General features: G+C 40.2%; 1 protein-coding gene across 1 annotated transcript; it reads right to left on the bottom strand.

The window, feature by feature from the left end:
- Nucleotides 1-1,467: 1,467 nt before the first annotated feature.
- On the bottom strand, nucleotides 1,468-48,200 carry LYPD6 (LY6/PLAUR domain containing 6). The gene is made up of 6 exons (XM_075180916.1): nucleotides 48,109-48,200; nucleotides 25,579-25,726; nucleotides 22,402-22,569; nucleotides 20,122-20,220; nucleotides 8,189-8,319; nucleotides 1,468-5,409 (listed from the first exon to the last, which is right to left on the bottom strand). Exons 3-6 carry the CDS (start codon nucleotides 22,517-22,519, stop codon nucleotides 5,239-5,241), a joined length of 519 nt encoding a protein of 172 aa, XP_075037017.1. The 5' UTR covers nucleotides 22,520-22,569; nucleotides 25,579-25,726; nucleotides 48,109-48,200; the 3' UTR covers nucleotides 1,468-5,238.
- Between the last annotated feature and the right edge of the window lie 23,889 nt (nucleotides 48,201-72,089).

The following is a 72,089-nucleotide window of genomic DNA, read 5'->3' on the forward strand; positions in this document are numbered from 1 at the left end:
AAGAACGAAAATGTGCTGAGTTCATCTTCCTAGTATGTATAGAATGTAAGAATGTATTTAGAATGTACGACTAGCTTCAGTTTGACAGTTGTCTGTAATGTTATCTGCTGATCTTGCAGTATCTACAGATCTTGTTAGTCTTCCTCATAGATATTCGGCAGATCAAAGAGTCTGGCAGAATGTTGCTGTCATTAATTAAACTTATAAATATTACTTATGCTGGTGCAAAATGTTCTTATTGTAACTTCTTGGCTCCTTAACTTACGTTGAGACTCTACCTAAAACTATTCTGTAGGCAAAACTCTTAGGTTAATGCAGTTTACTGAGTAATACATTAGAACTTGATGCAATAAAACTACATACATACAAACATATATTTTATATATAGCCGTAACTAATATATATATATCATGCCTGCTATATCATATGATTTATGCATCACCCCTGCAAAAATACATACAATTTATATCACACTTGCTACAACATATACGGCATTATATTACCACTGCTGTAGGATATATGATACTTATCACCTCTGCTAAAACATACACTGCATCTATCAGCCTTGCTATAACATATACTGTTCTATATATAGAGAGTATATAACTCTATTTTGATAGCAAATACCACTACTGAAATAACACATATTGTATACATCTCCCCTGTTATAATATATATTGCATACTTGCCAACTCTCCCGGAATGTCCGGGAGACTCCCGAAATTCGGGTCGGTCTCACAGACTCCAGGGAGAGCTGGCAAATCTCCCGCATCCCACAATTGCAGCTCTATAAAGAAGCGATTCGCATCATTTTTGGCCCCGCCCCTGCGGCAAAACGGTGTGTTTGTCGCGAGGGGCGGGGCCAAAATGACTCAATTGGTCGCGCTCCGCCCCCTCCCGCTCTCTAGACACACCCCTCTCCTGGATACGACTTGCCAAATGTAAGCAAGTATGATATATTGCATATACCAACCCTACGTGTCCATCACAGCACTGTGGGAGATTAACACCAATGATCTCTTTTAGGTGTCCAGGAAGAATATTTTCTTTCATGTTCAAAGCCATACTTTCCTACTCTCCCAGAGTTCCTGGGAGGCTCCGGGGAGTCCTCCCTGACTCCCGGACGAGTAGGCAAACCTCCTGGATTCACTGAAATTCATGGCATTGAATGGCAGGGGCGGGGCTTAATCGCATCATTAAGCCCTGCCCTCACTATTCAAAGCCGTTAATTTTGGCATTTTATAGTGGGGCGGGGCTATGGTGACACAACGCCATCACCACGCCCCCTTCTACCCCGTCACATGACTTCTCCCCCGTGATCTCCCATGTATGTTCAAAGCTCTCACTTTTCTGTCACAAATTCTCCAAGTGGACAGATGAACTACTCTAAGTGGAACCTTTTAGCAATAAAGTGTCTCGTTCCAAAACACAAACGACCTTAAATATGGATGTGTTTATTTATATATATAAATTTAACATTGCAGCAGCTAATTTATAAACAAGAGAGGTAACAAAAATACAAAGCTTTACAATATATACAGTTGTAAACAAATAAATATGTTTGTACATCGCAGGAATAATACAAGTATATTACACTTTATAATATCTACATCGCTGTGCTATTAACGTAGTCTATTTAAAGTTCAGGGAACTTAATAAATACATCCCATTTAGTGGCAGTATGTGAAAGCCCATAATACATTGTACAGGATAGGTGGAATTCAAAGGGGATCGTATATTCCCCCATTCTAGGTGACAGCAAGTCTATGGGGTATATTTACTAAACTGCAGGTTTGACATAGGGGAGATGTTACCTATAGCAACCAATCAGATTCTAGTTATCATTTATTTAGTACATTCTACAAAATGACAGCTAGAATCTGATTGGTTGCTATAGGCAACATCTCCACTTTTTCAAACCTGCAGTTTAGTAAATATACCCCATGACTATATATATATGTTGTCACACATAAATGAAGCATCTTTCTAGCAGGAGGGGAAAAAGTTGTTGGAGCGATGGAAGAGTGAGGCAGCTGGGTACAAAGGCCATTTTTGCACCATTTTCAGCCCTCCGGCCAATCAGAATGACCACTCCCAGGGTGGTGTTAAACACAAGCACATAGGCTTTTTCTGTATTGATTGTAATACTACCTCAGGAATTAGTAGTACAGGTGTCCCAGTCGCTGTAACTACCCTGAGAAAAGAGAGGGTTGTGGGTAGACCAGACAGAACCCCTATATCTTAGATGACAGGACAACATGTCATCAAACACTGCACAGTTATAAGACAAACGCTGCTCTGGAGACAATTTGTCAAATCTACACTTGTTTTTAGGCAAAAACAATTATTTGTTACATACAATAGATAGCTGGTGTAAGGGAAAAAGGTGGTGTTGCCCATAGCAACCAATCAAATTCTGTTATTATACTATAAAAATAAAAGCAGATATCATACTGGTTGTTATGGCAACGCCACCTTTTCCCCTTTAATATAAGTTTTCACACAGGTCCCAGACAGCGGGTGAGAGGTACTAAACAGTGATACATTAGAAAGATTTTTTTACAGACCCTGTTGTTTGTTTGAACCTATTTACTAAGTGCATAATCTCATTTGTTCATTGTGTAAGCAGGTTTTGGAGAATAACATAAGAAATTAAAAGGACATTTTACACAGTAAAGGACTTCCAGGAATCGTCTACGGGAAGGATATATTAATACAGAGTGCAGTATAGATAATGAATGTTGGTGATGGCAGATCTGCGGTCCACACTTTCACGTTCACAGAAGCAAAAAGTCTAAAGCTCAAACTTTCATGACAGTATGAAGTACTTTGTCTTTAACCATTGCAGACCTGTGCTGTGATCCATGTCATGTGACTTAATTTACATATCTCTGACACTAAGGATTGTGGGTCTTCAAATAGTCTTCAGGGTGTTAGCAGCGTTTAGGAGGCAGGATGGGGAAATAGCATGATACGATGAGGTAAAGCTAGCACTCGCCAGGGGCACACAGCCAGTACAGGGTCGGGCTCCATAACTTGGAAATTACAATAACACATTACAATGTTTTTCTTATTTGTCTCAACAAAGATAACAGTTTATAAAGCCTGTGCTTGTATTTTAAATTGAACCGGTCACCTGCACGCAGGCCCGGCGCTCCCATTAGGCAACGTTAGGCAGTTGCCTAGGGCGCCGGGCTCTGAAGGGCGCCACAGGATTAAAAAACAGATATACTTTTTACTGTAAAACTGTGCGGCGGCCATGGAAGGTATGCCCGCTATGGATCACCATCGCCGCAACAGCCCGCAGATACTGAACGGGCTCAGCACCTGCTCTGCTCCTACCAAGCAAAACTTTGTGCTCCGGAACAGCAGATGAGGCGGGCACACCTCCGTCTCCTCCACTCCCCCTCCCCTCACTGACTGTCGGGCCTGACATCATCATCAGGGCCCGACAGTGTCAGTGAGGGACGGGACCCTGCAGAGAGGAGCAGCGTCATGGAGTTTAAGGTAAGGAAAGTTCTGGGAGGCTGATATTTGGGCTGGGGGTGGCAGATTTTTTTTTTTGGGGGGGTGGATATTTTGGGGGTGGGTGGCAGATTTATTTTGGGGGGGGCGGATTTCAAAATTGCACCTAGGGTGCCGGGGATCCTAGCACCGGCCCTGCCTGTACGCAGGGGTTGCAGACAGTTAAAACGATATTCTGCCTCACAAATCACTGTGACGTAACTGAGGCATATATTGGCTGTAGCTGGCGCAAAATGCCTCGGTGTTGCCCCAGTGCACCTAGATCACGGTACACGACTGCTATGGGAGGAGAAAACATCTGGAGAGGCTGCACCGGCCAACAATGTAAACACTCCACATCTCCACCCTCCTACCATGTTACATCTCCTCCACCCTCCTGCCACGTTACATCTCTTCCACCCTCCTGCCACGTTACATCTCTTCCACCCTCCTGCCACGTGACAAACACACCTTTCCATACATTGAACTTTTCCAGCTAAAATACTGCTCGGTTTAGCTTCATTTATGGCTTAAATTAATCATGACAGTGATGGCACTTCTGGGTGTTTTTTCTTTTTACTTTGGGCAAAGTGCTACTGGAAGGTGCGAAACGCGTCATTTTAAAGACTAGAGATCCGAGCTATCAGCTGCTGCAGCAATCAAGTTTGCGCGAAGGGAATGGCTGCACTTCCCTCCACACAGCAAGGAAACGCCTTAAAAATCCCCCCCCCCTCCACATCTTTATCTCACTTCAATAATCTTGCTCAGCCCAATGAAATCTTATTTTTGCCCTACTAAACAAAACTAGGCACTGACTGTGGACTTAGTAAGGTGCGCCCCAGCTCCACCCAACCCCATATCAGGTGGAGCAAACTTCTGCTGTTCTGCAAATGCCACCATCTTGTGCCGCAAGCCCATGTGATTTGGCGGAAATATAAAATGTGACTCAACTGCGTGTAAAGCAACACAGAGGATTGCAGGTTACCTCTCTGTTATTTTTTCCTTCATAAATTGCGTCTATTATGGGCAGGTGATAGGTTCTTTGTCCCGTCACATGACGGATTTGATTTACATTATCTTATGAAACAAAGTACTTCAGGTAATGCTTCCGGCAATCAAAGTTACTAGTTGTTATTTTCTGGCATCTCTTAAACATAAAACATTTAATGTGCCAGTCAAATATAAAGTGCACCCATCACCTAAAAACAGTGGAGGCAGCCATTTTGAGAATGCGGCCTAATCCCTAGGAACCCGTGACATCACTGAAAATACAGCCAAGCAGTTCACCAGAAACCAGTGACATCACTGAAAATACAGCCAATCAGTTCAACAGAAACCAGTGACATCACTGAAAATACAGCCAATCAGTTCAACAGAAACCAGTGACATCAGTGAATAGACTGCATAGTTAATAACAGTTCAGCCAACAAAATGGCTGCCTGCACTAGGTGCAGACAACGGGACCACTTTAAGAAGTAACTGTAAATTAAGTTTGTTTCTCATGTCTATTAGAAAAAAATCCTCAAGGCAGCCATTGCCTGGTCTTACAAGACTTACATAAACATTAATAGCCGCCAAGTAAAAATATATTTGTTCTGGCAAAACAATCCAATGTAAATGACCAGAGCATAAAAAAGGGATTATCTACAAATGTACACCCTACGTTACTCTGAACGTAGCATAAATAAAAACCTATTTACAGTTTAATGATTGGTCCATGATTGGATTTGAAGTCTACGTTATTAAAAGCCGCAGAGTGTATAAAAAGCAGAATAAGAGGCTGAAGCTTTGAGGAGAATGTCTCTGTGAGTTGCTCAGAGGAGATGTTGTCGCAAAGATGGCGTCGGTCTCGTTCCTGGGCAGAGCCATGTTACAGATAGTCCCTTCACAACACGAAGTGCACATCTGGGGGAACAAAGCGAATACATGTTATTTTTACATTAAACCTGATTACTTTCATTTTACTTCAAGCATTTAATTAATGCAATTGCTTTAATGAAAATGGTGATCCCATTTTGTAACAATGCCCTACAGAATAGGATATGTTAAATATTCTATTATAAAAAATAAAGCAATTAAATTTCTGTGTAACTGGTTTAAAGATTACTGAAATAAGATGTCTTCCTCTTGTTCAGTGGTTTCCATTTTCATCCAAACTTACCGTATATACTCGAGTATAAGTCGACCCGAATATAAGCCGAGGCACTTAATTTTACCACAAAAAACTGGGAAAACTTATTGACTCGAGTATAAGCCTAGGGTGGGAAATGCAGCAGCTACTGGTAAATTTCAAAAATAAAAACAGTGCTGGATATCGTTAACACTGGGCTCCCAATAATACAAATGTGAGGTTGTAAATGAATATATCAAAATTTATTGTTATTAAACATCAATAAAATTATATAAGTACATAATATATACCCATATTCTAATAAATTGTACACAAATGGTTAAACTAAATCATCTGCACTTGGTATCAAGCCTAATAGGTGAACACAGATATAAATAACATTCACTAAAGACAACTCAGATCATTAATATATAAATCAATGAGACAGTCTGTGGATACTAAATACATGTGCCAGTTAAGTTTATTCGCCTTTAGAAGGTGATGAGCAGTTACTCCTAAGTGTACAGTAATTTAGGCTTTAGTAATGCAAAAGATGCTGCACATACACTAAATAGAATTTGATATAATAGCTCAGATAAAGATAAGTTTGATTTTGTTTGCTGGAAGAAACATTTTAACAGAACAATACAATTTGCTTTGTGTGATTTAATCCTTATTATACTTGAATTTTGGGATGTTTTTAGACTTTTCAATGATTTCACAGTTATGCAAAAGAATCTTCAGATACTTATTAATAGGTGACAAAAAATGAAAATATTGGACTTTATAAAACTGCTGCAAATAATTGCAGTGGACAAGTCAGGGTACTCACATGTGTCTCTGACCAGCGGGGCTAGATGGAAATGTCCCGGTCTTTAGCTTTGACTGACAGGCTCCTTTTCTTTTAACTTTATTGTTCCATGTGCAATGAACACACAAAAACGGGCTACAATAAAATGGTGGCTGACAGTGATCCACAGAGGCTGCAGATGCCTGCAGATGAGCGGGGGAGACTGGAAAACGGAGACCAGGTAAGTGGGACTCGAGTATAAGCCGAGGGGGGCTTTTTTCAGCACAAAAAATGTGCTGAAAAACTCGGCTTATACACGAGTATATACGGTAAGTAGCCATTTTGTGGCCTGAAATAATATTCATGAGAATGTAGCCAATCAATTCACTCGGAAACAGTACCATGAACATGTCAGGAGATGTCGCTGGTTTCTAATACATTGTTAGGCTACATACTGATTCAGCCCACAAAAATGGATGCCCCCACCAGGGGCAGGCTGGGCTGGGGGGCATCTGCCTCCCGGGTCGGTGCCATAGTGGGCTACCTTGGGCTGAGTCACTGGGTCACCTGCTTTTTCATTTATTTTAAAATGTTCCTAATAGGCTGCTGAGTAGAGTCTTGCCCCCAGGGTTAAAATTTTCCGGCCCTCCGCTGGCCATCCACTATGTCTATGTGACAGGTCCATTTAAGCAACAGATCATAGATAGTCAACCTGTGATTCTACAGCTATCGCAGAACTACAATTCCCAGCATGCCCTGCAAGCTTTTAGCTGGTTTAGTTGTGCAATAAGACTATTACAGGTTGCTTTAAGAGATCTGTCATCTATGGGAGAATGGCCTTTGTTACACAGTGCACTGTGCACTCTGCATGCTTGTAAAACAAACACCGTATTTGCATACTGCATTACGCCCATTACCCAGATAGCTTCCTATTTATGTCTTTCCTGCATCGCCGGCGCACGCGAGGCAGGGGAACGGTATGAAGAAGATCCCTGGAGTAAGCAGAACACAGAATGCGGCCTGACTCGAGAGGCGTGTCCAGCTATCTGCATACACTGTAAGCTCCCTCCCAGGTAGTTTACTGGAGCTGTGACATAGGAGACAACCTGGGAATCAGGGTAAAGCAGTATATCACCCGGCTCAGACGCCAAGTCCATCTATTTGTATATTCTGCATCCTCACTCCTGTGCAAAAGAGGATATCGAGGAACTCCAATTACATATACATAATGCACTGCATAAAGTGGCCAGTTTCACACAGGTGATTTGTTTGAGCTCTTTAAGCCTCCTCTAGATGATCAAGTTTCTTTGCAGAATTCAGTGGAGCTCAGTTATTGAAGGATCTATCAAACCAAAAATTATATTTATTCAGTCATGAGAATATTTGTGGGCATCCAATGTCTTCACTTCACTGTTCAAATCTTCTGTGTTATAGGTTCAGGGAGAGGATCCAATGCATCACTACTGGATGTGGGTACTCCATAACTGCTGGAGTACCTGGCATGGGGTCCACACAGTTCTGCTAGATGGAGGAAGGGGGCTGGTGTCTAAAAATGTATTTTTATTTAACAGATATATCCTTTAATGTAGCTTTTATGTTTTTTCCATAATGGACACAAGCTATTTAAACTCATCATTTACAATCGGGAACAGCTGGGAACTTCCATTTCATGTACAAAATAACTCTATGCTGCTGGTTATTTTGGAAGGCGTGAGTCTGACCTACGCTGTGGTCTGTAATCAGTGTTGTGATTGGCCAGGCTTGATATTGATGTAGATTCATACCTTGTGACCCTGATGCCCCGCCTCCCTGCATCCTGTGTCCAGACAGTGCTCCAATGGGGCACAGCGCTTAGTCACCGACAAACTTTCCTCCAAGGCATCCATGACGTGCTGAGAGTAACAATATCTTGTATCTGTTAAAGAAACACATTGTTATTATTATAGATCGTCATCATTTATCTCACATTATTGTTGCATATTTCCAACCACTATGCAGTCAGAAAAGGAATAAAAATGGGTCACAACAGGCAAAGGGAGTTTTATGCTTTTATTGCATGATCATCATGATTATACAAAAAACAAAGTTTCAGTCACCAAATGTGTGTTTAGCAGAATGTGAAATAATCACCATCAAGTATGTTTGAAATCAAATGATTGATGTCCATTTTCTAGTGCAGTCTTGAAAAAAAAAAAGCAAACACCTAAAATGGAAAAGTGGAGATGTTGCCCATAGCAACCAATCAGATTTTAGCTATCATTTTCTAGACTGTACTAGATAAATGATAGCCAGAATTTGATTGGTTGCTATGGGCAACACCTCCACTTTTCCTTTTTAGTAAAGTTTTAGTACATCTACCCTTGATCTGGTGACCAGTGGTTACATATCACAGGATTAGAGGGGTGTGTGATTTTGTTGTTTGATTGATGTTACAGCTTGGGGAAATCATTGTTGCCTACTCTCCCGGAATGTCCGGGAGACTCCTGAATTTTTAGGAGTGCTCCCGGACTCCCAGGAGAGCAGAGCAACCTCCCGCTTCCTGGTCACTTCAATAGTTTATCGTGCACATTGCTGGGCCCCGCCCCCAAACGCCCACCTGCACCCCAGACCAACCGGAGAAGAATATACCAAAGTTAGCAAGAATGGGGTAAATGTTGTCTGAAGATGGAGTCTTTGGGCCTGATTCATTAAGGAAAGTAAAGCAAAAAATGAGTAACTTTGAACGTTGGCAAAACCATGTTACAATACAAGGGGTGCAAATGAGTTTATTATTTTGGCTGTTTTTTCATGTAGGATGCAAATACTTGATAGCTTTTTTTTAACACTGACATTAAAAATTGATCTAGGACATGCTCTACCCCAACTATAAATCTGTCCCCACATTTAAAATTTACCTCCCCCTCCAATGCAACATGGTTTTGCCAAGGTGCAAAGTTACTCATTTTCTTTGCTTTCCTTTCCATAATGAATCAGACCATTGGTGTTCAAAATGTGTCATTAATGTGTATTACTGATAAATAGAATTTATTGTTTTACAGTACTAAACTGATCCTGTATCTGCTCCATTGGTTAACACAATACAGGACTACTTGTGCTCATGTATTTCATATGCACCCAGCCCACGCCCCGCTGTCATTGGCTCCCGGCCCTCGGAACCTTGCAGTTGGTTGTTGTTACACTAATCCTAAACCATTTCCAGTCTACAATCACCAAGCTGAGGTGCGACTGGCAAGATCTGCAATAATTGACACCAATATTTTCTTTTATAAGACACATTGCAGGATTATTGCCAGCTGAGAATGAGAAGGAGTCATATAGGAGCTGCCTTATGTCCGTACCTATAGCCCTCCACTCATACAGGCTATAGGTCATCATAAACCTCCCATAAATATTATTTTGTATAATAAAAAGTGTGTAAGCTAATAAAAGGTTTAGATACTACTTGTCGCCGCCAGGGAACTTCTCAGAAATAAGAGTTATCGACTCTGATGATCTCAAACCACGCTGAAACAAAACAATGCAGTTCAAAACCCTCTCTACAAACTAACATTGAACCAGCAGAGCGGTGTTTTTACAAGCTGTCTGACAAATCTCTCATCTATGTGTTTCCAACACACAAAACTACCATTCAAACAGAAATATTTATTGCAGTAAGTAAAACAACAAACGATGTCAGAATTCTGGCAGTCTGCGAGTTTTGTGATTTGCAAAAAAAAAGAGATTGAGGTTTTCACTAAATATTTGATGCATATTGTTTAAACAATCTGCTCATAATGCAGCTAATCTAGTAAATATTTTATAATGATGCTTTTGCATAAAAATGACTAATACTCTAAGACGTAGATCAAACCATCTACATAGGAAGCATGGAGGTGTTGCCCATAGCAACCAATTGAATTCTAGCTATCATTTATCTTGCACATTCTAGAACATAATAGCTAGAATCTGATTGGTTGCTACAGGCAACACCTCCACTTTTCCATTGTAGAAGGTTTGATAGATCTACCTCTACGTGCCATTTACAAAGCTGAAAAATTGCAGCCGACATAATAATTTTGTGGTATCATGAGCCTAATTTTGCGCAACTGCTCCTGTTTATGTGTGAACAGCATACTGCAATGATTACACTTCAAGGGTCCCATGTGCAACCTTTAAATGGCCACACATTACCCTTATTTTAGTTTAAAAAAAACCCAAAAAAAACCACACAACCCCAAAATGACATTCGCAACCCCATATCAGTCACTGGCTCATCCCAAAATGCCCCTCAGACCTTCCACATGCCAACAGATCAGCCACTTGCCACAAAATGCTTCTACTAACCCTAAAATGTCCTTAGATCCCACATACACTCCAAAACGCAGTGAAACATTTTTTGTCCTTCATCCTTCATTCCACCAGTGATTATAATCTGCTGTCAAATTCACTTAAGAATAAAGCAAATGAGTATTATCCTGATCTACAAACATCATCCGCTCTGAACGGAAACCTATTGTAAATTGATTAATTACTGTGTGCGGTTTCCAGACACATTTTATCATGCGGAGAGAAGACATTCTCTGCAGATGTTGATGGTTGGTAAATACAGATATACAATGGGAAAAATACTCTTTCCTCCAGGAAATAAAGAAAACTTTGAGGGCGCTGAAATGTTCTCTCCTCACTGGTAGCAGCCGCCAGGTGAGGTGATGAACGATACACAGCAGGTGGGGCATTAATCACTGGAATTGTCACCAGTCCGGGGGGCTTCAACATGGCTGGAGATTAGCACAACTGGAAGGTAATTCACGGGAGGGAAAGTGATTATTTACCAACAGTAATGTGACTGCTCTTTCAAGATAAGGGGTCACCTAACGTTTAATAATATTAATAACATGGTATATATAATATAATATAATATGTTGTACCACGTACAACACAGTGGTGGGCAACACAATATTTTTCAGGGGCAATTCAATGGTCAACATGCCCAATTCCCTGGCCACACCTCTGATTCGTTGAGCCACAAACACAAGTCACGCCCCTTTTGCTGTATCATCATCATCAGTTATTTATATAACGCCATTCCGCAGCGCTGTACAGAGAACTCATTCACATCAGTCACTAGTCACAGTCTAAATTCCCTAACATACACAATACACACACTAGGGTCAAATTTGATAGCAGGCAATTAACCTACCAGTATGTTTTTGGAGTGGGAGGAAACCAGAGCACCCGGAGGAAACCCACACAAACACAAGGAGAACATACAAACTCCTGACAGATAAGGCCATGGTCGGGAATCGAACTCTTGACCCCAATGCTGTGAGGCAGAAGTGCTAACCACTAAGCCACTGTGCTGCACATAAACAGTGACTGTGACAAGAACCGGGATAGCAGATCGGTTTGTATTGTCACTACCAGGGGCCACAATATCTTTATGAAGAAGCATCAGATGACGTAAGGAGATCAAAGCACGCAAATCCAGGGTACCCTATGGATGGCTGGTCACTCTGGTTAGAAGCCAACACCAACCAATCACATCATATCGGGCCGGATTTAGAGTTAAGCGTAAGTATGGCCCATTTGCGCATCGGCAAAACTGCGCTGACACACTTGCATTTCCATGTCTGTATTTTCAATTGCACAAATCTTGAGATAAGCAAAGGTTAAATCTGGCGTATAGGTGCGGCCAAATCAAAGATGTGATAATCAACATCATCAGCTACAAAACCTGCGCCAGGTGTATGCAAAATGTAAGTGTCATAGCTAGCTTGTATCAAGATCAATGTAACTCAAGTCAAAGGGGCATGCGTAAGGTACGTAGATGTGCGTCCTTAATGCGCTTGCGTAGATCAGGCCCATAGACTGTGTGAATGGACTGTGTTCACTCTGTAACATTGGATTTACTATGAAAACCACAAGAGGAGACATTAGTCCTGGTCAGGAGAACCAATTATGGCTCCTTCGTGGGCCACCAAACCAGCTGTGAGATTCCATACATGAGACACATTGGGGTCTTTCATAATGGGATTGTGGTGCAGGGCATTTCAAAAGCCAAGACCGCCCATATGTAACATCATGCAAGTCAAGGTGACATTGTTGTGGGGAATTTGTGGACACTTTAGAACCTGACTGTACAATAAGCCGGTACATTTTCCAAATACATTGCGCAATGGCCGCTGAAAAGATTTTATCACCGGAACATCGTACCTCTCTGGAACGGCCTATTCTGACGCAAAAACTTGGTTCATGTCAAATGTCGCTGTCATTTCGCTCTTCTCTAGTTCAGGGTTAGTAAATAAAAGGACATAGCATTATTTTAATTACTGAAATGATGGGATATTTTATGGGTGACACTCTTTACCCATACACCTTGACATTTCAATTTCTGTTGACAACATGACAGTAAATCCTACCCCACATACAGCAACTAGATTGATTTTCCTTGCAAATCATTCTTCCACTGCTGAACCACTCTGTCAGTCTCTACACTGGTTGCCTGTTGTTCACCAAATCCAAAATAAAATACTTCTAATAACATACAAGGCCATCAAAAAGATTGCACCAACATACAGCTCCTCACTTGTCTCAAAATACCTCCCAACTCGACACCTCTGTTCTGCACAAGATCTGCGTCTCTCATCCACTCTTATTACCTGCCCCATTCCTGGTTACAAGATTTTTGTTCGGGCTGCACCCACTTTGTGGAATTCACTCCCTCACACAGTAAGACTTTCCTCTATTCTTTAAACTTTGAAGTGTTCTCTAAAAACCCACCTCTTCAGGCAAGCTTATAATATTCCTCAACCACCACCTTAATCTCCCTAGATTACCCTATTACCACTCTTTACACAGTTCACACAAGACAACAACCCTCTGATCAACATATGGACTGGATCATATAGCGCACTAAGAACTTTTTACCTTTGCATTTTAGCTGGACCAATATGCAACATGTAGCACTTATGTATCAATCTCCCATTGTCCTATAGATTGTAAGCTTGTGAACAGAGCCTTATTACCTCTCTGTCTGCCTGTATACTCCAGTCTCATTTTATTACTGTGTTGTTCCCAATTGTAAATCATTCCGACATATGCTGGATCTATATAAATAAATGTTGATAATGATGATAACCTGCACCTTTCCTGATAGGACAAGACACCAGTAGCACAGTATGAATTATTATCACATCACAGAAGACAGGTGCCTTTAGGTCGGCTACTAGTGCAGTCAGTAAATCAAGAAACCCTCCATAAGGTCACCGGGGATTGAACAAGAAGAGTAAGAAGCACTAAATCTTTACAATTGCCTGCAGTATATATTTTAGTAATAGTATAAAACTTACAATTCAAAGCACAAGTTTGTACTTTTCCAGGATAACTTACTGAAGATTTACAGTGAAAGTTGGATAAATCACGGCCAAGATATTTCTGTGCCCTAAAGTTAGCAGCAAAATCCTGAACACACAAGAATATCCGGTTACCTCTTATACACAGCTGTAAACATGTCCAAGCAGCGACTTATGCATGTGGTGTCAGATATTTGGATGCAGTTCATTAACATTGTGTTTTGTTGCTAACTTGTTTGTCCCTCCTCAGCTTCTGTAGCCTGTCATGTCTGTTTGGCAGTTGAGCCTCTAGGGCTCCCGTAGTTTGGTTTAGTACATTGTTCAGACACTTTGTTTGCCAGTAGTTGCTGTATTATGGGTGTCTGACAAAGAACCGCTGATGTAATGCAGATAGAATATAGTTATTCAGTGCAGACAGACCTGCTGCCGTCCATGGGTGTTCACAAAACAAGTCACAGTCAACTAGCAGATGTACCTATGTGTTGACCGTTATACTAGTTTTTAGCTGTTATCCTGTTTATGACATTATTTTGGTGTTATCCTATTTTATGTTTGACCACCCAGATCTCTCTATGTAAGTTTGTGACAGTAGTACCAACCATGCGAGGGGTACACTGTCCCATTGATATATATAACAGATACTTGATGCACTTCAAGGGCCGCATGTTACCCTTAATCTCACTAATAAGTTTAAACAGTACATTAAATCAAAGAGACATCCATATGTAATAACAAATCAGACATATTTGCCAACTTTGGAGATCACCCCTCCAGTAGATCCCCAAAGTTGGCCGTGTCATGGGAGCTAATAACATCATTAGGCCCGTCCCTTGCTATACAACATCAATATTGGCCTATTATAAAGCGGGGGGCCAGGATGACGCAATCAGCCCTGTCCCCACCCACTTCACCAACAAAGAGGGCAGGATTCAGGAGGTTGCTATGCTCTCCCGAGAGTCCAGGAGAGCACCCAAAAATTCTGATCTCTTCCGGACATTCCGGAAGAGTAGACAACTGTGAAGTATTTTAAACAATGTTACAAACTATAACAAACATAACGGACGGCCTAGCGCTTTACAGTGTGGTCACGCCCCATCATACTATGGCTACGTCATAACTGAGGCTTGGCCACATCCGCTGTCCCGTTGCCCTGTCTGACACTTTGATCTAATTGATGAAACGCTGGATGCGTAGGGCAATCGACCTTGGTTTTGCACCAACACACTTAGATGATCCCCCTCAGTGCAAATCAAGGCGCATATCTACTCTCCGAAGACACCACTGTGAACTAGAAGTGCGCCCCGGTGTGCGGAGAGGAAAACAAAGCCGGAAAAGCGCTCGGTGCAGAAGAGTAAACATCACATAGCAGTGAAACCGTCCACCACTTTACAACCCACATTTTGTTAATTAAAATGTTTCTGTTCTTCTCCTAAAATACTGCCCGTGGCGCTCATTTGTCCCCATGTGACCCAATCGCTCAGCCTGGGCTCTGAATGGCATTATCTGCTGTGTTTTCCCTGCATGCTTCCACCCACAAACACCAATAAAATCCACACACTACACTATTCATTCACTTGATACACACTTACGAAGCACAACGGAATTCCATCTCACACCAGCATTCTATCGCCATAGGGTAACTATCTAAACTAAACATAACTTATATTAAGTCAATTACTTCAACTGCGACTTCACTTTGGACAATGGCTAGGTCCCTTTTTCTTATAATCGCCATTACTGAAGTTAAGATGATAATGGCTTTATTTTATATCACTGTAATTCACATTAACTGGAGCTGCAGGTTGTAAAAAAATTAAAAAAAAAGTGAATTTGAATAAAATGATTCCCAAGTAATAAGAATTCCCGTCTCGCTGCTCTGTGAAGTGTGTTATGTAAAGAAAGCCAAAGGCAGACAGCGGACACTGGTCTATTAATTGGTTTTAGCTGTTGACTTAAAAAAGGAACCTTTTTTTTTGGCTTCTATCCATGGGAATAAAACATCCAGACAGTTGTTTTGTGCAGTTCGAATGGACAGTCAGACAAATGGGGGATGTAGAGTCTTGAATGGAGGATATTTAAAGGGAATGACACACTATAACTGTACACAATACTCTATCAGTTCATCTGCTCTGCCCTTGAGTATATCCCATGTAATATAAGAAATGCGTTATCTGATCAGAGACGTTAAGTGGATATCAGAATATTGTGTTGCGTAGATTAACTTCTGATTAGATTTTATTTTACCAGACTCCCTCACATCTACAATCACTTTTACTATAAGGATCTGAAGCCAGTTTATTGTATCCGTACTCACATGAACTGGCTTTAAATGTCACGAAGAAAGGAAATTAATTTTTTTCTAGTTTTATTGACAAAAGTCAATAAGCATAAACCTTGCTCACCCTATGGATGCGATAATCATGAGACTTCTTTAAAACATTTATCTCCTCTAGGCTGTGTTATTTTCACTGCCCTTAGGTACAACACAGAACTGTTCTGTGAATACTAATGTATCCAATGCACAGAGCAGATCTGTATTGTATCCAAAGACAACAAAAGAAACCAACTTCTGCACTATTCATATCCAGTAAAATAAATCCATTGTTAGAAAACATTGGTCGCTGAAACGTCCTCGTTTTTACTTTGATACATACCCAAACATTTCACTTATTTATCTTATGTTTCTTTATCCTTGAGTTTGAGAAGTTATATTACCACGGACCCCTCGTTTTTCAGTTTTTTTGTGTTTTGTTTACAATTTTCCATATTGCTGCAGAACAGGTTGTCATTTTAAATACTGGGTAATAATAATAATCATAATACCCTTTCATATGTTTAAATAATAACTGTGCCTACTACAATACAGTATTTTTTAATTATTATTTTTTTTCAAAGGTGAACCCAGAGATGCTCCCCCTCCCACCACATGGCGCCCGTAGGCAATGATCCACCAGGATAGGATGGAACATTTCCAGTGCATACAGTGCTGTGCAGAACTGTCTGATGGATGCTGGTTGCGGCGAGTTGTAGATCTGTCAGTCGGCACCACTGACAATCCTGCTCCGTGTTCTACACAGTCATATTCCTCCAGGCTGTCGTGCCTGGTGAATCGTTGCTTACAGGCACATTCTTAGGAGTATATTTAGGTACACGTGCAGAGATATGATTCAAAAATAGTTTTTTCTACCCAGGCCAATATCAATTTATCCCCTTATCTATCTGTGTGTGTGGGCGGTGGGGAATCTGAATATTCGTTTCTACACTTTTATTTTATAAAGTTTTAGAATATGAAGTCGAGTGTGCAGGAGTGTCACATATTCGATATATCATCCCAAAGGATAGCCCTTTGAATACTTTATTATTACCATTTATTTATATAGCGCCACTAATTCCACAGCGCTGTACAGAGAACTCACTCACATCAGTCCCTGCCCCATTGGAGCTTACAGTCTAAATTCCCTAACACACACAGACAGACAAACAGACGCACACATGACAGACACACAGACTAGGGTCAATTTGATAGCAGCCAATTAACCTACCAGTATATTTTTGGAGTGTGGGAGGAAACCGGAGCACCCGGAGGAAACCCACGCAAACACAGGGAGAACATACAAACTCCACACAGATAAGGCCATGGTCGGGAATTGAACTCATGACCCCGGTGCTGTAAGGCAGAAGTGCTAACCACTGAGCCACCGTGCTGCCACAGCACTTCCCTGAAATGCCAAAAATCCAGTTTGCTAGGAATCAGATAATTGAGTATTCAGCTCTGACTCTTAGATGTCACTTACAGGTAGTGAGGTAGGTACATCAATCAGAAATTACAAAGAAAGGGAATATCAGGTCAGTTGTCTTCCCAGCTCTTAATAAATCACTCAAATGGGATGAGTGGTTTGTCTAGCAAACCAACCCAATAACTCCGAATGGTCTCTTCCAAACAAACGCAAGACACATCAGGAAGGTGAATACTACATCAGGATGCAAGATCCGCTTCAGATGTCACAGAACTAGATATAGTCAGGTGTGCTATACTGATATATGTGTGTAATTGTGGTAAATGTGGTGCCAACTGAGATCATATGCTTATTATATATCTGTACATCTCAACCTGGTCTAAAAGGAAAAGTGGAGGTGTTGCCCATAGCAACCAATCAGATTGTAGCTATCATTTTCTAGAATGTACTAGATAGAAGATAGCTAGAATCTGATTGGTTGCTATGGGCAACACCTCCAATTTTCTTTTTTTAGAGGCTTTAGTAAATCTACCCCCATAGTGTTTTCTTTAACCAAAATAGTTTATTCATGTTAAACCAGTTCTAAGAATCCAAATTAATAGAAACACAATTAGCTGTTATTGCAAATCTACTGTACGGGCACACTAACTATATATATCACTATAATTTATCACTAAATTGAGGGGCTAAATAATATCTTCCCAAGTGAGGGAGAGACAAACCTTCTTGTGTGTCTTTCCTCATCAAGTCATTGTCTCAGACTATTCTTTTTTATTTTTTGCTATTTCAAATAAAGGAAACAGGATTTCTCCATAGACCAGCTATCTAACACTGTGTAGTTTGAGAGGCGAAACTCTAAAATAATAATAAAAGATTTTGGGAAGAAGAATCATTTAATGGTATTCACCCTGCCCACATAGTTTAGTAAATTCTAATTATTCAGTCAGGACTTCATGTTCTGAAATAATTCCTTGTAATCCTGGTATAAAATATGTAAATTAGATGTGAATTTAATACCTAAAGTATTCTAAGTATTCTGTCCTGGCCTTAACACTAAATTAAGTTATGAAACAGACAGTTGGTGGATGCAAATTCATAGTCGAGAGATTTAGATGGGTTATATGTAAACCTGATAGTTTGTTAATCGCTAATTGGGATGTTAAAGACCCCAGCTACTAAGTGTACCGGTTTATGTTTGTCAAGGACTGTACGTCTCCAAGGATAACTAGTACGGTTCATGCTCAAAGCTTTTTGCCAAACAGAAATCTTGGCAAGTGTGGTCTCACAAATAATAGAGGTGTAAGCACCGATGCCACCAACTGGCTCAAAAATGGCTGCTTATCGTTCTTTTGAAGCAATTAAATGTCCATGTGTATGGAGATTGTCTTCTGGACCGTACCTCCCAACTGCCCCAGTGCTGATCTCAGGGGGCCTGACCTTTGGCTATTTTGCCCCCCGACTGACCCGTGTAGAGTTACTCTGCTAGTGTGCACGGAGCAATGCATGTGATACTTTAGGGGAGGGGGGGTTAGTGATGGTCTAGCGCTTCAAAAGAGCAAGGAACGCCCATGGGTTATAGAAAGGACCCGTTTCATGCATTGGCAGCGGCAGGCACACTACATCCTGTTTGGAGTTGAGTTGAAAAGTCGGTATGTATGTCTGAACCAATATATAAGACACACACAGTTATACAGGAGGTTGGGGGGGGGGGGTCAGGGCCATAACTAGTGCTGTGTGATTTGGTTAAATTTAAGGGCATGGGGGGCGGCATTTTTGTTTCTTGCCCCAGGCACTAAAATTTTAAGTTACAGCTCTGGGGAGAAGGTTCGAGTTTTGGAAGAAGATTTTGTCTGAATTTCCTTTTTCGGAAACATTACAAAAATGATGTCAAAAGTTTCATCCAAAACAAACATAGGAGATTTTATAAAAATAAATAAATTTAAAAAAAAAAATAATGATTCGCGGTGAATCGCGTCATTATGGCCCCACCCCCTGCGACAAAATGATGTTTTGGCATTTTGGGCGTGGCCAAAATGACCCGAGTGACCGCGCCCCGCTCCCGGGATCTCCTGGAATTAACTATACAAAGGTTGGGAAGTATGATATATATATACACACACATATATGCCAACACATATGTTCTTTCACACATCTTTTAAAGTCAATCCGCAGCTTCAGTTAAGGACATAGATCAGCATATCAGTTATACAAAGAATGTGTATATAATATTACCCTTCATTTAATATTTTGTAATGTTATTTATTTAACACACTGAACAGACACAGAATGTACAGTAGGTGTTACCTCCTTACTATCGGCTGCTAAACTTGTGGGAACAGCTCTCTGTTTATTAAGCATTAATAAAAATGAAGTTATGGAATTTTCCAACTTCCTTTTCATCTGACAATTAAACTTGACAACAACTTCAAAACCTTCCAAATGATTAACATCCTTCAAAAAGAATTCTTATAATCAGCCATGTTCAAAAAAAGTCAGGGGTGACTGGATTGTAAGTGACAAACGGCCAATTTTCTAAACCAATATACTGCACGGCTGGAACAAATGTGCTTTTATCACAAGGGCAAAACTTTATTGTGTGACAGTCATTAAAGGATTAGAGAATATGATTTCATGCATGATAGCACTTACCTCTTGGGCAGTAGACATCTGGGGCCCAGCGATTGCACTCGTAATTATCTTTGGCCTTTTCGCAGGTGAAACATTTAAATCCCCCGGGGTACGGCGTTGCTACAGAAACAATACACACAACAGCTAGGTAAAAGCACAAAAGTAGTTGTTATTTCTGCTTGTACTTTTGTTTGATAAGACGTAATCTCACATTAAGCATTTTTTACGGAAAAAGTATTTATTTTTGAAGCCAGAATGGACGTTTATTTTTACATAACAGTGTATTAAATTACAAATGACAAAATGTGCCAATGTATTATTATATTTCTAAATGTATGTTACCAACAGAATCCCAAAAAAACATAAAGGGCCTGATTCATGACCGAACGCAACTTGGCCACAATTTAGGCGTTTATAAAGAGCACGCAACTTGTGCGCAATTCCGCCCCTATTCATATCATATCAAAGTGTATCTTAAGATACAAATTCAATATGTTTGGAAATACGGTCTACATGAATAGTCCGCATCTGCTTTAACACGCCCTTACAGTAAATGACCCACGTTAGTCCACCTCTTCCTTCCCATGGTCCCTCCCCCGTTCCGCCTCTCAAGTTGTAAGGTGTCGTGTCAGATGCGTGTGGATGTGAATTAGCTGCAATCGCGTTCATTGGTGCGATCTCTATTTTTGGGCATGCGCAATGGGGAATCACGCAAGCTACATTTGCAAAACCTACGTAGAGTCCGAGCATGAATTAGGCGCAATCTACACACAAGGAGCCATATTTAATGACACCGTGAAATATCCACAAATGCTTAACCCCTAGCAACCAATCAGAGACTTCATTTTCTAATTCTCTGTGCTCAAACAACGACAGCCAGAGTCGAATCGTTTTCTTTTGGTTACAGCACATTTAATCAATTTGCATTATGTTATTATTCAGCCAAGATTGAACAATCTACAGTATTTTTTGCTCACAGGGGTAAATGATTTATCTGTGCCACATGCAGTATCTCTGTACCCATATATAGCTCAGCCACTTAGGCAGAAGCCTCAGACACATGAATCCTGGAATCTGATACTACATGGATCCTGGGATGGAGCAGAGAGATTCCTCAGAAGTGTATGGAATTTTCTTTACAATCCTTCAAAGCAATCCTGGAGGCAAAGCGAGCGTCACTCCATGCCCGGCTGTGAGTGTATATTACTTGGCCTGTGATCACAGCTCTCTCAGTGTTTACAGCTGTGTGAATTACTCTCAGGAACAATATCTGCCGACCACAAGTACTGATGATGCAGCAGGGTGTGATAGAGCAGGGAATCGGTGTGTGACGTGTCTATTATACAGCCTTTATTCAGCAAGGCCACAGGAGGGAAAAGTACGGCTTGGGAACATGGAATTAGGTCAGACAGAACTGGATGGATAACTCAGCCGCATTCGGTAAAGCACTAGTGGGCCAAGCATAGATCAGAATTCTGTGCAAAGTCATTACGTCATCTGTATCCCAAATGTATGTTTTTCTTTATGTGTCCAATTGTATAAATTAATTTGTGTGAGAGTTTTGTAAATAATACAGTTTAAGCTAAGTTTATGATAAGGACTTGGAAAAATTCAGAATTTGCAGCCAAGCAACCTTTTATTTGCTTGCAGGACAATTACAGCAAGGTCTTGCAGGCAGCACACATATACTGGGTAGCTCTATTTTTACACTGCACTTTAGAGTTGTGTTAGGCCACGCCCCCCACCCCCCACACTCTAAATCAGGCTGAATATTTTACATTCCTCCCCACACACTGCAGCACAAAATATTTTTTCTGGGTGCAACTTTTGCGCCCAGTTACGGGATTTGCTCCAAACTAGAAATCAGCCCCTACATTAAGAGATTTTTTTTCCCACCTGTCCTATCATTATATGCCCACTGCAGCCCCGTCTCCCTCCACTGTGCAGGGCCGCAGTGTTACTCATAGCAAGAGGTGGCATCTTCAGCCGGCATGGCCAAAACACCTGCTTATCTTCTGGTTTTTCTGCCACTAGAGGGTGACAGGGAGCACGACTGGGCAGCTTTGTTACAGGAAACCTTAGGATCACCTTGGTCAAGCAACTTCCTTAAAAGGGCAGACTCTGCTCTTTGAAATGAGGATCTCTTGGGATAATGTGGCCCAATCCTAGCTCATTTTCATTTTCAGAGCAGAGAATTCATCTTACACAACATGAGAATATAACTGTAACAGCTCTGAGTGTATCTTGTGACATAACAACTGGTAGAACAGGTTATATGGTGGAAGATGTAGCAAATCTTACTTGATGGATAGAGAAATACTATATCTTGCGCTGTAAAGTCTCGCGAGTGAACCGTTCTCACCCAGTCCGCTATCTGGATTAACAGCAGGAACCAGGCCACCGCCGGCCACGTTTCCATCGCAGAACCGGGTCCAATTCATACAGCCATCCGTCAGCCACTCCTAATTCCTGAGGATACAAAACATTACAAAGATACATTAAACTGGGGGTGTTGTCGGCCTGATTCATTAAGGAACGTAAGTCCTGTTCCGTGCCGTATCGTGCATGCTTAGAAACAGACTTTACGCCAGTAAACGCAAGTGCAAGAAATTCAAATTGGAAGGCAAACGATCACTCCAGATAGCCTACGATTTAAAGGGGGGAACGGGGAGGGGAGGGGTGGACGCCCCTAGGCAATGTACAGTAAGGGTGTGTTAAGGTCGAGCGAATGAACATTCGTCTGATTCATACTCTGGGCATCTCTCAGTTACGTGATTTTTAGCCGTATCACTTGGCTACAGGGCAGGCGTAAGTGCCGACTGATAGTGATGACAGAGGCGTACGCACGCCAGAACAAGTGTTTGCAATTGTAAAAACGCATTTTATGTACAGTACGCATTAAGAATATCCTGATAAATCTATTTCATGTTACAAAATAAAATAATCCAAAAAAATATGTAAATGTATTTTAATTAATGAGTATGGGCCTGATTCATTAAGGAAAGTTAAGTAAAAAAATTGAGTAAGTTTTCTCCTGGACAAAACCATGTTACAATGCAAGGGGTGCAAATTAGTTTTCTGTTTCGCAACCATTCCGGAGACACTTACTGGTGGATATTTTTACAGAAATATCTGCTCATTTTTCCTCGCATCTGAAAAACGAACGGATATTTCTACCGTAGTAACGGTAAAAGTGCGCATCCGCGATGCTAACTGAATCTGCCCCATAATCATTATTCTGTCTATGAAAATTCTTCTTTAGTTTTTCACCAAACATAAATGTGTGTACGCTTGAATTCGGCAGCAATAAAAGACGGAACTGTACTCGAGACATGGCAGAGAAACACAATGAAAAGATTTCACAGTATTAAGTACAATAAAGAATAAATGAACCAATGTTTTTGTTGTAAGATCTGCTCCCCCCGGTCAGAGATCAGTGTTAGTAGTCCGGCAGCATTCGGAGATTGATACCGACACATCATGTGATCGCCCATACAGAGAAGAGCGGCCTTGTGAGACGATCCTTCTGCTTCCTTCAGTGTCAATCAATCTCTCATTCAAAGCGTACCCATAGCCTACACACAATGGGAGAGCAAATGTATGTGCAAATGTATGTGCATGAGAATGCAGCCTGTCCATTCACTAGGAGAGAGTCACATTAATTTCATAAACTACATGTTTTCCTGAACAAGTCTACTATCCATGGAGAACTCGTATAATAAAAATAACATTTAATCTCTGAGCAAAAGCCGACAGCGGTGTTTTGCTTGGCACAGATTTGCAGGATGTTTTTCCAAACTCAGTCCACCCAAAAAGTCCTGACAAAACACTAAATCCCACCATGGTGTTTGTTTATATAAGAGTTGCTGCTTTGCTGACCGAAATCCCTCAGCATCATGTACAGAATTACTACTCCAATGATTTGTCTTAAAGGGACAATGCCCTGAGGGATCACCAAAATCAAACAAGTGCACCGAGTGATTGACAGATGCATTGTTCAAAGCTTGCTGGGAGACAGCTATAAAAAGTGGAGCAGAGGTAACTGCAAAGAAAGATGTCATAATACATAGCAACCAATCAGATCCTCACTGACGTTTCTCCAGTACAATGACAAAATGATAGCAGACGTCTGATTGTTGCTATGGGTTACAGAACCTTGACATGTCACCAGTTTTCATAAACGTTTCCCATTGCTGGCCAATGTTTGCAAGTATTCTACTATTCATTCTAATAATGCGGACGCTAGGGGGGAATTAAATTGCCGGCGATATGGCACGCGGACATCGCGCTGAACACATTGCCGGCAATGACGGTAGAAATCTCCACTCATTTTTCCTCTAATATGATCTGCGCAATGGGAGGAGTTTCGCATCTCAAGACTGTTCTTTGCTCTGCATGGATTAGGCAGACATACACGCATATGTGTGCACTGAAGTGCAGAAGCCAGATTTCACTTTGCGAGACGGGACTATTTACATGAGAAACAGAGATAGAGAAGACGTATCACAGGGCATTCTAGCTGGAGGGCGCACAGAAATTTTCTCCTTGCAAAAATGCTTAAACTCTCTGCCACCTCTGAGCTCTTGGAGATGGTGTTTTAGCACTGCAAATATGAGATTCGATTTGCACCACTTGCGCTTCTGCGGAGGATGCCCTCTCCATCGTTGCTGTCCAATTTAACCTTAAAACCTCTTGGACATACTATAAACATACCTCGAGGCTTGTGCCTTGCCAACTTATGGTTTCCAATCTAGCCTGCTAGAGATCTGATCTGTCTAAGACATGGTTCATTTTGAAGATGATTTCCTTAATTGGTACTTAGTTCTAACCAGTTATACATCTGATATAGATCAAAGTCGAATGCCGAAGTCGTATGATGGCCACACACATGAGGATTTTGTGGGACAACTTGGCAGCTTTAGACCAAATTTGCTCTAAAATATCCCATGTGTAGGACTCCACCAACCAGAAATGATGGTTGTGAACATCTGAAATCAATATGGATTTCAATTATTCCCATCTGACTGCGCGGTCAACCAGCGATGACTATCTTTAGTCAGGATTTAGCCAAATTGGATACCAACCCAGCCAAACTAGGCTGACCTTTCACATTTTACCATATGTGGCCACTTTAAGTGGTGGGGAAATCGCTGATATATACTTATACACAACCATCAGGTCCATCATCCCAATATATACCGCCCCTCCCTTCCAACTCGTGAGGACAAATTCTGATATACTTAAATGTAACACAGCGCACCCAAAAGTCCTCTTACCTTAGTTCCAGTTTTGTACCTAGATACAAAAGTAACCCTAGGGTTGTAGGCATGACATCACTTCCACGTTCTCAAGTACTGACTATAAGCTATAAGGGGCCATCTGGTCATATGAAGACAATTCACTGCATACTTCCAACAACATACAATAGTTGAGGTTAGGAAACAACTAACAACAAGTAATATCTTGAGTGTTACTCACCAGTTCAATGAACGGGAAATCATGTACGGCCTCCAGCCACACATAAACATGTAGTTCAGCTGCCGTGTGTACTGAGCATTCACGTCTTCAGACCTCTGGGTGACAAAGTGTTCACTTTATAGTCTAACTTCCAATGTCCATCCATAGCCTGAAATACATGTGTATATATGTATTAATGTCCTTAGCTTAACATATTTCTGGGGGGGGGATATAAAGATATTATTCAGTTATTTCAGTTCACAACCAGCATTAATCATCTAAGAGCAGATTAAATGTCCTAGCTAACCAAATATGAAAATGCATTTTGCAACATTCACAGACACACACGTTAATATTTCAAAGCCTTGAAACGTGTTAAGACGTGTTATTGTTCAGAAGCTTTGAAATGAGTTAAGATAAATGCCATTGTTTGTTGTAATCCTTACTGCAAGCTATTGTCCTCTGTTATCAGCTATTTTAAGGATCCCCTCAGTCACCCCTACAGAGGTTGCGATCCGGTTTTCGTCAGAACTGCAAAACAACTGTATCACCATATCTGTAAGGTCTTTAATATCATCAATCATGACTGATGTCTGATGTGCATAAGACAGACATTTTTCCCCACAAATCATCATCATTTATTTATATAGCGCCAACATATTCCGCAGCGCTTTACAATTGGGGACAAACACAGTAAACTAATAAACAAACTGGGTAAAACAAACAAAGAGGTGAGAAGGCCCTGCTTGCAAGCTTACAATCACAAATATACCAATATCTCTATTTCTATATCTTTACATCTGACAAGTCCCTGAAACTTTTACATATATATTTTTAAATATTATTAGGAGTTCTTTCACATACATCAACTTGCATTTAAGGCTCTGTGGCCCTTTAAGATCTGCAACCCACAACAAGTGCAGGACTAGTCAGGAGGTCTCATTATATGGAAGGCAGTCAAGTTAATTAAAACTGTGATATCAAACTCCTGGCTGATCTACAATCCTCCAAAGCTGAATCTGCATGTTTAATTGGCTACGTTGCCAGTTATGGGATTAAGCAGCAAGAAGCTCTGTGATGGTGACCCCATCGCACAATGTTCCCGGCAGACGTGGATCAGTGTTGCCAAGAGCTCAGTCAGCGGATCACTCAGGATAAAACATGCTGATGTCTTTGTTTCTGGGGTAGCTGACGTCCCTACCAATGCACAGGGTCTTATAGGGGTGGTCCAGTAATATAATCCCTCCACCCTACAGCTTTATGACATCTCAATAATGGTGCTTTATTTTCTACAAACCTTCCTGCCATCCAGCTGTGACCGAGCGGTGTACAGTCTGCAGCCTGCATGGTGTTACATCTGATGGGACACTGCTTTATTACAGTATCAAACAAGGAAGTGCCAACCGCACCGGCTTTCAATCGTTTCACATCAATCATATAAACCTTATCCCCTTACGTTCAATATTCCCTTAAAGAATTCCAAGTTATAAACATCCAGTGCTAGCAGCCAGATTTATTGTACCAGAAAAGAAAGTGGTAGTTATTATGTTGTGGTGCATTAAGGTATTATATTTTTGAAAAAACCTTTAATCTTTATTGAAAATTCTAATTATAATAAAAAGTACTAAAATATTTAGGGGTCTGTGCATCAAGCAAAAACTTAATTAAAAGATGCGGAAATAGCGCATTTTACATCAATAGCGCAAGCTACATTTAGGGGCACATTTATCAATATTCACATAAAGTGAAAAGTAGTTTTCAATCCTTATCGCAATGATAAGGATTGAACTATTTCTCACATTTATGTACAGCCCTGCACAGAAACAGCAGTTCCGAAAAACTGCTGTTTCTGCGATGTAAAAAATCATACTTACCCCCCTCTTCGAAGCGCTGCCTCCAGGTCTTCTGCTCGTTCTTTTCATTCTTCAATTGCGCATGTCCAGTTCCAAGAACTGGACATGCACACACAGATCCCCTCTCTGTCTCTGCAACGATAGTTGAAGAGAGAGCGCGCAGAGTGACAGGGAGGGATCATGTGATCCCTCCACACATGCGCTGTCCAGCTCTGCTCTTCGGAGCAGAGCTGACAGCATTAGATTTCTTCCATTCCGATGATGGCGTACATTAAAAATGTTTTTTCGGGACTTGTTAGATTGCGGCCAGGAGCAGTCACCATTCTGTTGAATGGTGACTGCTCCCAAAAACGAAGAGGAATGCAAAGCAGCAGATATCCATGATATCTGCTGCGATGCACCCTTAATAAATTTGCGGAGGACAGGAGGCACCTTAATGACCCGTTAAACGCACTATCGTGCTTTCTTAAATATGCCCCTTAGAAGCTCCATCCCTACTAATCTGCTCAGAAATATAATATTCCATGTTCCATGTTATATGTGTGTTTTTGGTAATAAAAGTGACGATATTATACCTTCCATTTGCTAGCAGGAGACATGGGCTGTTCAATGAAAAGCAAAACTGTATTTACTGGACACATGAAAACATGAATTATACAAATAGAAAAATAAACACTTATATCAGGGGGCCCTTGGGGTGGTTCAGTTAAAATTAACACTGAGTCTACAGTCTAAGACCCATTTTTGTGAGGCTCAGCCTATGCTTTAATGAACTTTAACTTCAACAAAATGGCCACCATGATTTCTCTAGGGCAGGGCTAACCAGCCTGTGGCTCTCCAGGTGTGGTGATACTACAAGCCCCAGCATGCTTTTCTGGCTGATAGCTAACAGGTTATGCTGGGAGTTGTAGTTTCACAACACCTGGAGAGACACAGGTTGGGCAGGCCTGCTCTAGGATATGGTTATGTTTTGGCTCTAGTGTTTCTGTAAATTTAGGGAGGTGGAAGCAGTAAATGGAAGTTTACTTGTGATATTCTGCAGATTCTTGGCTGCTGAGAGTGATGTGAAGAACTCGGTGAGTAACTCTAACAATAATTATCTTTTTTTTTACATAACTGGATGTGAGGCAGAGTTTAGTATTAATTTTGTTGTAGTGTTTTACTATAAGGTATTACATTATATTATTAATGTGGGTGTTTTAAATGTACATCTTACTTTGTGCCATTCTTTTTTTAAAAAAAAATAAATATTTAACATTTATATACATAGTACTTTTCTAATTTTATTGTTATTGCAGCAAGTATTTATTTTTTCGTTTCCCCCCCGAAACCATGCAATTGGATTCCCTCCTCTAAAAATCCTGCGTTTACTATAAAAAATAAGGACTATAAAATGTCTATTAACACAACTTATTTTCCTGAAGAACTGAAAAACACTATGGGCCTGATTCATTAAGGAACTCAGGCAAGAAATTTCTTACTTAAGTCTCCTGGACAAATCCATGTTAAAATGAAAGGGGTGAAAAGTAGTTTTCTATTTTGCACATAAGTTAGATACCGTGTTTTTTCATGGAGCACACAAATATCAACTTTAAATTTCAGTGTACAAATAAGCTATCAAGTATTTGTGTGCTACATGAAAAATCAGCTACTATTTAACTTATGTGTAAAATAGAAAACTGATTTTCACCCCTTTCATTTTAACATGGTTTTGTCCAGGAGACTTGTGTAAGAAATTTCTTGCCTAAATTCCTTAATGAATCAGGTCCTATAATATTAAGTGATCCCAGGCTACAGGGGGATCGTGGGAAAGACTCAGATTTTCAGTCCTTTGACAGCTGTCCGGTTTGTCTCTCTCCTGCACCTTCGTCCTTTGGACTTGAGCAGGCAGGGCTGAAACTTCACAAACCAGCCTCAATTAAAAATGCATAATTAGTAGTTAAACACAATCTGCGCACAAATTAATCTTGTGGCCGAGGACATATGACAGCTTTTAATGATTACCACCTGCCTATCGATCTCAAGGCAAAATCACCTCTCATCTCTGTTACTCAATCTGCAGTATAATATATGTGACAGGTCTGTCACCTATAAGAGATTAGATCGTCTGCATTTGTTTTATTTTGTGACTAATGGATTAATTTGTAAGAAGGAATTAGCAGGAATTCCCCGTTCTATACAATAGGAAATTAGTTTCATTGTAAGAGGTTCCTATTCTGAACTAAACTCATATTAAAAAAAAACCTATTATTTTAAGCCTAAAGAAAACAGTTTTTAAAAACTTAATCTGTAAAATAAATGGTATTGTAAGGCACGATGGTGCTATTATGTTAACCCAGGTCCTGTTTAAAGGCAGGAAGTCTGCTGTGCATCGGAAAAATCTTCCTTCAACAATTACAACTTTATTTCAGATATCTTCAGTTTTGATATTGAACTCCTGAAACTTTTAGATTTTTTATTTCTGAATGATATTAGTGGCTATTTTAAATAACTTGTACTTCACATTCATACTTGCCAACTCTCCCGGAATGTCCGGGAGACTCACGAAATTCGGGTCGGTCTCACGGACTCCCAGGAGAGCAGGCAAATCTCCCGCATCCCGCTGCTGCCGTCCCAAAATGACGCGTCTCGCGATGAATCGCGTCATTTTGGCCCCGCCCCCGCGACAAAACGACATTCTGTCACGGGGGTGGGGCCAAAATGACACGTTTGGCTGAGCCCCGCCCCCTGCCGCCCTCCAGTCACGCCCCTCTCCCTGAAAGAACTTGCCCAAAGTAGGTAAGTATGTTCACATTTAGTGGTTCTATAAATTACATATCTTAAGGTTTCACTGTGTCATCTGTCAGTGTCATAACTGCTGTATCCTGCCACAGGATATAAGAGAATAATAAGGATATATAGAATTAAGGGACCTTGTACTATCTAGATGTAATTATCAGAGATGGAGTGGGAGGAGATTGTGTAGGCTGACTAATACCGGAGCTTGTATGTCCTGAGAGTTAGGAGAAATTAAGGCAGAAACTGAATACGTGTGGGCGGTCAAAATTCTGCCTTAACACTGATTTTTAATTAACCTCCCCCTTCATAATTAGCGTGTCCTAGAAGTAGTATTGAGGTGCGGGTTCCACTGGAACCATAATGATGCGATTTGCGGAGACTCAGAGGGGAGGAACATAAAGTAGGTAAGTATGCTCTATGTACACGCATAGATAGGAATAATCTGCACACTCATTTTTCAGGTAATTTGTCACTTATACCGCTTTCATACTGCCGCCCCGGCAATATCCCGGGTTTTTCAAGCCGGGTTTTTGCCGGGGCTCGGAGCGTCCCAGCTCAGAAACACCATTCATACTGCACCTCGGACCCGGGAATTTCCCGGGTTGACCCCATTCATACTGCACAAGTCTGTGCCCCTGAGTCATCACCAGAGCAGTTTTCATTGGCTGAAAAATGGTGATGTTATTGAAAGGTGACTGGTTTTTTGACGCATAAAGATGATGCAAACGTGGGTGGTGATTGTTTACCTCCAGAGACAGGCAGACAGCCAATCAGCTTGTTTTCTGTGCAACCCGGGTTGAAAAACCCGGGTTGCACCATTCATAGTGCAGGCAACTGGGTCCGACCCGGGAATTACCCCTCGATAAATCCCGGGTTGAAGACCCGGGTTTTTAGACCCGGGATTTTTGACTTGTACCATTCATACTGCACCAAGACCCTGGTCGTTTGAGCTCGCCCCGGCAAAAACCCGGGATTTTGGTGCAGTATGAATGGGGTATTATTCCGGTGTTTAGCGAAGAAAAGACCAATTCAGATCCAAACCCATTCAATAAAAATGATTCAATCTGCTCTACCAATATCCGTTCATAGCCTTATCTGTCTGTGCTCGTATGTCCAAAGTCCAGATACTCTGATACTAAGCATGATTGAAGTATTCGGACATAAGTGAACTAAGCGGAAATCTTTACAAGAGTAGATGCACAAACAGGCAATATCGATGGTCTTCGTCTGATTAGAGTGGTAACAGGTGTACATGCAAATGATACATATTACATCATTGTTTGTTATTTTTAAATGACAGAATCTCCGTGTGTATACACTACTCTAGAACTGCCACCGGTGTCTATCGTAGAATCCTCTGCCGAATAGAGAGCAATACAAATCTGTGCCATGGGGAGTCACCTGACTGTATGACCTCTGCACTTCTCCAACCAAATATTGCCATCACAACACATCTTCCCTGACACATATTTGAACTTTTCTTCAACTTCAAGACCTCAAGCTGGGAAATACGAGTCCTCCAGTGTTCTGCACAAAGAATCCCACTGGAGACACCAGGAAGGAAATATAAAATTAAGGTTTTGGTGGCACCAACTACGTCAGTTGGATTATTTTAACGTAAAACACCCTTAAAATAAGTGTCATCTAATACATGTATAACAAAATTTTGACATTTTGGTATTGAAAAAACAATCTAAAATCATATATTTTTACTTAGAATTCTGCTAAAAAATAGTGAACCCATTATTTGTCGGGAGTAGAAAAACAGATTTGCCTATCTCCATTCCACTTGTACCTGATCATCTGACCTGGTCTACTATACAGAAGTCACTGAGGCTGAGTCAAGGAGCATTACTGTCAGACACTACTGTATGAACACAAAACGCCAGGAACATGGATTTGCCAGAAATATTTAAATCCATAACCACATGAACATTGCATTCTGACAACACTGTCACCTCCGGTAAAACACAATTTCATAATTTCAATCATGGTGTCGCTCATTCTGTATGAATGGAAATTAACTAAAGTGACAAGTGTCTGAGAAAAAGACAATGACATTAATACATGTTTTAATAGAGAAATAGTTTGGTGGATAATTGTTACCAGAATAAGATAATAAGTGGATTACTGCAGCTAATCCCACCTCCTGACCAAAGCCTGAATGTGGTCACAAGGCGCTGTCCTTGCCGTCAAGCCTGCCCTGTCATCACGGTACGAAACTACAATAATCTCGCAACTTCACTGTAAGATTACCCGTCTGAACCAAACTGTGGCTCTGTCCACAACACCCAGGGGTTACCCACAGTCAACATGTCAGGCTGGCCACTGGGAAAACAGATCAAGTTTCAAATCTCATCAAAGGAAGATGAAATAATTTAAGAAAAGCAGCTGCAGGAATATGCTGATGGGTTTCTTGGAGATAATGAGCTGACACCTCACCCCCGGGAAGGTGGAAGGTCAAAGTGTAAAATATATTTAGCTTTTACCAAACCGCTGTTAGGATTCCATTGAAGAGGAGTAAACATTTGAATGTCTTAATGTATTCTTCTAGATATTGCAAGGCAACCCGTGAGATAATAAACAGGGGGGTGGAGACACCACTAATGTCACATTGATATAACTTTTTTAATATCTTCAAGGAATGTTAAAACAGCAATACCATATAGAAGATGTATTTCTTTAAATAGAAAGTTATTGCTATCTATCCTGCCACAAAATCATTGTCTCCTTTTCAAAAGCTCTCTGGCTGGCAAACAAAAATAGCTGCCAGTCAGAGTCAGTTTGCTACACACATGCAGGATCTCGGCATGTCTTGTCATGGCAGAGGGGTGAGAAGGAGGATGTCACAGTGCAGAGAGAGCTCAAAGGAGCGATTCAAAGCCTCTGTGCTCACTACATCATGTGCCATGTGACTGTGGTTGCCATGGCACTCCAGCATCATAAAGCATTAATAGCAACCTGAAGGAAATAAACAAGAGAAATGGTCAATACTAACATTCTTCTTATAGCCTGTCACACTGATTTATGTTTAAAAACCACACCTGATTTTTTTCATGGGATTGTTGTTTTATTGTATTGTTTTATACAACAACTTTTTATAAGTACACTGCTTTATTTTTCTGGCTTCCTAGTGTTTTTCCTTGAGCTTTCTGACTGCTAAAAGACTTCTAATGTTTTTCAAAGAATGTATATTACCTAGTAGTAGAAAGTTGTTTATTTTTAATGCCCTTTGATATGCCGCAGTTCAGCTACACTTCGTATCATATTTAAGGGCATTCAAAATAAATAACTCTGCCTATATCATATACAGTCCTTGGTAAAATAAATAGTGAAACATAAAGCAATAGGTTTAGTAAAAGTTGTTGGGAGTGCAAACCCTTAAATACCTGCTAGAATAGTGGTTTATTAACTAAAGCCAGTGACTTGTGAGGTAGGATCGACCTTCACTAAAATATGGCAGTGTACAGTTAACAACTGATTAAACATATCCATACTTGCCTATTCTCCTGGAATGTCCAGGATAATTCCAAATTCCGGGGAGTCCTCCCCGACTCCCGCGGCAGTAGGCAACTGTCCTGCATCTGTTTCTTATGAAGTGGGTGTGTCCTTAATGACTCATTTTGCACAATTATAGTCCCGCCCCCCAGATGCGCGATGATGTGGTTCAAAGGGAGGCGCGAAAAGGAGGCAAGTATGAACTTAGCGGTTCTGGTTTTTAGGTAAGGGTGAAACCGTAGACTTTATCTTACTCTACATATCAAATAATATATAGTAACATTTATTTCAATGCTGTATAACCTGGATGTGTCAAAAATATGTCTCCTGAAAACAAAAACATATGGTGAAGAAAATAACTGGAGTTTTGGCAGCAATGATCTTCCCCTCAGCCCCTGCGTGTGCACAGTAGATATAGTAATTACAAGTTCTCATTATAATCCTATTTCCTATATAAAATATATGTAGCTGTGTTTCCACACCACACAGAACTAGTAACCAAGAAACCAAATTAACTGCTCACTGACCTTGTACAGAAAAATATTATTTTACCGTTTTTTTTGAATACATTAAATCTACTTATTCAGCTGATTACAGTGTTTTTCCAGGAAGAAGACACATGAAGAACATTCCCCTTCTGTTCCTGAGGAAACTTATAAATCCTCAACTTAGACATAATAACAAAACAATATATCTTGGACGGTCTGGGGGGCTAAAACCAGGGGTTATTCTCCAAGTCTGCTTATCTCAATCAAAATAAAATGTTTAAAACACATATGGCCTTGCTGTCATGTTATGTACATGTACCCATGTTGGTCAGGGGTCCTATGGTTATAGGACCAGTACATACTATCTTTCCGTAGTCCTCTCCAATGGTAAGAGACTTATTAATGCATCAGTGATTCACCAGCATCAAGCTATTAAAATAGCTTTTATCTCACAAACCAAAGCAGTAATTTAATCTGTAAGGCTTAATATAAAACATACAGCCAGATTTATAAAGCCAGATTTTTTTTTATTAAAGACCGAGTTGCATGCTCCAATTCACCTTGTGCACGTCTTAAAATCAGTGATACGGGGCTTAGGCCTTCAGACCCTACCCAAAAGAGGAAGGACCCCCAAAATAGTGAAAAAAGTAGACGTTGCTTCTCAGACCCCAGAGCTATAATGGCCCGTAGGGGGCAAGGAATTCAGGCCCACCTTAGTTGCACGGCTAGTGAGCACTAATTATTTACATGTTTCCTGCTATAAAAATATATATCCATAGCAAAATTTGGGTAGGGTTCCAGCAATGCCATTCTAGCTTCCCTTCTGAACATCTGAAGTCTTGCGCTTTTGAGAGCAAACCGGGGGCCTCAGGGGGAGCGGATGCCGCCGAATGTGGGGGGGCAACTCCACATTGCCTGGTCCTCCAGACCTCTGGTCCCCTTAGCCGCCACATCACTTGCAATCCCTATTGTTAAGCCCCTGGGCCGGTCCCAATCTCTCTCACCGGAGATGTGGTGGAAGAATCACAAACCAGCGATTGTACTGAGCGATTGCACGTATTGTTTTTTCATCATATTGATAACTGTTCTAGATACGTGGAAATGTAAAGTCAATGCAATCCTCTCTGTGTGGGTTACATGGCTGAATGACTGCACTTTACAAACATGACATTTACATAATACAAAGACAACCACAATGAAATGAAGACAGTAATCACACAGCAGAGTCTGAGTCACTGGAGGCAGAAGAGTCTCAAAACAAAGTGATAAAAACAGCTGCGGTTACAGCACAGGACGGAGAGCAAAACAACAAGACAATGGAGCGCGGCTGTCTCTGCAAATTAGGTGCTCAGCACGTTTATTACAACAACATATTATGATACCCATGCGATATACAATGGAAGACACCCCCGGCACATTTATCATAAGTGCAGGTGGCTCAGGGAGTTTCCCTCGTGTGCCCCACACAATGGTCAGGTCTTTTAATTATTTAATTTGCTGACTGGATTCATCAATGTAACCCAAAGTTTTAAATATTGAACTCATGCTTACCAACTTTATGATGTTCAATTCCGGGAGCCTGCGGAGGAGGTGGGCGTGACGGGGGGAGGGGGCTCCAAAATGTGCGTCATTATGGACCCGCCCCCCATGACGTATTGACGCGTCATTTGACAGCGGGGGGCATGGCCAAATGCTGCGATTCACCGGGTACCTAATTCTGCCCACTTCCCTAGAAAGTGGGCATAATTCTCCAGATGTGGGAGATTGCCACACTCTCCCGGGAGTCCATGAGACTCTTGCAAAACGCAGGAGTCTCCAGGGCATTCCGGAAGAGTTGGCAAGTATGATTGAACTTTGACAATGTATTTGTTGGACATACCCGGTGGTCGAGTGACAAATTGGGGGAGAGGACGATGTGCAGTGGAGCCTCATTTGAGCTTTCAGCTCCACTCTCATAATTACAGCAGATTCCTGCATTTCTGGACTAGCCCACCGAAACCTGGAAGTTTGGGGGGCATGCTCCTATCGAATACAAAGGGTGAATGCAGTCCTTCCTTGTTATACCAACACTGACTACAGTCCGATCATGCTATACTATACAGCCCTCCTGCGCTATGCCAACAGTGAATACAATTAGTCTATGCAATCCTAATGGTGAACACAGTCCCACCTGCTATAAAAACACTGAACAGAGTCCCACCTGCTATACCAACACTGAGTACATTCCCCACCTGCTATACCGACAACCAAATACAGTCCCATCTGCTATACCGACACCGAATACAGTCCCATCTGCTATACCGACACCGAATATAGTCCCACCTGCTATACCGACAACCAAATACAGTCCCATCTGCTATACCGACAACCGAATACAGTCCCATCTGCTATACCGACACCGAATACAGTCCCACCTGCTATACCGACAACCGAATACAGTCCATTCATGTTATACCAAAAGTGAATACAGTCTTCCTCTGATATACCAACAGTAAATACAATCTTCATATGTAATACTAATACGAATACAGTCCTCATCTGTTATACCTATCACAGTCCTCACCTGTTATACTTGACGTGAATACAGTCCTCCATGTGAATACAATTCTTCTATCCAATCCTAAAGGCGAACACAGTCCTCACCTACCATACCGACCGTGAATACAGACCTTCCATGCTATACTTAAGGTGACTACAGCCCTCCCCTTCCTCTACTGTTCCAATGTTGAATTCAGTCCTCACCTATAAAACCAACAGTAAATACAGTCTTCTTGTCCTATACTAAAGCCACATACAGCCTTGATGATAGAGTTATCTCTACCCTACTGTGACTCTTTTAGCTCATTTAGAAGGTGTTACCAAAACGTCCATCCTGAGACACATCCTCAGCAGACATGTTGCGACCTGATCCTTTGATCTTCGCCCCAAAGCTCAGCGGTATCTAGGAGTCAGTGATACTACTGGCCTGGTGTAAGGGTGTTTCACCTATACTCATATTATTATGAGCTGTATTATAAACAAATGTTAATGATAATGGTGTATCATACTTGGGCCATTACAGAACAGGTGGAGAAGACAAATGTCTTACGTAAGCAGGTTGGACAAGTAGTTATTACAGGATAAAAGTCTTTGTGGTTTCATAATGATAGATCATGGCTGATGGCATGTACCTGCTTGTCCTCCGTGAGCTAGTTATCCACTTTCCTATAAGATCAAGATAAGTGTAGATTTGATGGTGCAGACATTGTAAAACTGAACAACTGGCTGTCAAACGCATCATAACTAAAATAAATCAAAGCAAACCACCACTAATTAAAAGTAATAGATCTTTTACTAAGACAACGCCAAGATCTATCTTACGCCAGAGACCAACAGCAATAACATAGTGGTATCTTACAATATAATGTGTGACTGTTTATATTAACTGAAACCTAGAATTTGCCTGTAGAACAGGCTGGTCCCTATAACATACTATACTTTATATATACAAATGTCTATAGATGTGAGTGTGTCAATAGGTGAACAGTAGGATTTTCGTGTCCCAGATTTACCAGGAATGTGTAACTCACAATACTCATCTCCCCATATTTAAAACCGCTACTGAACCCAAATTAACAGGACAAGTTGCAAGAGGTTCCTATAAACGTTTTACTTTAATTGGTAGTATGTGTTGGATTTATATCTGCATGTTGGTGTTTCTGTTTGGTCTTTGGAAACATTGGGTGGAAAGTTTTTACTGATTAGAACGACACAGAGGGGGATATTTACTAACACAGTGTGAATTTGTACTAACCCACAAATACCAATTGGGAAACAGCTTTGATTAATCTAATGCCAGCTGATCTATGAAAGTATATGTAAAAGTAACTAGCTTCAGTATGTCTGTCTATTTACATTCTATCTATGTATATTCATTTATCTGTAACACTTACAATATAACAGTCCAAATAGTTACCTGAAGAGGGACACAAATAGCTCTCTCTCTTCCTGTATCATATCTATCATCCATCTATCTCATATCTATCTATCCATCCATCTATCTTATATCTATCTATCCATCCATCTATCTCATATCTATCCATCCATCTATCTCATATCTATCTATCTATCCATCCATCTATCTTATATCTATCTATCCATCCATCTATCTCATATCTATCCATCCATCTATCTCATATCTATCTATCCATCCATCTATCTCATATCTATCTATCCATCCATCTATCTCATATCTATCTATCTATCTCATATCTATCTATCTATCTCATATCTATCTAACTATCTATCTATCTCATATCTATCTATCCATCCATCTATCTCATATCTATCTATCCATCCATCTATCTCATATCTATCTATCTATCTATCTCATATCTATCTATCTATCTCATATCTATCTATCTATCTCATATCTATCTATCTATCTCATATCTATCTAACTATCCATCTATCTCATATCTATCTATCCATCCATCTATCTCATATCTATCTATCTATCTCATATCTATCTATCTATCTCATATCTATCTAACTATCTATCTATCTCATATCTATCTATCTATCTCATATCTATCTATCTATCTCATATCTATCTATCTATCTATCTATCTATCTATCTATCTCATATCTATCTCTTTATCTCATATCTATCTCATATCTATCTATCTATCTATCTATCTCATATCTATCTATCTATCTCATATCTATCTAACTATCTATCTATCTCATATCTATCTATCTATCTATCTATCTATCTATCTATATCTCATATCTATCTATCTATCTATCTATCTCATATCTATCTATCTATCTATCTATCTATCTATCTATATCTCATATCTATCTATCTATCTATCTATCTCATATCTATCTATCTATCTATCTATCTATCTTTCCATCCATCTATCTCATATCTATCTCATATCTATCTCATATCTATCTATCTATCTATCTATCTATCTATCTATCTATCTATATCTCATATCTATCTATCTATCTATCTATCTATCTATCTATCTATCTATCTATATCTCATATCTATCTATCTATCTCATATCTATCTAACTATCTATCTATCTCATATCTATCTATCTATCTCATATCTATCTATCTATCTCATATCTATCTATCTATCTATCTATCTATCTATCTATCTATCTATCTATCTCATATCTATCTCTTTATCTCATATCTATCTATCTCTTTATCTCATATCTATCCATCTCTTTATCTCATATATATCTATCTATCTATCTATCTATCAATCTATCTAATGTCTATCTATCTATCTAGTGTTTTTTTCCAGCACACAGGACGCAGCAACTTGACAGGTAAACTCGGCTTTCTGATGCTAATTGTGTAGATTCCGTCTAACAATGACGGGTGTTTCCCCTTATCAGTATATCAAACATATTATTGTTCAAATGGCAGGGTCTGCAGATGTCCATCAAAGGTCAGCTGGGAAGGGCATTAGACAGGCAATGGTTTAATTTATGGAATAAATAAATGATTCATGTGTAGAAATGTAGCTGGTTCTAACTGAGACAAAACTACAAATCCCAGATCTCTGAGAGCACAATGATCTCCTGCCCTAGACCCCTCTTCTTCCCTGTACAGTGACTGCAACAAGAATACAGAAGTAGAATTATGTATTCCCTGCTTACAAAACAAAAATATCTTTACTATAATGTACTGCAAACACATAGCGGGTATTCTAGAGGAGTGAGGAAATCTGCAAATGTTCCTAACAACGACTTTGATATAATGACTAATTTTTTACACCATATTCTATGGAACTTTTTTTATTTAAGATATATAGACCTCCTTTTTTATTACTTAAGAGTTATTTTTTCCTGTGCTTGCTAAATAGATATTTTTATAGTAAGTCTGTTTTCTATTCAGACGGGATCATATCACATAGTTTTTGCTTATTACGCGCCTACTTCATTCATTAACAAATATGTTAAACCCCACATTGGCTGTATTCTATAATAGTGACCTTTTGTGGGGTTAACTGATCTGTAATTCTTATTCACATAGACGTGGGGGACAAAGCGACACAAATCTATTATTATATTATTATGACCATTTGTTTTCTCTCTTAAATAAGCTAAATAAACTGATTCTTTAACTGACATTTTTACGGTTCTTATTTCATATTTTTACAGGTTTTAAAATGACATATAAAACATATTAAACATATTTAATGAAACAACAGTATAATAATGTGTAACTGACCAGGACATGATTTTGTTTACATACAGAACAGATTATAAAAGGTTACTTAAGTCTGAATTTATGTTACCAAGTTAAATTTATTAGAAAATACCTCCAACCACAGTGGTATTTTCAAGTAATCTGTCAGAGAACAATACTAGGACTAGTTCTCTTTTCATTGTCTTATGGGCGTCTTTATTTTAGCCAAGAAGAAAAAATTGAAAACAATACACATAATAAATAATTATAAATATATATATATTTATTTATTATATATGTACAATATTACACCTCCTCTGGCCAGGTACAATTATTATTATTATTATTCTAATATTCATATTGTACTGATGGCTTTTTCCAATTATCTTCACCCTCAGATCTGAGGATAATAAGGGGCCTATTTTTTATTTTTTATTTTTACATAAAAATAACTTAGAACTTTCATATCCTCCTATTATCCTAGTGGGAGATCTTCTTTACAATATGCCTATTACTGGCTGTAAATCTATTAAGCAGTCACTGAATATGTGAGGACTACAGAACGTGGGGCATACAGTTATTAGGAATATAACAAGAGAAGCCTCATGTATTACAGTGACATTATTATTGCACTGATCACTGCTGAACCTTTGTGTTGTTAATGACCAGAAACACAAGAATAATTTTTACGCACTTCTCCTAACCCAACCATAAAAATCAATTGGTTTGATGAATGGCCCCCTCTATTTACCCTGCACATATTTAAATGGCTTTCTAGATAGTGCTAAAGTGTCATTAGATAAACTTGTGTAATCACTATTCCAGGTCCCATTGTTCTTACACCTCACCTGTAACACAACACAAAGGACTTTAAATCCTCTGCTAGATTCTAGGTGTGACATAAAGCAGGGGCTTAGCTGTTATGTTGTATTACCATAAGAATGTTATATAGACACTAATTACAAAACAAATCAGTGGTCATGAAATCTATAAAGATGGTCACACGCCCTTCATTATCACAACAAACCAACATCCGAATATGATAACAGGTAAAGCTTTTATTATAAGTAAATTAAATGAAGATAGAAAAATTATAACTATTCATATGTCATTATTTAAAAAAAAAAATATAAAAGCAATGATCAGCCCATTCCTCTTTGGGGCTTTTCCACATGGGCATTATTTTTCTAAAAAGCACCTTGAAATCAATAGCAAGCATCTGACATACTAGCCCATAGACTTCAATGGATTTCAAAGAAAAATGCACCTAAACTTAATCATCATTTTTTCTTTAGGGCTCGTTGAGACCTATGTATGAGGAAAAATAGGAAAAATAATAATCACCGGTGTCGTTCCCTGCATTGACTTCTAAAATTTTAATGCCATGCTTAACGTTTTAAAACACAACACAATCTCCTATGCGTTAATGTTGGCAACCTACATTTTATTGGTAAAGACTTGGGGGTATATTTACTAAACTGTGGGTTTGAAAAAGTGGAGATGTTGCCTATAGCAACCAATCAGATTCTAAAATGACAGCTAGAATCTGATTGGTTGCTATAGGCAACACCTCCACCTTTTTCAAAACCGCAGTTTAGTAAATATACCATTCAGTTATGAAATGCACACAGAATGCATCACCGTGTTGGATAAAATGCATAAAAAATATTTTTTCATATGTGTGTACGGCCCTTAACGATGCAGCTTCTAAATGCAATATTTGTTATGTATATTTGTTATGTATTTACTTAAATAATATTTGCTAAAAAGGAACACATTCAGAGTTACCTCTCATGTGTACAATCTTTCTGGTTACAGAAAAAGGCAAGTTGTGCATTACAATTACACTCATGCTTATAATATGAAATTACAGATATTTTAAAATATTTTAGGCTGAATGCAGATTTATCAGACTTTTGGAGAATATTTTAGTTACATGGTGACCAGTAGGAAAATATAGAGTCTTTAGTTCATGCCGAAATCCATGTTTTATAATTACACATGCAATATGTGTGAATAGGTTGCAGAACTATATGCAGTTTTTGAAATCCAAAATGGTAAGTGCCTAAATCCTACCTTTAGAGGGCCACATCTTAAAACACCCACGTTTTGCATTACAGATGTGCACAACCTACCTTGGGAATGTTCACCTGTTATACCATATGCATGTTTTACCACACGCATGTTTACGGCATACGTGGAAGGGCTCTATTAGTTATTATTTTGTATTAGAATGTCCACTCAATCATAATGCCTTGATCATCCTTCACAACACATTTGCACCATCTCAAAAACTCTGAATTTCTGGATCCCGATGACACATCCTGACCGGTCCTGGGAATGACCACCATAAGGCAACTAACATGTCGTCTTCGGCATTAACCAATGTGTGAAGTCTTCACCTTCACTGGACAACTCTCAGTTTTGACACTGATGAATGGATGCATGTTATAATTTGCCAGAATGCACACTCACGCCGCTGAATTTCATTTACTGAGATGTTTTAGGACCACGCAGGTCGACCTGCAGGTCGTTTACATGATTGGCAGTGGAGACCTGTCCTATCCTAACTTGTGCGTGTCTTGGAGAGATGGCCTTGCAGACAAGGTATGAAGACCACACAGGATCCCCTCACCTAGACTTTGTCAAAATACCAAAGAAGATTTTTCAGCCACTTCAACACTATTCTCTTTATAACATAGACATTCGGTAAGATGTAGACGTCCTTAGGCTGCATACCAGAAAATATCTGCTCTTTGCACCCGTATCAATACCCACGTGCCCCCATACTACCTAATCTCATCACTTTTCATACTAAAACACCCTTATAAGTCCTCCTGTGGTCACACGGAATTGTACTCAATTCTAGACATGCAATTCAATAAGTGATAGACAATATAATTAATGTAAGAGTTAAAACAATCATCTTTGCACCCCCCCCCCCTCCTTGTGAGTACATACACAGTACTCTGTTAAACTAAGTGCCATATACAGGCTCTTCACATATACAATATTGGCAGCCATGTAATTGTTACCATGAGAGTAACTGAGCATTCCATCACTGCTGATAAAGTACTAATCACTGCTATACACCTGTGTGGCGGCTGTCACGAATTGTATCACGGCATGCAAGATAACAGCATAGTACATCATGGTGATAAGAGTATCGCAGACACACACTGCATGGAGAAAAGTGATACTTTGCTTCCTGTGAATCCATTCAGTCACACAAAATCAGTTTCATTCACAACTGCAATATGTATTCTGCTTTACATTGTAATCTGATTATGTGAACCTTGTGATATAGATGGCTGAATATAAGGGATGGCCTCACAGTAAAGTAAAACAAGTGACGGATTCGCTGTAGGTTTACGTCTAGGTCTGGGCACACAATCTGTTTTTTGTAACTTCTTTGGGGTGTTGTTTTAAGTCTGTGCTACAATACACAACTGTATATTGCTTTGTTTGTTTATTTTATTGAGTATTCAATAGCAGCCTTTCCATTTTGCCCAGTTCCTTGTAATTGGGTTGATGACAAAAAGGAAAAACAGATAACAAAAAACCCACAAAAAAAAAGTAGACAAAAAGGCATAAAAGAAAAAAACAAATTAAAAAATTAAAGAATCATGTGTCAAAGCCCTAAAAATAAGCTGAATGCCAGTTATTTACTCTAGTTTTGTGTTGATTTTACTCATGATTTTAATGTTACACTGACCTAATTACACATGGTGATTTCACTCTAGTTTTCCAAAACAGTGAGTTAATTATACAAGGTGATTTCACTACAGTATTGTTGCACTGTGAGCTAATTACACACGGTAATTATTCTCTAGTTGTGCAATATTATGCACAAATGATGTGTGATAATATGTTCACTGTAGTTCTGTAGTATATTAACCTAAGTACACATGAATAGTATCCACATAGTTGAGAAACATTTTGGAATTGAACACCTACCTGCTGGTGTACCCCTGAACAACACCTCTCTTTTGTATAACCATCATATGTTGTTATGATTGACAGATAGAGCAATGTTTTTAGAAGTTTTGGAATGGGCCTGGTTTTGAGTTAGGAGCAAATTTGCACCTGGGCAAAACCATGTTGCATTAGAGGGGGGTAAATATAAAATTTAGGGACAGAGTTATAGTTGGGATACAGCATTTCATAGATTAACCTTAATTTCAGTGTAAAAATAAAGCTATCCACTATTTGTGTGCTACATGAAAAAACAGCATATTCCTTGCGTGCAAAAAAACACGTCAATCGGTACTCCTTGTATTGTAATATGGTTTGTCCATGTACAAATTCTGCTCCTTTTCTTTGCTTTGTTCCTAGTTCAAAATCAGATCCAGTGTGCGTCAATGCCGAAATATTTTGCATTACAAAATATTTGTAATATCTAACTTACGTTTAGAATGTGACGAGCTCCTCATAATAAAACACACCATATTTTCTAAATTCTTTTCTAGATGAAAAATAAATAACACAAATGTCTTAATACAAAATCTAATAATATATATATAATAATGTATACTACTCTGCAAAATGAAACTACGTGCGTCTTTTAAAACGTATAATTATTTCTCAAATTATTGTTTCTTCCGGATTATACTGATGTTTCAGATCTTTTAAATAACTGATATCTTTTGAGCCTTCACACGTTTTTAATTAAAGTTCCCTACGAAACAAATCCCATAATTATTATCTTGACTAAAGAGCTTGAAACAACCCCAAGCCGCCCTCGTCACAAGAACGTGTTTACAGATATTCCAGGTGTTATAGGACCGCTGTTCTCAGTGTAAGATGCCGGTCGTCTGTTGTGATATTAAAATGCAGCAAATTCAATGTTTTTTCGCTCCCAATGTCCCAGGCCCCTGAGACAGAGCATTGTTCCAATTTATTACAATTAATACATGTAATTTCCAGTTAGTATAAAACTGAATCTCAGCCAAGATATCTTCACAAAGAGTTCTAAACTAAGGGTAGTATCTCATTCAGGATGGATATATGGACAATTACGCCACAGGAACATGGCAGTCTATGAACCCTACACTCTCATCTGCTGCCTTAGCAGCAGGTGTTGTTAAAGTACTCCCAAAATAAACATTCATCGTCTCCTAATACCGTGGCCTGCAGCCTGGTGGTTTGTTTCTTTCACAATATGCTTCCTTCACATCTCAAGACGAAGAACTTGTTTATCGATGGATAAATCCTGACACAGCAGCACACGAACACAAGTCACCGACCATATTCATAAAACGATAACACACCTGGGACGCAAATTCGGCCATTTCCAAACAGCAATGCCATTAGTGCCGTTGTCAGCTTAAAAAATGAATACATTTTAAATTTAAAAAAATTATAATTTTAGCAATGAAGTGAAGATCACAACCAAAGACAACATCATCGGAATCAAGTATGGTTATTTTATTTAATGATGCTATGTGCATTAATCTAGTGTAACCCCTAGCAACCAATCAGATGATTGACTTCATTCTCTAAACTTTATTAGAAAAATTACAGCCGGAAAATAGAACTTTTCACAAAAATTTATTTTAGCTGAATTGCTTTGAATATGACGACCAAAGCATTATCTCTTTGGAGCGGAAAATGACGCATTAAGAGACACAGGGCCATGGAAATCACAAGCGATGTGTATTTATATTAAATTTACAGAGAAAACTTTTTAAAAATATTCATTTAGGGGGGAGGACAAATCACCTCTTTCTGGAGTCCTAAAAATAGTGGTGCAATGAAATAAACTTTAAAATTGAAAATGATTTACAAACTTCAAATGAAAGAGTCGAATACTTGTCGAAAGAAAAGAAAACTTTCTATTCTCCTTTCGGCCTGTGGGCTGGTTTTATGAACAATGATGTTTTGTCAGATTGGTGACGTATTGTAAAGGTGTCAATGCATTTTATCTAAGTAAGAGATCTGACCGTGCTTTTCACATAACTCCGCAGTAATACAAAACATACCCAGGGTAGTGACTGTTTACAACAGACGCATAATTATTCACATTGTGTTCCCAGATCCCTATTACTATAATACAAGAATATCACACGGTATACAAGAATAATTACATGATATATTATTTACATTGTGAAATAAAACCTTAGATCAGAGATCACCAACCAGTGATTCCTCTGATATTGTGGAACTACAGGTATCAGCATGCACTACCAGGCTCTAGAAACAACATTTACATTCTAGCATAAGATCCTAAGTCACAATTTGTTGCTCGTCAACTCTTTAGATGGACATTGCAGAATTTATCAATACATTTAAATATTTGTATGACTAACTTCATATAACAACATCCAGATTCATTTCTAAATCCTGAAACTAGCGAACCCCTAATCTATCAAACAGAGCCTTTCAATTAAGACAGGCAAACATTGTCAACATGTTAACAATATGTTTACAAATACAGACTCCTAAATAAATAAACTACATTTTAACCAATTTATCTGCTTACTCACAAAGGGAAATTTGACACAGTTGCAAAGCTATCAGCACCTCACAGTCTTCATCAATAACTGTGCAAGTTTTTAATTAATAAATATCCAAAAATGATACAATACAAAAGCTGTAATTGCTGTTTTGATAATTATATCGCTACAGAGAATCTAATGAACGAGCTTGGTTATCTGTAATGTATTACAGCACAATTACTTTTGTCACATAATAAGAAAGCATAATATTCAGCAAATGCAATATCAACTATAAGATCATATTTATATCAAATACTGAATATGTCATATACGGTACTGTGCAGACAAAATGTATACACAACCCAGGACAGAAGTGAAGTGAATTCAATAATATCCTGTAGGCCAGAAAACAAATATATTATTCTGTAAAATAACATATATAGTGAGTCTGCAGTTATTTGCATTATGGCCAAAGTACAGAAAAATGCTGAGTTCCTTAACATCGTTATTATTATCTTTTATTTATAAGGAACTACAAGGTTTCCGCAGCACCATACATAGGCGGTTATAACATACAACAAAACGATAAAATAACATAAGTACAAAAGTGACAAAATTATAAATAATACAAACAAATTTGCATAATTACAACCTGCAAAATGGCATAATTACACAAGGAGAACACTAGGAGAGTGGGCCCTGCTCCTGAGTGCCACATCCTAGAGGGTTTACTCAAAAATGAAACCCTGTCATTTACTTAAATAAAACAATATTATTAAAAGAAACAAAAAAATAAAGCATTATTATTATTGACTTAAAGCATATTAAACTAATAAGTCAGTATTGTAATCACTAAAAATCATGTTAGGGGGGTCTTAAATGCCTGGGTAAAATATATTCCCTGCCCTGCCCAAACTCTGGCCTGCAATATAGTCCTGGGTTTGTAATGTCATATAATGAGCTTAGCAGGGTTCAAAGCAGAATCTGTAAAATTGCAAAACACAAATCTAACAATAGAGGAGGCAGAATCTACATCACAAATGAGAGCGACCTCGTATGTTTAAACATGATCACTCTCCTCTTTGTCAAGTGTGCAATAATCTGCATTACACTGGCCCATGGTGCCCCCTCCTCTCACAGACCTCACCTGCTGTCCCAGTATAAATCCAACCTGTTACACTGGATACAAGTTTGCAGAACTCCCCCCATGCACCAGAGATCTATATGATAGTCAGATGAAGATACAGAGGAAGAGAAGATTATAGTACAGGGTACAGAGCCCCCCATGGATGTCTCACTCACCCTGTCACTCCATGAGCTGCTGTGTTAGTGACACTATATACAGAGCACTGTGTATAGTGACAGAGCTGCAGTCTGACTCTCAGCCCCACTCACTGAATACATTATACTCAGACACCACAGATTCTGCTGCAGCAGCTCAGGGCAGCCAATCACCGCCCAGTGGGCGTGGCTAACCAGGACAGATCACATTGCTATTGGTTCAGGGACTCTGCCCCCTCCCTGTGTGTTCTGGCAGAGAGGAGGGAGGGGGGAGATTAATGTCTTCTGCAACTACAGGACACAACTCATGGAAAGTTTGTAACACACATGCAGAACTCTCAGAGGTAACACACTGTGTGTCACATCTGTCTATCATCTCTCTCTCTCTCTCTCTCTCTCTCTCTCTCTCTCTCTCTCTCTCTCTCCTATGTCATATCTAGTTTTTTAATATTCTTCAAACATCTTTCTATCTCCTATTCCTCTCCTCTAATATATCATCTGCCTATGTGTGTGTGTATGTTAGGGAATTTAGACTGTAAGCTCCATTGGGGCAGGGACTGATGTGAATGAGTTCTCTGTACAGCGCTGCGGTATCAGTGGCACTATATAAATAAATGATGATGATGATGATCATGGGGTATATTTACTAAACTGTGGGTTTGAAAAAGTGGAGAAGAGTATCCTCAAGGAGGAGGGCTAAGTAGCTGGAGAGCAGAGTTAACAGTGGTGAAGACAGGAGGAGAGAAGACCCTGCTCAAAGGAGCGTACAATCTAAGGGATTATATATTACTAATATTACTTTATATAGAACTAAATACAATTATCAAAAGTGTTTGAGAGCTGGCTCTGTTCCTGCACAGACAATATGTAGGACTGCCATCATTTTAACATGACAAAGCAGGACGCACGTATGACATGAAGCAGGACGCATGTATGACATGAAGCAGGACGCACTTATGACATGAAGCAGGACGCACGTATGACATGAAGCAGGACGCACGTATGACATGAAGCAGGACGCACGTATGGCAGGAGGCAGGACATACGTGACACGAAACAGGACGCACATATGACATGAAGCAGGATGCACGTATGACATGAAGCAGGACGCACGTATGACATGAAGCAGGACGCACGTATGGCAGGAGGCAGGACATACGTGACACGAAACAGGACGCACATATGACATGAAGCAGGATGCACATATGACATGAAGCAGGATGCACGTATGACATGAAGCAGGACGCACGTATGACATGAAGCAGGACGCACATATGACATGAAGCAGGATACGTGTATGACATGAAGCAGGACACACGTGTGACATGAAGCTTGCTCAGGCCATGTAATCCATCCTGTACTTTTAGAATAGTTATATGAATCTTCTACCACTTATCCTGTTAATGTGGATTTATCTATATAGGATTATTGGAAAATAAGTATTGCAAGTTGAAGGTTTTTGGTGGAGAAAAAAGGGGACTATCCTAGGAAAATCAGGACACGTGGTTCGTAATTCTTGGGTACTGACAGTCAAGACTTTTCAGCGATTGCCAGAGATGTTGGGGGTTTGTCTCATTCACACCAGGGGCTGCACGGACCAGTGCAGGCAATACAAGGGTGTTTTCTGGGGAGTGGGGTTGGAGGTGGCCAAGTATGAAGTTTTGTTTAAAAGGTTGGGGCTACATTTAGTGGACATGTAGTGGATGGGGTGGGAGGGTGTCACAGGTTGTGGACCTTCACTGAAGTAGATACGGCCCTGATTAAATGATCAAAACAATACATGTATTAAATAGTTCTGTTGGGTAAAGCACCAATTTGATTTCAACAATGTGTGAGCCAAATAAATTATAAGAAAAAGAGATACAATATATATATATATGAAATGGCGATACCAGAACAAATACTATGGCGGGACATGTACCTCTGCGATACAGCCCCTTAGATTGGATTTTGCAGCCGTATGTTAGTCGATGATGTGAAGATATGTTTATGTCCTGGTCACATTTCTAGGACTCCTGATGTCTCACATGGCAAAGAGGATCACGTAAAGGACCACTGAAACTAAAATACAAGTTATCATACACAAAAACCTAATAATTACATCCACAAATATAAGGTGTTCATGGAGGTGAATTTCCTCCTATGTGCAATGGACTTACTGTCAGTAAAAGTTGATATTGTCGCCTATATTGCCTGATGCACAATAAGATGATTATCAGACATGTATGTGCAGCTGATATACAGCTGCTGTCTACCTGTACCTGCAGCCGTCCCCTGAACACACTAAGACCCCCATGTGATATGAAGTTAAGTGACAGCTTGGGAACCGCACTACATGGCGGGATCTCCTCCAATGTGACCACCCACATGTGTCGTTGACAGTGGGGCCGATATCTCTGTCTCTGTCGATATCACGACATGTACAGACAATTCACTTCTGCCAGTCTGATAACATGAAACAAAAGCGTGTTCTCACTGAGGGTCATTTACCAAGCAAAAAATGGATGAGGCCAATAAGTCAATAGGTCCAGATAGTATACATCCTAGAGTACTAAAAGTACTAACAGTGCTTTTAGCGCCAGTAACAAAACATTTTAACGAATTGCTGTGGACAGTTATAAATCCAGGAGATCGGAGAATGACAAATGTAGTTCTACTACACAAGAAAGAATATGAGAATTCAAAACCTGTGAGTCTCACATCTATAGGAGGGAAAACACTGAAATCACTTAAAATTATTGTAATAGTACATAGTTTATTCACTTTTGGACTCTAAGTCATAGATAAGGTTGGATCACTGGATGCTGCTTATTTAGATTTTAGCTAGGCATTTGATATGGTATCTGACCATAAACTCATACTTGCCAACTCTCCCTGAATCAGGGCCATCTTAACAACATTATGGGCCCCCGGGCAAAGCAGTGCACCGGGGCCCCTAGATATAGATATAGATATATAGATGTATACAGATACAGATATAGATATAGATATATAGAGATAGATGTACTTGCTCAGTGACCCTTGTAGGTTTTCTTTGCAGGTTTTTTTCTTTTGCAGGATTATTTATTCTCATTAAGAGCTGTGCCTATGGGGCCCCCTTGCCCGTGGGGCCCCCGGGCAGCTGCCCATCGTGCTCAATGGAAAAGATGGCCCTGCCCTGAATGTCAGGGAGACTCCCTGAAATAGGGGTGATCTCCCTCACTCCCTGAAGAGTCTGGCATTCTCCCTGATGCTGAGCCAGTACAAGACGTGGTTGGCTTCGCCATCTGTGGCATGATGACACAGTTCAGAAATTGTGTCCTATGTCCATGTATTGATGCCTATGGAGGTGGCCATTTTCATGGAGACCAAGATTTAATCAAAGACTGATAGGTAAGACAACATGACTTCAGTAATGGAGACAGAAATGTAAAAGACACTTCAGTCTCTAGAGATTCATTAGCTGCTTTTATTTAACGCATATTTGCCTACTCTCCCGGAATGTCCGGGAGACTCCCGCATTTCTGGGAGACCTCCCGGGAGAGAAGGGCAACATCCCGGTTCTGGCCCCCGCAATAGATAAGTGGCGGGTGGGAAATAATGACACAAATGTCGTATAATCTTAGCCCCGCCCCCTGTTGTAATTGGCCAAAATTGCGACAATCGTGTAGGGGATAGGGCCAACATTATGTGATTCAAGCCCCGCCCCCGCACGCCCAACTTCCCCGGAATCTCCCTGAAGCCAACGAGGAAAAGTTGGCAAGTATGATTTAAACTCAGAAACTGAACATTCTTGGATTCAACTGAAAGATAATGGAATAGATTAATACTTGCCTAAAGGATCAGAGATCTTGTAGTTAATGGTGTAAACTGGAGGAAGGGATGTTAAACCGTTGAGTATCTCAGGGATCAAGTCCTGGGTCCTGTTTTGATTACTGTATGCATTACTGATATTACTTGTGATCTATGAGTTAATATATTTTTTTGCAGTTGATACAAAGATTTCTAACAGGTTTGATACCACAGAAGGCATAAAACAAATGCTTAGTGATTTAGAGGAGATAGTGGATAGGACTATGTATGGAATCTTAAGTGTATCAAATCAAACGTTTAAAGAAAAAAATCCAAAAGCAAATGTACTGTCATGGTTAATTACAATGAACAAAAACAGTTACTATAAAAACCTCAAGCTTTAAGTATTAAGGTAGCTTAGTGTGCACAAACTCTCAGAGGTCAATCTACATTCATGAGCTATGGATAAGCAGTCTATAGTACTGGTTTGACTAGTTTTGACCTAACACTATCATATGACACATAATAGTATAGCGCATGGGTAGTCTAACAATGCCATAAACAAACAACACGGTTGTCAGCTCTTGTCCTTACAATTGCAAATCTGTATGTATCTGGCAAGATGAATGAATTAGGAATTGGCTCATATGTTGATCACAATATTTAAGCCTACAATCCATCATCAAGGGTCCTCACGTTTGGATGTTCTACACTAACGTCTGTGCTTCAAACAACACTGAAAATTCAGTTAAAATCCAATGCGCTCAGGTATAGAGGCTGACACATAAAATGGACTGGTTATAAAACAACACCCAAATTGACTTAAATAGGCTGGATGGACAGCAGCTAAGATGACATTAGGTAATATTTAGAAACATAGAAACAAAATAGAAAATAATAATAAACTTGTTTAATTGTAGTAGTTTTCTACTTCCCTTAGTAAGTTCTGGAGAAGGGTCCACTATTCCCGATACTGCCCATTCAGGAGAAAGTGGAAGGTAATTTAACAAACGATTAGAGGTACAGAGCTGTACCTGTCTCCAGAAATGTTTTATCCTGGGACATTCCCACAAACAGTGTACAAAGGACGCTCCTTCAAACAAGCATCTGTATCTGACAGTTCTATAACATCTAGGCTCAAGAGACAAATAGGGTCTGATTCATTAAGGAGCGTAAATGCTGATATGTACCGTATTTTGCGTAAAATTGCTCTGCACATTCCCAAAAACGGACTATATGAACGCAAGTACATCCAATTTATCTTCAAATGCAAAGGACACCTCTGACGGCCTAAAAATTTCAGGAGCAGAACGGGGGAGGGAGGGGGTGTATGCACGTAGTCAATGTACAGTAAGGGTGTCCAAGGTTGAGCGTCCAAAACAAGCATCACTCAGGTACGTGTTTTTCAGGCGTATCACTCGCTCCAGCTACAGGGCAGGTGTAAGTGCCGAGTGATAGTGATGACGGATGTGTATACATGCTACAACATGTGTTTGCAATTAGGAGCAACTAAAAATAAACAGTACTCATTGATAACATCTTGATAAATATATTGCGTGGGGAAAAAAAAAAAATTCAATGTCTTGTTCTTAGATTTTTTTTATTTTTCTTAGAATATTTTATTAACAAGTGACAATAATTGAATAATTTTTATTTTTCTGTGCATTCTCCTTGGACTTTACATTGCACATATGTATTGTACGTATCATACAGTGTGTTGTGTCTGCCTACAAACGACAAGTGCCGTATATGCAGAGAGTACATACACCCGTATACAACATGAGACGTTTCTTCAGATCCGGCTGTAGTTGAATACGGACGTGTGTATTCCCGAATTAGTTGTGTTTTTAAAAAAAACACACATTATATTAATTTTGCATCCCAAAATTAATCAGGTCCATAATCTCTATGGAAGATGTTAAGAAATGTGAATGGTCTGATTGTATCATAGTATAGTCAAACGAGGGTCTAAGAGATTTGTAATGTAAAGAGATAACTCCCCTTTCTTATAAGGGATTAGAGACATTAACATGTCTGAGTCATTTGACCAATCAGAAGGGGAGAGAGATTTGGAAACTGAGATAATGAGACACATTTTGTACACTGCAGTTGCACTATGCCAGAAAAGCGCCTTTCAACGTGCGCTTTGCCCAATGTCACTAAATCTTTATACACACAAATGTTCCGCATGTAATATAGATAGTCCCCAGATCCTCTCACACTCATGATTAATTTAAGCCATAAATGGAGCGGTATTTTCAGAGAAAAAATGCAAAGTCTCATTTAATAAAGGGGCGGTACCAAAGTCGTAGGGGGTGTGACTTTGGTTTAACATTTACCGCTTTAGCACACTGCGCCTCTTCATATCCTTCCACCTATCTGCACACATCTCTACAGAGTTTACAGGTAGACTTCAAGGCATAATGATACAAAACCAAGGTGATTTGCACTGGATACACCACGCGTTTCATGAATCAAGTAGACAGTACAGCAAATGTAAAACAAGCGTCAAACATCTCCAATTCTATAAATGTATGTATGTATATTTGTAAATGTGTATTTTACATCAGGCTAATATATTTTAGGTTTACTACTCACCTGTGCACTGTTCAGTTTATCTGATATCCATTAACAAAATTCACCACAATAAAATGTCAAGCAGACTACGCTTTCTGTAAGTGTAGACTAAGACAACGCAATGAGGTTAACACAAACACTGGATTTTATTCAGCCCCAGGAAAGCGGTGTTGGAACAGTATTGCTGGGGAAGCTTGTAACAGGACTAGAAATTTGGAATCGCACCCCTCAGGCACGGCTGGATTCTGCCAAGTACAACAGCAAATCTGTCATCTAAAAGCCATTGTGTCAGACTTGATGTACTAAGTATAAAAATAGTTTGTTGTTGCTACTACAAGACAAGCCGTGTGCTCGGGTTATTGTGCAGATGTGTTTTGTCTTTAGCTGTGACACAGGCAGATCTCTGTCATCCGCAGCTACTGAGACACATGTCCTGTCATTAGACATATTCTTAGCATGTTACTGCTGTTCTCTATATAGCCAGAGACAACAAGACAATATCAGGGTCATGTAAATTAATGTGCAACCTCCATCTTCAAATGTATTACATTCCTCTCCCCTTAAATCCCGCATGTTACCCGAATAGAGATCCTCAGTTATGTGTTTGTAGAGGAAAGACATAGATGGAGCTGGATGGGTCTTTGAATCATCTGGGACGGGAGGTATGCGGTAAACGCAACATTGATTGGACTGGAGCCGCAGTCATCCAATCAGATGCCGCATTCTGTATAAACCCCCAGCCCCCCTTCCAAATATTGGAGCAGTTTAAATCCCCTGCTCTAGAACAACTCTCTCAGATAACGGGGACGCTTACTACTGGGGAACGTATATGCTACACATAAATTTATGTTTTTTTTCTGTATAGGATGAGAAAAAAGTTAGGAGATTATGTCTGTCTCGTCTATAAAAACAGAAAGCAACTTTTGTAATTGCCTATTCCTGTTGTACTCAAACTCAGATCTCAAGAGCTACCAACAGTTCATGTTTTCTGGATTTCTTTAGTCCTACACAGGTGACTTACTCTATTTTTCTGGGTCAGTAATTATCCCATCTGTTTCTACAGACAGAAATCCTGAAAACATGAACTGTTGGTAGCTTTTGAGGGCTGGGATTTGAGCACATCTGCCCTTTTCATTCCTCTAACGGAACTTACTTTTTCAACTACTGGAATGTCTACTGAATTTGCCTCCTCCTCGTTTGCATATTGCATTAGGACAGGACTGCCCGCGAGGGAGAGAAAGTAAACTGGTAACAAAAAAGTAATTAAATGGATAACTTTTTTGGGGATGAAACAATTTGTAGCCCATAACTAGTTTTTGGTTATTTAATTCAATCATCAACAGTTTATTCAGATACAGACCCAATTTAAATTCTCATTAACACCAATGTGACATCTAGAGTGTTAAGTTTTATGTTTATTCTGTTCCATTATTAATCAGGGACATAATGATTAGCTGCCACAGGTGCCGAATGCACACATGGGATGGAACTTGCGGGTAGCAAATAGCCAATGGCGAGGAGATTAATCCAAGGTTTGTCCAATACTACAGATTTATTTACATGTTAATTACTGAGACTAGAGTGTGAAAAGCTCAAGGGGACAGATGACTGTGTTGGGAGGTGTAATTTTGCAGACTACAGGTTTGTCAACTCTCCAAATTATTTTATAATGACAGTTGCATTTTTTTTAATCAGGCTCAAAAAAATGTTTGGTGCATTTTTATTTTTACTAACAGATATAAATTGGAATTATTTTACTATCAGTCAGTAAATTTACAACCATTGTTCAGTACTTGGTGTAAAAATCCTAATAACTCTGAAGCAAATTGTTGCATTCCTGTGGACAGGGTCTAATTTAGTATTAGGCCTGTGCCTAGGTAACAGTATATGCAAAGAGGAAGCATTTTCCCCATACAATGAGAATATTAAACATTTTTTTTTTCATAAGCAATATAAAATGAATTCTGAGAATGAAAAAAATCAACTCATTTCAGTTGACCTTTTTGAGATATATTAAACATGCTGGATGAGTGACAGTTCACCTGAAGATCACTATTTATGTGAGGAGTGATTAAATAATACAAGTTAGCAGCAGTATATTGTGCAATTGAATTATCAAGCCCCTCCCACCATAGTGCATAATTAGTAGGTGTCTCTAGGTGTTTACAGGGGTGGGTGGGGCTTAATGTTGACATTACTGTTCACATCATGGCCCCACCCCTCTTGCGCAGGTAAGAGGAAGATCTCTTTGCTCTGTCGGAAGTTTGGGAGGTCCACCCCTCAATCAAGGGTCTCCCTGACATTTCAGGACAGTAGGCAACTACAGATAATAGCTGAAATCTGATTGGTTGCTATGGGTTACAAAACACCATTTATTTTTGCACAATGTTTTAATAAGCCCATAATATAAGAAGAATTTGGGGATTTTTGCTTTGACAGATGTCATTGTGGTTTAGCAGACGGTGGCCCAGCTCCACTCTCGTGATCTTTATAGGTAAATTAGTAAAGACATATTCCTTAGACTAGGTACACACTGAAGAATTTTCCAACCGACGTGTTATCTCAAGCGATTGTACCTACAACTGAAGGTTCGATCAGTCTGACGATTAATACATACACACTGACACCATTTACCTTCAGATCTGTGCTCTTCATCTGGTCCTCTAGTCTTTGGAGAATGACAGCACAATATTCATTCATTCATTATTGTCACACTGATTAAAACGCCTTGTTATAGCTATCCACATGTCCTAACGAATTTCGTTAGCTTCTGTGACTCTGAAACGAGACATTCTGTCTGAGAACGAACAAATGAATTATTCCTTCTACAGCACTCTCTACATTTATTCCCTAGGTCATTCATTGCCGGCATCGGCTGAAAAGAGCATGACTCTGTAAACTGTATGGAGATCGTGAGCATGACGCATACACACTACATGATCGTTAGGTGATTGGTCGGAAAATAGTAAACAGTACGAACAACCAAATGAACCGACAATCGACACTTTGGAACGACTTTCAACCATTGTGTCACTACACACACTAACCCGACTTCCGACCGAACGGTCCTATGTCGGCTGATTTGCCCGATTATTGGACGAAAACGCTCCAGGGTGTACCTAGCCTTAATTATCAGTTTTCTTTCTAAAGCAATTTTCTTATCTGCAATGTAACACAAGAAGATAAACTGTTTCCTAAGCAAAGATTTATCTCAAAGACCGTAAACAAAGAGCAAAATTAAATCTTGTTGATTTGGTAAATTAGTCATGAATGAAAACAAAGGAGTTTTCACATAATCAAGAAAGTCAGGATTGAGGAACACAAAGAGCTATACTTCAGTTCCTCACTTAGCTCATTCTTCCCCTGTAGGCAAAATGCAGGGGAAGAATGAAGGGCACTGCCTCAAACCCAGCTCACAACAAGTTTGTCAGTGTGTCAACATCACAGGATTCCACAGACATTTTAGAGAACAGTTGAGAATATTTTGTGAAATTCTTTGTGTTCAAAGAGAAATGATAATCCCTGAAAATGTTCATATGCTGTAAAGCGTCAGTCACCCAGAATACAGTTACAAAGCATTTCCTTGAGACAAACAAGTAAAGTTTAATACATGGCTGATCAGTCAGGTGCTGGAAGGTCTCGCCAGAGAAACCAGAATCACAGACTCACATAACATTGTACTCAACAGCGCTGGGTGAACAAATTGATAAACACTGAACAATGTCAGAAGATTCCTGGTTCACACTAGGAATCTTAGGATATAATTACTAAACCTTCTAACAGAGGAAAAGTGGAAGTGTAGCCCATAGCAACCGATCAGATTCTTGCTATCATTTATCTAGGAAAGTGGTTCCCAAACATTTGCAGTTCGCGGCACCCTTAGAGTCTCCATAATTTTTTCAAGACACCCTTCCAAAATAATTACTGAGCAGTCCCGTTTTATAAGTAATCAAAAAAACGTAATAAGTATTTAGGTCAAGACAGAAATACTTATTTAGCAAAAATAATACACAAATCCAAGGGAAAACAATATTTTTATATATAGTTTTTTAAATATATTTCTGTCAAATAATAATTTACAGCTAACACACTGTGCCCCCTGCATTAACACACTCTGTGTCCCCTGCATCCACTCACTCTGTGCCCCCTGCACCCACACATTCTGTGACCCCTTTATCCACACACTGTGGCCCTGCATCCACACACACTGTGCCCCTGCATTCATACACTCTGTGCCCCTGCATCCACACACTCTGTGTCCCCTGCATCCACTCACTCTGTGCCCCCTGCATCCACTCACTCTGTGCCCCCTGCACCCACACATTGTGACCCCTTTATCCACACACTGTGGCCCTGCATCCACTCACTCTGTGCCCCTGCATTCATACACTCTGTGCCCCTGCATCCACACACTTTGTGCCCCTGCATCCACACACTCTGCCCCCTCTGCATCCACACACTCTGCCCCCTCTGCATCCACTCACTCTGTCCCCTCTGCATCCCCCCTCTGCATCCACTCACTCTGTCCCCTCTGCATCCTCCCTCTGCCTCCGCGCTCTGCCCTCTGCATCCTCCCTCTGCTCCCTCTCTCTGCATCCTCTGTATGCTCGCTCTGACCCCTCTGCATCCTCGCTCTGCATCCTTGCTCTGTCCCCTCTGCATCCTCACTCTGACCCCTCTGCATCCTTGCTCTGCATCCTCGCTCTGCCCCCTCTGCATCCTCGCTCTGCCCCCTCTGCCTCCTCACTCTGCCCCCTCTGTATCCTCACTCTGCCCCCTCTGCATCCCGCCGTGGCCAGGAAGAGAGAAAAAAAACAAACAGAAAAAACGTACCAATCCGGTGGCACCCGGGACCCAGGATCCTCTCTACTGCTGCTTGTCACTGCATGTTGGGCGTGATGACGTTACGCCCGATATTCAGCGAGGAGGATGCTGGGTCCCGGGCGCCGCCGGATTGGTAAGTTTTTGTTTTTTGTTTTTTTTTCTCTCTTCCTTGCCACGGCACCCCTGGGAGCCACGGCGCACACTTTGGGAACCTAGGACATTCTACAAAATGATAGCTTGCATCTTACTGGTTGCTGTGTGGCAACACCTCCACTTTTCCTTTTTAGAAAGTTTACCAAATCTACCCCCTTGCATGAGTAAAATGTTAGAATAAATTCTCATTGGTTACAGTGATGCAAGTTAAAAATGACAGTTCGTACAATATAAAAATGTAAAAGCTAATTCCACCTAAAATCTATTTTTTTTAACTAACAATCCTCCTCCATTAACAGAGTGTGAGTCTCTCATAAAGAACCAGCCAGTGTCAACTTGGCTTTATATGTTCCCAGTTCTATCCCAAACACAGCCCACAGCAGAATGCTTTGACCGTCATTGCAGAGCAAAAACATAGCTGGAAGGTTGTATTACCGAAACATCACACCCTTGTTCCCCTACGAAACTCAATTCAGGTGATATTTTATTCCCAAGTCACCCACATCTAGTGCTTGTCATGACATGAACCTGAGAATAAAGTTAGAAGCACAGGTATTGGTCTGGCACTGCTCCTTACTTGTGGTAACTACTGCATATAGGAGATAGAGCTTGCATATTATACAGGTGCACACACTTAGGGGCAGTGATCCGTGGCCACACCTGCTTCTATTATCTCATATATGTGAAGCTATTGTCACCTTTCAGCAGCTGACAGTGATGCTCACCACCATTGAAGGGAAAGGGCACAATTACTAAGGTGACATTTGGAAGATAACTTGTATTGAACATTACCATGAAAGAAGACTATATGGAGGAGATCAATGGCATACTGATAATCAATGGTCCTGGATCACCATGCTGGAATTATTTAATAAACTGGTGACAGGTACTGGAAGTATATATATACCTGATGTCCTCTACACACATAGTTCAGTAATCTCTGTATGCTGTCAACCTCTATTCGATCTGTGGAGCTTGTATGTGAGATATCACAGCAGATACCCAGAAATGCCATTCTAACATATCACCACAGGGGGGCGCTATAGAGCTCCTATATGTCCCAAAGTTGCCATGGTTCGGCTCCCCGGGCCTGATTCATGTTCGGATGCAACTTGCCCTCAAGTTGCATTTTAGAAAAGAGTATGGTACTTTGACATAGCTCCAATCGCATCCAAATCCAAAGGTATCTCGAGATATGTTTTAATGTGAATCTGGGTGTAAGTACGCCCTGTCTAAACGTTACTTTCTTTGTGTAGATGCGCACAGCAGACTGTTAAGTTATTATCATAATGCTGGATTATATGTCACACAGCAATATATGATACCTCTATGTGTATTAATGAAGGGCCATATGATATATACTTAGGCATCATTACTGAATTATATAGATGTTTCAATAATTGTGGCTTCACAGCTAATAAAATGCAATAGGAAACTCCTGTATGGAAAATAACTTGTGTTCTAGCTACTGACAAGTAAAATTTGTTAAGCCCGGGCCCAAGTGGATCGTCGCGAACCACAAAGGGATTCTTGCTCCAGGCTGGGGGATTTAAAGGATAAAGATTTTTTTGCATTTTTCCGCAAGCTGCTCTCTATCAAAGAGAAAACACGATGGACATGAAAGGGAGACTTGTTGCCTAATTATTAACCGCTGGTGGAATCCATTGGTTTATTTACTGGAATGATAAGTAATGAGGAAGCTAATGAGTGGTTTAACTAGGAGCAATGGGCTCTCAGCACAGTCAGGCAGAAAATCAGAATGGAGTTGGCTCCAGCAGTGGGATTAGCGGCCAAAATAATTCCTAGAGCTGGGTGTGAATCCCAGGACCTGGAGAGGGTTTAATGAGGGCTGCTATTTCATATGAGAAACCTCCAGCTATTATCAGTGATTTGTTTTATCTCTGCATAATTTAAATGTGTGTGGCACTAAATCACAATCGACTGCTTACAAATGGCTAACTATCGGGGTACGCAAACCATTTTGTTTTGCACGAATGTGGCTAATTGTCTACCTTAACACAACAACCCCTGTACAATCATACTGTGCATAATGGTGCCATTACAGCTGGAAACTGGGGGACGAGTACAAAGTCCATCTGGAGGGCGGAGTTTTTGCTTTGCCCTATACAACAAGGGGTTACCACTGATAATAGCGCAAGGCACAGAGAAGCCCAAGCACCGAAATACTTGTTCTGTAATAATCATCATCATCTCAGGATGGCAGTAACAGAAGAAAATGAATGAAAACCTGTTATATTATTTGCATAAAGCATTTTTTTAATGGATTTTTTTAAAAAAAATATTTTAAGCTTCTTTTCTAAAAAAAAATACTTAATTATTTTTCTTTCGATCATGATTAGTGTTCATCCGCTCTGAGCTGAATGCCCAAATAGGACTCCACTACTCATGTGCTCCGAAGATCAGAGTGGAGTGCTGAGCAGACACACATTGCTGGGCTCCCCCCTCACAAAAATAATTTGCTATGGGGTTCAGTTACACCCCTGGCTCCTTGTTACAGTGTTACCCCAGCAAGGTTTCTCTCTGAAAACAATATTATTTTAGACGTCGGTGATACTTTAGAAATTGCATAACTTCCAATTATCCAAATTTTTGGCAGGATATCCCGATTAGTGGCCTGCATAAGAGGGTGGGGTTTAAAAGGGAAATGGGTGGATTTGCCCAAAAATTACTATTTGTGGGTGGAGTTTGGTCACAATAGGCCAGGGCTTATTTTCTCTCGCTATCGGAATTATAAATATTGGAGGTATGGAAAATTACCCAGCAAATTCCAAATAAATAAAACAAACTTTTCAATATATCTATTTTGGGGCAAAATGAGGATTGTAATAGCTATTGTTCCTTAATATTACATAGAGGTTCACTTAAATCCAGACCGATATTTCAATGATGCTAACAGTGTTTATGTAAGTACTATGAATGACTTGAAGAGGAGTTATCACAGATTGTAAACATTTGCAATCAATGCGGAACATTTATCTTAGTATTATTGACGTTCTTTGCTCTCAGCACATACAGCGCTATAGTTTTAGTGCTCATTTTACTAATATCATAATTTTAATACCTTGTTTCCGGGACATGGCAGACAAGGTAGGAAAAGAGGAGCGGGCTCCATGGTGCAATTCACGTCACCAAGTGAGCACTTACCTGCTACAAGGTGGGTGGGGACATGATATGATTTGCATCATCAAGCTCCACCCACCTCTGTAAGCTGATAGAAGGCTTAATGATGCAAATCATGTCATGTCTCCGTCCACCTTGCAGCAGGTAAGCGGTCTCTGGAAGTACCGCCCTCCTGATTTGGGAGTCCCCCTGACATTCCGGTAGAGTAGACAACGACTAATATCGCATTTAGGTGCAAAATTTGGCAATCAAATACTTGCGTTCACTGTCTAATTTTCACTAATTGCTGATTGGTTGCTGTGGCTGAGTGCACATGTTTTATCTAGGTAACCGTACAATCCTCAGGAGCTGGAATTGTAATATAGATGTAAATGAGTTTAGAATACCAATGTGTCACATTCACATGTAGAAGTAAATGCCTCTTACATGGATTTATAAAATGATTGTTAGTTTTTTGGGGGTTTTGAGTTTAAAAACAGATATAAGCACAGTTCCAATTTACATACCACAATTTTATTTTTTTATTTTTTTAAGTCAACGTAACGTAATGAAACAAAGGAGAGGAATTCTAACAGTTATCAGACTATGACAAAGAAATGGAAAATAAGGCCGGACACACGGTATACTGAGATATTGGTCGTGATATCAGGCAATTGGCCCAATATTGCAGCATGAGGGACCACAGACTATGGTAATGCTGGATAATAACGTAACTGGGCAGATTATTAGAGACAATCGCTGTCACGCTGTATGTGTCATCATTTTCTAACTAACACGCTCCAGTTACACCAGAAGAACTCAGACTCTAAGAGCCGATTGGCCAGATCTTATTCAGTTTGACAACTTACATATGTGACCAAACATCCGGCTACTCGGTGCTCAGGATGAACATCAGGATCAGCCGTGTGACCGTCCTACGGCCCCTGGAGATTATTTACTAACACAGGTGTAAGTTTGCACAGTACAGTAACTCAACAACAATCCAGACATTGACTTTCATTAGTCTTGTTTGTATTATAGTGATCACAGATAAGTGCTGATGGTTGCTATGGGTTACTGCACTGTATAATTGCACAAGTTTCAGTTCAGTTTCCCCAATATCTGACTTATTCTTGCATTGAGGGCTAAACATTTATAATATGGGTTTCTGCAAACTGTAGAACTAATGTTTTTCTCTGTCACAGAAAGCCTTTAATAACAGTGCTGCTTCAGTGGAGACGTTTAGCAAATTGCCGCTAGAAACACGGGCACCAAATGAACCATGGCGATTGCAACTGGCCGAGCCAGTTATTTCACTGAAGTAAAACACTGCATTCAGTTCCAATAAGTTGTTGTAAATAAAAGGAGACAGAAAGCCGATGGTTTTAGTGAAAATATATTGTGTCTCAGTTACAACAAGTTCTACAAGTGAACATCATAGACAGTTAAGTCATGGCTACAGATTTTCCATATTCATTACTGTGTATGTTTAATTCAGTTAAATATCTGAATTTCATAGTTCTATAATATAGGGTGTTGCTGTGTTAGCCCTTGTACTGGTGAGAGCTAAGAGAAAAGTAGCATAAGTGATTTCAGGACAGTATTTTGAATAGATAGCTTAATAAGAAACAGGATGAGACGCATGGGTAGATTAATCAAATCTTCTATAAAGGAAAAGTGGAGGTGTTGCCCATAGCAACCAATCAGATTCTAGCTATCATTCATCTTGTACATTCTAGAAAATGATAGCTGGAATCTGATTGGTTGCTATAGGCAACATCTCCACTTTTCATTTTTAGAAGGCTTGATAAATCTACCTCAAAATAATTAGGGGGTGCAGTTTACACTTATGCTGGGCGGCCTGTTGCCCATCACTGCTCTACACTGTTTGTACCATTAATAGTAGATTTGTGAATCTATTAAACTAATATTGTTCCTCAAACTGAAATGTGGGATAGTTGCTCATCTCTACTATTATATTAACTCATATTTCAGTACATTGTTCTTTACATTGTGGTTCTCTAGTAGTCTTCCCTAGACCTGAAGCATCTACACGCTGGTTCCTTGATCAAACAGTGCAGTGGTGGAGAAATCATCATACTTGGCTTCTACCAGATCTCAGACCTCTAGTTTTACTAACTCACTTCATATCTGCCCTGCTACAGAGATAGCACAATGTGTCTGCTGTGCACGGGAAGATCAGGTTCTCAAGTCCTTGTACTCCTATAACTCAAGTTCAGATCTCGTCTACTGTTCCTCAGTATTTCAGCCTCAGGTCTCCTCCTGTCACATGAACCGACCTCTGACCGTAGACACTTAGATCTCAGCGTTCTCTCTTATTTATACAACATTCCCCTGCAGAACAGTGGGAAACGTGGCTTGTCCAGGACATGTTTCTATTTCCCTGTCACAATGACAGTGAAGGACTGGCAGACTTGACAACGACCGGCAGGTATTGCTGTGGCGTAATTTGTATATTTCCATTAGATAAGGCTGGGTAGGACTGGATGAACATTCATCTCATGGGTGGTGTGAGGCGTTGGTGTGACACAAGCAGAAGAGTGCATAGGTGTGTTTGGTGGGTAAGGGCTCTACATGTATCTGAAATCTTCCCAAGCCAGGGTATGTTACTCACAAAAACTGTAATAGCAACTATGGCCAGCAGGTATCACATCCAACCATTAAAACTTTTCATCATCATCATCACCATTTATTTATATAGCGCCACTAAATCCGCAGCGCTGTACAGAGAACTCACTCACATCAGTCCCTGCCCCATTGGGGCTTACAGTCTAAATTCCCTAACACACACAGACACGGGTCAATTTGTTAAAAGCCAATTAACCTACCAGTATGTTTTTTTGAATTGTGGGAGGAAACCAGAGCACCTGGAGGAAAACCACGCAAACACGGGGAGAACATACAAACTCCACACAGATAAGGCCATGGTCGGGAATTGAACTCATGACCCCAGTGCTGTGCGGCAGAAGTGCCAATCACTTAGCCACCGTGCTGCCACTTAGACACCGATCTGCATTTATTTGGCTTTGTAGACTACGGTAGTGCAGAATTTATGTCTACTGTATACTTATTGTATGATTAGATCATTCCTTACTCCATCATTGGCCGCTCAATGCGTTTCAACCCTAGCCACGTTAACTCCTTCCCTGCTGACAGAATGAATTGTCCCATTTCAGTGTGACAGAGCGTATGTTTTAGCATAATGACATGTATGAAGTGCACCTGGGGTGTAACATAAAACACCTTCGTTTTGTGCCATTGTATTTGGATGACCCGTCCAGATCAAATCAATATACACGAGAGGCAGAAAAATCTGAACGGACATAATGTGCAAAAGTGTAAGCATCAAATTATATTCCAATCTTCTACCATTTCAGAACCCCCTCTGCATAAAACTTTTCAGGTTTAATATACTGCCTGGTTTAACATAATTTATGATTGAATGAATCATGAAAGTGAGGAGACGTTGGGAACGGTCTTTATAAGATGTGGCTGTATCTTCAGTGTTGGGTTATGTTGTTTGGTCCCAACATAAACAGTCTAGTTGTTATGTGATTACTATCTACACCAGGTTTTTCATTTGGAAGCTTGGAAAGACTCTCCACAGCTGGAAACAGTCCTGTCCTGCTGTCTGTCTCTCTCTTCAGTAAGAAATTATATTTAAGTGATAACATCTTCCCTCAGTCACTCAGTCACTGTTCCTCTGACAAGGTAGTTCTGCTGGGACCGGTAGTAGACCACGTCTCTTGTTTCTTTCCTCCAGCGGTGTGACACATGTGTGCTAATCATGATACAGAGAACGCTAATGTATTCTGTAATGATATGAGGGTCATTTGCAACAAGCAAAAAAACATGTTTGTAAAGAACTTTTCATCTTTGAATCTGCTTGTGCACATTATGATGACAACTTTAGTTCATCGTCATTTATTCATGTGAATGATGGTAGGACTAAATATCTTTATACCTGAGTTGGGAAGTTTGTCAGCCTGCTTACTGGATCGGAACATTTACTACACCTATTGCAGTGCAAAAAAGAAATGTCAACTTCGCAAGCCTCATATTTACAAGAGCGATAGAGTAGGTGACAGGGAGACTTGGAGGTGTTTGAGGCGATTTATTAGAGCACAGCAGACAGGATTCCCATGCCTGTTCGGAGGTGGGGTAAACTTGGAATTTTAAAGGGCAGCAAAGCATAACACATATCACATAGTTGTGCAAAGTAGAAGTAATTAAAACTCTCAGACCAGACGCATAAAGGACACACGGGCCATTTGCCTAATCCTAATGTGAGAGTCACACAACCTGTTAAACCACAGTATTTATAAAAGGTGGTTTAGAGGTTTTGCCCAGGTACATGTTATTAACTCTGCCGTTGGCCCCGGGTCGTGCTTAAACAGTGGACCTGCTCACACATAATTATTTGGCTGATCAGCCTCTTAAAGTCAAGGTCATACCTGCAGCCCCGAGTCTCAAAGTATTATTATTGTTATTAATATTTATGTATATAGTGCCAACATGCTCAGCAAGGCTTCACAGTTGGGAACAAACAGTAGTAAAACAAGACTGGATATGATCATACAGACTAAGGGGCACATTTATCAATATTCACATAAAGTGAAAAGTAGTTTTCAATCCTTATCGCAATGATAAGGATTGAACTACTTCTCACATTTATGTACAGCCGTGCAGAGAAACAGCAGTTCCGAAAAACTGCTGTTTCAGTGATAAAAAAAATCATACTTACTCCCCTCTTCGAAGCGCTGCCTCCGGGTCTTCTCTTCACTCTTCAATTGCGCATGTCCAGTTCCAAGAACTGGACATGTGCACACAGATCCCCTCTCTGTCTCTGCAACGATAGTTGCAGAGAGAGAGCGCTGAGTGACAGGGAGGGATCATGTGATCCCTCCACACATGCGCTGTACAGCTCTGCTCTCCGGAGCAGAGCTGACAGCATTAGATTTCTTCAATTCGGAGGATGTACGCCAGCTGCAGCTGGCGTACATTAACATGACAAGTTCCCGAAAAAAATGTTTTTTCGGGACTTGTTAGATTGTGGCCAGGAGCAGTCACCATTCTGTTGAATGGTGACTGCTCCCAAAAACGATCTGAAGTGAAAAGCAGTCATTTTCATCAGTCATCAGTGCGATGGGACTTTAATAAATTTGCGTTGGACACTTTCTGGACCAAATTACACGGTAAGTGCATGATAGTGCAATACCGTTTTTTCTTAAATATGCCCCTAAGAGGTACAAGGTCCCTGCTCACAAGATTATTATCAATTGTGAAGTTGTTATGATCCCCTAGTGGGAACGTAGGTAGGCAGCGATTAGAGATTCCACAGCTCCGAGAATACATGGATTGTGCTCAGGTATCACTCACAAGGTGGATGCAAACCAATCTCAGATGGACAATGTAGCTTGTACCTAATTTTACAGAGTTTTTTAATTAAATGGTCCTTTATCGTAGGTATCAATAATTCTATTTGGTTCTCAGACATTATTACTAAAACAAAAACATGGGGCTAGATTTACTAAGCTGCAGGTTTGAAAAAGTGGGGATGTTGCCTATAGCAACCAATCAGATTCTAGCTTTCATTTATTTAGTACCTTCTACAAAATGATTGCTAGAATCTGATTGGTTGCTATAGGCAACATACCCACTTTTTCAAACCCGCAGCTTAGTAAATCTAGCCCCATGTTTTTGTTTTAGTAAATCTAGCCCATGGTCCCTAGACAGAGAGCTGGTCTCTTATTACTCTTATCTGTCTGCTGTATCTCACTTGATGTGTCAGCAGATTTATGGGCTGAATGAGGAGGGGCAGCTTTAAAGACCGCACACCTTCCAAGTGCACAGAGAGACCACACAGATAAGTAACATTGATGGAACAGATAATCTTGTAGAGCGCGATAAGACCGGCTAACAGTAAATTGCACCTGTGGCCTTAACTTCATATTTTCTGATTCAACAGGGTAAAGCAAAATGGTGGCACTGTGGTGAGCATTGTCACACAGCGCTGACGTCATGGGCTTGACCCCAACCAGGGCCCTATGTGTGTAATCTGTATGTTCTCCCTGTGTTTGTATGGGTTTCCTTCAGGTGCTCTGGTTTCCTCAAACAATCCAAAAACATATTGGTCGGTAAATTGGCTTCTGCTAAAATTAACTCTACTTTTTGTGTGTCTGTGTGTTAGGGAATATAGACTCTATTGGGGCAGGAACTGAGGTGAATGATTAAATGTTCTCTGTACAACGCTGCATAATATGTAGGCAATATATAAATAACTGTTAGTTAATAACAAATTTGCCATTTCTGCCAGGAACCTTTGTGCAGTTATTTATTGATTGTTAATCGTTTCCCTCCTACGTTATTAGCATTTTGTATTGAACAGCAGTGGCTGCAGTATGTAAATGAGAAGGAGGAGTTAGATTCATCTGCAATTTAGTAAGAAGAAAGATTGCCACTGCACACATACACACACACACACACGTGCACACGCACACACACACACACACATACACACACACACACACACACACACACGCGCACACACACACACACACGCACACACACACACGTGCACACGCACACACCATCCTTGAAGTTTTTGTGATTTGTTAAAGTGACTCCTAATATTTCCCTTTTCTGTTCATCTGATGTAAATATTAAGGGAGGAATGTAGAAAACTTTTCTGTGATGATGATGATGTTAAAGAACTGTACCTACCGTATTTCCCCCAAAATAAGCCCTAATATGATTTTTTCAGGATGCTTTTAATATAAGCCCTATCCAAAAATAAGCCCTAGTATAGATCGTCAGCCACATAGATGCATTTAGTACGTCCGTTGCAACACACGACGGACGTATTGAATTATCAAATAATAATAATAATATATAATTAAATATAAATAATATTTTGACACCCAGACAAGATGAGTGCAAAAAGAAAGAGCTATTCTGTCGAGTACAAGAAAGGAATCGTGGAGGACTCACGGGGCAAGAATCTTACAGCTTTCTCCATAGAGAAGAAGTTGGATCTTCGAATGGTCCGAAAATGGTGAGCAGAGTACGATCACCTCAGTCAACAGGTGGACGAGGGAAATGCTAAGAAGCGCAAGTGTGGATCAGGTCGGCAACCATTATTTCCTGAGATTGTTGTACATGAAAAAAATAAAACATTCCCTGAAATTAAGCCATAATGCTTCTTTTGGAGCAAAAATTATATAAGACCTGGAGTAGAGGTGCCATTGTTTCTTCACCATAATCTCTTTATCTCCTCCCAGAACTCTCCTGTCAATCTCCCTTAAAACAATGTAAGGGGACATCACCTAGGATAAAGGGATATGTTATGTAATTGGGGCCTGGGTATGATATAATAGCAACCAATCAGATTCTAGCCTTGAGTTATCTTGTGCACTTTAGAAAATGAGGGTGGGGCTTGAGGGGATCGGCATGACTTGGGTGTCGGGGTGTATGGTCATCCCCAGTGGGCCCCAGGAATTTCACAGTGAAGCAGTTTTTGTCCAGAGTTCCAGATTTCTGAATCTATAGCCCCCAACATATTCGGCGGGTTAATAGTGTTAATCAGCTCTATTTGTCGTCCGTGGACGTGTGATCGAGGGGACCAATATGAAGATGCTTTTGGCTTCCTATGGGTTCATGGGGTCACACCATCCTAGGGTGGAGAACCAGCAAAATCCGTAATGTTTTACAGTCCACTTCTGCCACGGTTTATTGGGGGCATGGTCATTTTTTTCCCAATTGTTTGCCCCTCTGCACTGCACCTCATCAATAAGGAGATCTTGATCTTCGCCCAATGGAAGTAATTTGCGGAAAAGTGTTGTGACATATGGCTGGAGGTCTACATTAGCAACCGATTCCGGGATGACTCTGATATTACCGTAATTGCATCTCGACCGGTCTTCCATGCTTGCTATTTTGTCTTTGACGGATTCCAATTCCTGCCGCAGATTATCATGAGTTTCTATGAGGTCGTTATTGGATGGAACCAATTTCACCATTTTTTGTTCAAGGTCGGTGCGGTCTCTTGGTGCAGCAAAAGCCTAGATCTTGTCGATCGAGTCACAGAGTTGTAACGTGATATAATAATAGCAGTGATCCCAGACTGTCTCCAATCAGGTAAGATTTAAAACGACTCACTGATGTAGCTGTGTGGAAGATACAGTCTCCGCCAGAGGTTGGCAACACAGTTTGAATATTGTTATATAAAGTCCCGCGGCAGTCAGGAGGTCAAGTGGCAGTACAGCTGGAGAGGGGCCCAGGTAAGCGCTCTCTCAGATTCTCTCTTGATGTGGAATGGAAAATGCTGTGGGGAAACGAGAACTGGGGCTCCCGCTGTTGATCTATCCTGTAGGGTTGAGCACCAAACATGTAGAGGGCCCAGTGAGACCCACAGTGTGGCAGCAGGATCACCATCGGCCGGGTGCTAGAGGCAATCTTTCTGGGTAGTGGACGAGTTGCGGTGGGTGTCCCGGAAAAAAGAGAGGACTCCTTATTACTGAACCGAAGGCCTGATTGTTGAGTTGTACCCATGCTCTGGATAGGCGGTCAAGATAGCGGCCCTATAATAGAGATGTCGTCAGGCCTTGAATCACAGTGGAGGGTCCTCAGATAGCCCCAGTGGGCAGATAAAAGGAAAAATTTAGAGGACCAAGCCGCACGGGTGAGTGTCCAGGTAAGCGGAGTATATCCACTGATGTGGGAAAATCGGCACCAGTTGCAACAGAGCTATATGGAAGTACTTCCATTCATGATGGCTGACAAGCCATGCCTATAAGTTAGTTATTTTGGTATTTATTTGTTCTTTCACTATCACTGTTACAGAATTCAACAGTTGTTCAAAGGAAATTATGTCACACACATACATACATGGGAGGAGCATGTTTTTACAGTGGAGAATGAGAGCGTGAGCGGAAAACCAAAGCTGTATAACTAATCAGATGATGGATTTACATCTGTGGGTTACTCTGGTGAAATAGGTGCAAACTATGTCAAAATAAGTGTAGGTCTTTGTGGGATGCACTCATAAAACTATCGATTCCCCAGCCAGAGACATGAGCTGCTCCAACCTACCATAAACCCCTTTCTGGGAGAATTGGTTAATCGGTTCCTGTCATTTATACTTATAAGAGTACCACTGTAAATGACCAAATTACCATGGATGGGAATTGATAACTTAGTAATTTACAATGGCAGTCCTAAGCCTTTTCATGTAAGGATTACCATGGCACTTTCCATAAAGGATAGACAGCCATTTTATGTCTGGCTGCTAGTGAATACATAGGCACAAGATGGCTGCCGCTGCTGTGTGTAGGCCATTATTTTGAAGGGAAATCAGTGAATAATTTGGTTGGGAAAGCAAATTGTTATTAATAACACTGGAAAAGTAAAACCAGCTGGCAGGGTAAGCTGGAACTTGTAGTTCCACAACAGCTGAAGGTTGCCAACTTGTGTTCTGGATATTTTAGCCAACTCTGAGATTCACCTCAAAACAGACTGCACATTGGAGAAGAGAGTAA

This window comes from Mixophyes fleayi, chromosome 7, assembly GCF_038048845.1.
Source record: "Mixophyes fleayi isolate aMixFle1 chromosome 7, aMixFle1.hap1, whole genome shotgun sequence".
Taxonomy (NCBI): domain Eukaryota; kingdom Metazoa; phylum Chordata; class Amphibia; order Anura; family Limnodynastidae; genus Mixophyes; species Mixophyes fleayi.

Bases quoted from the DNA above. Each gene is read 5' to 3' on its own strand.
- LYPD6 (XM_075180916.1), bottom strand. From the start codon at position 22,519: ATGGAAACGTGGCCGGCGGTGGCCTGGTTCCTGCTGTTAATCCAGATA. The intron at 20,221-22,401 runs GTAAGATTTGCT...TTGTTTCTGTAG, and splicing joins AGTATTTCTCTATCCATCAA to CAACGCCGTACCCCGGGGGA. The intron at 5,410-8,188 runs GTATGAATCTAC...TTGTTCCCCCAG, and splicing joins CGGGGCATCAGGGTCACAAG to ATGTGCACTTCGTGTTGTGA.